The sequence below is a fragment of the Acanthochromis polyacanthus genome, chromosome 1, assembly GCF_021347895.1.
Source record: "Acanthochromis polyacanthus isolate Apoly-LR-REF ecotype Palm Island chromosome 1, KAUST_Apoly_ChrSc, whole genome shotgun sequence".
In the NCBI taxonomy this organism is placed as follows: domain Eukaryota; kingdom Metazoa; phylum Chordata; class Actinopteri; family Pomacentridae; genus Acanthochromis; species Acanthochromis polyacanthus.
Genome location: NC_067113.1, coordinates 37,872,785 through 37,943,128, shown reverse-complemented (window position 1 = coordinate 37,943,128; position 70,344 = coordinate 37,872,785). Strand labels below are relative to the sequence as shown.

Here is a 70,344-nt window from a genome sequence, read left to right as displayed (position 1 = left end):
TCAGCAGGTTTAAAATCTGGACATCCTGCTCAGCACCGTTATTTTATTTTACAGCTTTAATTTTAATAACTGATTCCCACATAAAGGTCAGATTATTACTGCTCTCATCACGTTTTCCTTCTCCTGTGTGTGTAAATAAAGCCGTGGAGGAAACACTGAAGGCCTCCAAATGAGACACTGAGCTGGTCGGGAACAGAATGGGCTTCTGGAAGCGAATCAGTGGGAGCTCTGCAGGATCAACACCAACAAAGTCAAAGAAGAAACCAGAGCAGCAGCAGCACGTGGAGACGTGACGGTTTAAAATAGAAACGGCATTTAAAGCAGCGAGGAGTCGTCAGTCCGGCTACCGATCCTGGACAACAGCACGGACGAAAAGAGTAATGAAACAGGAGAGAGCAGGAAAAGAAAAGGAGGAGGAAATAAAGGAGAAAAGAAAGGAAAAGATAGAAAAAGGAAAAGACAAGAAAAGAAAAAGAAAAATGAGACAGAAGAGAAGGAAAAGAAAAAGGAAAACAAAAGAATAGAAAAAAGTAGCTGCAGTGTGTAGCTGCAGTGTGTAGCTGTGTGTAGCTGTGTGTAGCTGTGTGTAGCTGCAGTGTGTAGCTGTAGTGTGTAGCTGTGTGTGTAGCTGCAGTGTGTAGCTGTGTGTAGCTGCAGTGTGTAGCTGTGTGTAGCTGTAGTGTGTAGCTGTGTGTAGCTGTGTGTAGCTGCAGTGTGTAGCTGTAGTGTGTAGCTGTAGTGTGTAGCTGTGTGTAGCTGTGTGTAGCTGCAGTGTGTAGCTGTAGTGTGTAGCTGTAGTGTGTAGCTGCAGTGTGTAGCTGTAGTGTGTAGCTGTGTGTGTAGCTGTAGTGTGTAGCTGTGTGTGTAGCTGCAGTGTGTAGCTGTAGTGTGTAGCTGTGTGTAGCTGCAGTGTGTAGCTGTGTGTAGCTGTGTGTAGCTGCAGTGTGTAGCTGTAGTGTGTAGCTGTGTGTGTAGCTGCAGTGTGTAGCTGTGTGTAGCTGTAGTGTGTAGCTGCAGTGTGTAGCTGCAGTGTGTAGCTGTGTGTAGCTGCAGTGTGTAGCTGTGTGTATCTGTAGTGTGTAGCTGTGTGTAGCTGTGTGTAGCTGCAGTGTGTAGCTGCAGTGTGTAGCTGTAGTGTGTAGCTGTGTGTGTAGCTGCAGTGTGTAGCTGTGTGTAGCTGCAGTGTGTAGCTGTGTGTAGCTGTAGTGTGTAGCTGTGTGTAGCTGTGTGTAGCTGCAGTGTGTAGCTGTAGTGTGTAGCTGTGTGTGTAGCTGCAGTGTGTAGCTGTGTGTAGCTGTAGTGTGTAGCTGCAGTGTGTAGCTGTAGTGTGTAGCTGTGTGTGTAGCTGCAGTGTGTAGCTGTGTGTAGCTGCAGTGTGTAGCTGTGTGTAGCTGTAGTGTGTAGCTGCAGTGTGTAGCTGCAGTGTGTAGCTGTGTGTAGCTGTAGTGTGTAGCTGTGTGTAGCTGCAGTGTGTAGCTGTGTGTGTAGCTGTGTGTGTAGCTGCAGTGTGTAGCTGTGTGTAGCTGTAGTGTGTAGCTGCAGTGTGTAGCTGTAGTGTGTAGCTGTGTGTGTAGCTGTAGTGTGTAGCTGTGTGTAGCTGTAGTGTGTAGCTGCAGTGTGTAGCTGTGTGTAGCTGTAGTGTGTAGCTGCAGTGTGTAGCTGTGTGTAGCTGTAGTGTGTAGCTGTAGTGTGTAGCTGCAGTGTGTAGCTGTGTGTAGCTGCAGTGTGTAGCTGTAGTGTGTAGCTGTAGTGTGTAGCTGTAGTGTGTAGCTGTGTGTAGCTGTAGTGTGTAGCTGTGTGTAGCTGTAGTGTGTAGCTGCAGTGTGTAGCTGTGTGTAGCTGTAGTGTGTAGCTGCAGTGTGTAGCTGTGTGTAGCTGTGTGTAGCTGTAGTGTGTAGCTGTGTGTAGCTGCAGTGTGTAGCTGCAGTGTGTAGCTGTGTGTGTAGCTGTAGTGTGTAGCTGCAGTGTGTAGCTGTGTGTAGCTGTAGTGTGTAGCTGTGTGTAGCTGTGTGTGTAGCTGTGTGTGTAGCTGCAGCTGTGTGTAGCTGTAGTGTGTAGCTGTGTGTGTAGCTGCAGTGTGTAGCTGTGTGTAGCTGTAGTGTGTAGCTGCAGTGTGTAGCTGTGTGTAGCTGCAGTGTGTAGCTGCAGTGTGTAGCTGTGTGTAGCTGTAGTGTGTAGCTGTAGTGTGTAGCTGCAGTGTGTAGCTGCAGTGTGTAGCTGTAGTGTGTAGCTGTAGTGTGTAGCTGCAGTGTGTAGCTGTAGTGTGTAGCTGTAGTGTGTAGCTGCAGTGTGTAGCTGCAGTGTGTAGCTGTAGTGTGTAGCTGTGTGTAGCTGCAGTGTGTAGCTGTGTGTAGCTGTGTGTGTAGCTGTAGTGTGTAGCTGCAGTGTGTAGCTGTGTGTAGCTGTAGTGTGTAGCTGTAGTGTGTAGCTGTGTGTAGCTGTGTGTGTAGCTGTAGTGTGTAGCTGTGTGTAGCTGTGTGTAGCTGTAGTGTGTAGCTGTAGTGTGTAGCTGTGTGTAGCTGTGTGTGTAGCTGTAGTGTGTAGCTGCAGTGTGTAGCTGTGTGTAGCTGTAGTGTGTAGCTGTAGTGTGTAGCTGTGTGTAGCTGTGTGTGTAGCTGTAGTGTGTAGCTGTGTGTAGCTGTGTGTAGCTGTAGTGTGTAGCTGTAGTGTGTAGCTGTGTGTAGCTGTGTGTAGCTGTAGTGTGTAGCTGTAGTGTGTAGCTGTGTGTAGCTGTGTGTGTAGCTGTAGTGTGTAGCTGTGTGTAGCTGCAGTGTGTAGCTGTAGTGTGTAGCTGTAGTGTGTAGCTGTGTGTAGCTGTGTGTAGCTGTGTGTAGCTGTGTGTAGCTGTAGTGTGTAGCTGCAGTGTGTAGCTGTGTTTAGCTGTGTGTAGCTGTAGTGTGTAGCTGTAGTGTGTAGCTGTGTGTAGCTGTAGTGTGTAGCTGTGTGTAGCTGTGTGTAGCTGTAGTGTGTAGCTGCAGTGTGTAGCTGTGTGTAGCTGTAGTGTGTAGCTGTAGTGTGTAGCTGTGTGTAGCTGCAGTGTGTAGCTGTAGTGTGTAGCTGCAGTGTGTAGCTGTAGTGTGTAGCTGCAGTGTGTAGCTGCAGTGTGTAGCTGTAGTGTGTAGCTGTAGTGTGTAGCTGTAGTGTGTAGCTGCAGTGTGTAGCTGTAGTGTGTAGCTGCAGTGTGTAGCTGCAGTGTGTAGCTGTAGTGTGTAGCTGCAGTGTGTAGCTGTAGTGTGTAGCTGTAGTGTGTAGCTGCAGTGTGTAGCTGCAGTGTGTAGCTGTAGTGTGTAGCTGCAGTGTGTAGCTGTAGTGTGTAGCTGTAGTGTGTAGCTGCAGTGTGTAGCTGCAGTGTGTAGCTGCAGTGTGTAGCTGTAGTGTGTAGCTGTGTGTAGCTGCAGTGTGTAGCTGCAGTGTGTAGCTGCAGTGTGTAGCTGCAGTGTGTAGCTGCAGTGTGTAGCTGTGTGTAGCTGCAGTGTGTAGCTGCAGTGTGTAGCTGTAGTGTGTAGCTGTAGTGTGTAGCTGCAGTGTGTAGCTGCAGTGTGTAGCTGTAGTGTGTAGCTGCAGTGTGTAGCTGCAGTGTGTAGCTGCAGTGTGTAGCTGTAGTGTGTAGCTGTAGTGTGTAGCTGCAGTGTGTAGCTGTAGTGTGTAGCTGTAGTGTGTAGCTGTAGTGTGTCGCTGTGTGTAGCTGCAGTGTGTAGCTGCAGTGTGTAGCTGTAGTGTGTAGCTGTAGTGTGTCGCTGTGTGTAGCTGCAGTGTGTAGCTGCAGTGTGTAGCTGCAGTGTGTAGCTGTAGTGTGTAGCTGTAGTGTGTAGCTGCAGTGTGTAGCTGTAGTGTGTAGCTGTAGTGTGTAGCTGCAGTGTGTAGCTGCAGTGTGTAGCTGTAGTGTGTAGCTGTAGTGTGTAGCTGTAGTGTGTAGCTGCAGTGTGTAGCTGCAGTGTGTAGCTGCAGTGTGTAGCTGTAGTGTGTCGCTGTGTGTAGCTGCAGTGTGTAGCTGCAGTGTGTAGCTGCAGTGTGTAGCTGTGTGTAGCTGTAGTGTGTAGCTGTAGTGTGTAGCTGTAGTGTGTAGCTGTGTGTAGCTGTAGTGTGTAGCTGTAGTGTGTAGCTGCAGTGTGTAGCTGTAGTGTGTAGCTGTAGTGTGTAGCTGCAGTGTGTAGCTGTAGTGTGTAGCTGCAGTGTGTAGCTGCAGTGTGTAGCTGTAGTGTGTAGCTGCAGTGTGTAGCTGTAGTGTGTAGCTGTAGTGTGTAGCTGTAGTGTGTAGCTGCAGTGTGTAGCTGCAGTGTGTAGCTGTGTAGCTGCAGTGTGTAGCTGTAGTGTGTAGCTGAGTGTGTAGCTGTAGTGTGTAGCTGTAGTGTGTAGCTGCAGTGTGTAGCTGTAGTGTGTAGCTGTAGTGTGTAGCTGCAGTGTGTAGCTGTAGTGTGTAGCTGCAGTGTGTAGCTGTAGTGTGTAGCTGCAGTGTGTAGCTGTAGTGTGTAGCTGTAGTGTGTAGCTGTAGTGTGTAGCTGTAGTGTGTAGCTGCAGTGTGTAGCTGCAGTGTGTAGCTGCAGTGTGTAGCTGCAGTGTGTAGCTGCAGTGTGTAGCTGTAGTGTGTAGCTGCAGTGTGTAGCTGCAGTGTGTAGCTGCAGTGTGTAGCTGTAGTGTGTAGCTGCAGTGTGTAGCTGCAGTGTGTAGCTGTAGTGTGTAGCTGCAGTGTGTAGCTGCAGTGTGTAGCTGCAGTGTGTAGCTGTAGTGTGTAGCTGCAGTGTGTAGCTGTAGTGTGTAGCTGCAGTGTGTAGCTGTAGTGTGTAGCTGCAGTGTGTAGCTGCAGTGTGTAGCTGTAGTGTGTAGCTGTAGTGTGTAGCTGTAGTGTGTAGCTGTAGTGTGTAGCTGTAGTGTGTAGCTGCAGTGTGTAGCTGCAGTGTGTAGCTGCAGTGTGTAGCTGCAGTGTGTAGCTGTAGTGTGTAGCTGTAGTGTGTAGCTGCAGTGTGTAGCTGCAGTGTGTAGCTGTAGTGTGTAGCTGTAGTGTGTCGCTGTGTGTAGCTGTAGTGTGTAGCTGCTGTGTGTAGCTGCAGTGTGTAGCTGTAGTGTGTAGCTGTAGTGTGTAGCTGTAGTGTGTAGCTGCAGTGTGTAGCTGCAGTGTGTAGCTGTAGTGTGTAGCTGTAGTTTGTAGCTGTGTGTAGCTGCAGTGTGTAGCTGTAGTGTGTAGCTGTGTGTAGCTGTAGTGTGTAGCTGCTGTGTGTAGCTGCAGTGTGTAGCTGCAGTGTGTAGCTGTAGTGTGTAGCTGTAGTTTGTAGCTGTGTGTAGCTGCAGTGTGTAGCTGTAGTGTGTAGCTGTAGTGTGTAGCTGTAGTGTGTAGCTGTGTGTAGCTGCAGTGTGTAGCTGTAGTGTGTAGCTGTAGTGTGTAGCTGTGTGTAGCTGCAGTGTGTAGCTGCAGTGTGTAGCTGTAGTGTGTAGCTGTAGTGTGTAGCTGTAGTGTGTAGCTGTAGTGTGTAGCTGTGTGTAGCTGCAGTGTGTAGCTGCAGTGTGTAGCTGTGTGTGTAGCTGTAGTGTGTAGCTGCAGTGTGTAGCTGTAGTGTGTAGCTGTAGTGTGTAGCTGCTGTGTGTAGCTGTAGTGTGTAGCTGCAGTGTGTAGCTGCAGTGTGTAGCTGTGTGTAGCTGTAGTGTGTAGCTGTAGTGTGTAGCTGTAGTGTGTAGCTGTAGTGTGTAGCTGCAGTGTGTAGCTGCAGTGTGTAGCTGTGTGTAGCTGTAGTGTGTAGCTGCAGTGTGTAGCTGTGTGTAGCTGTAGTGTGTAGCTGTAGTGTGTAGCTGCAGTGTGTAGCTGTAGTGTGTAGCTGTAGTGTGTAGCTGCAGTGTGTAGCTGTAGTGTGTAGCTGTGTGTAGCTGTGTTTAGCTGTAGTGTGTAGCTGCAGTGTGTAGCTGTAGTGTGTAGCTGTAGTGTGTAGCTGTGTGTAGCTGTAGTGTGTAGCTGCAGTGTGTAGCTGCAGTGTGTAGCTGTAGTGTGTAGCTGTGTGTAGCTGTAGTGTGTAGCTGTGTGTAGCTGCAGTGTGTAGCTGTAGTGTGTAGCTGCAGTGTGTAGCTGCAGTGTGTAGCTGCAGTGTGTAGCTGTAGTGTGTAGCTGCAGTGTGTAGCTGTAGTGTGTAGCTGTGTGTAGCTGTGTTTAGCTGTAGTGTGTAGCTGTGTGTAGCTGCAGTGTGTAGCTGTAGTGTGTAGCTGCAGTGTGTAGCTGCAGTGTGTAGCTGTAGTGTGTAGCTGCAGTGTGTAGCTGTAGTGTGTAGCTGTAGTGTGTAGCTGTAGTTTGTAGCTGTGTGTAGCTGCAGTGTGTAGCTGTAGTGTGTAGCTGTAGTGTGTAGCTGTAGTGTGTAGCTGTGTGTAGCTGCAGTGTGTAGCTGTAGTGTGTAGCTGTAGTGTGTAGCTGTGTGTAGCTGCAGTGTGTAGCTGCAGTGTGTAGCTGTAGTGTGTAGCTGTAGTGTGTAGCTGTAGTGTGTAGCTGTAGTGTGTAGCTGTGTGTAGCTGCAGTGTGTAGCTGCAGTGTGTAGCTGTGTGTGTAGCTGTAGTGTGTAGCTGCAGTGTGTAGCTGTAGTGTGTAGCTGTAGTGTGTAGCTGCTGTGTGTAGCTGTAGTGTGTAGCTGCAGTGTGTAGCTGCAGTGTGTAGCTGTGTGTAGCTGTAGTGTGTAGCTGTAGTGTGTAGCTGTAGTGTGTAGCTGCAGTGTGTAGCTGCAGTGTGTAGCTGTGTGTAGCTGTAGTGTGTAGCTGTAGTGTGTAGCTGCAGTGTGTAGCTGTAGTGTGTAGCTGTAGTGTGTAGCTGCAGTGTGTAGCTGTAGTGTGTAGCTGTGTGTAGCTGTGTTTAGCTGTAGTGTGTAGCTGCAGTGTGTAGCTGTAGTGTGTAGCTGTAGTGTGTAGCTGTGTGTAGCTGTAGTGTGTAGCTGCAGTGTGTAGCTGTAGTGTGTAGCTGTAGTGTGTAGCTGTGTGTAGCTGTAGTGTGTAGCTGTGTGTAGCTGCAGTGTGTAGCTGCAGTGTGTAGCTGCAGTGTGTAGCTGCAGTGTGTAGCTGTAGTGTGTAGCTGTGTGTAGCTGTGTTTAGCTGTAGTGTGTAGCTGTGTGTAGCTGCAGTGTGTAGCTGTAGTGTGTAGCTGTAGTGTGTAGCTGCAGTGTGTAGCTGTGTGTAGCTGTGTGTAGCTGTGTTTAGCTGTAGTGTGTAGCTGTGTGTAGCTGCAGTGTGTAGCTGCAGTGTGTAGCTGCAGTGTGTAGCTGCAGTGTGTAGCTGTAGTGTGTAGCTGTGTGTAGCTGTGTTTAGCTGTAGTGTGTAGCTGTGTGTAGCTGCAGTGTGTAGCTGCAGTGTGTAGCTGTAGTGTGTAGCTGCAGTGTGTAGCTGTGTGTAGCTGCAGTGTGTAGCTGTAGTGTGTAGCTGTGTGTAGCTGCAGTGTGTAGCTGCAGTGTGTAGCTGTAGTGTGTAGCTGTAGTGTGTAGCTGTAGTGTGTAGCTGTAGTGTGTAGCTGCAGTGTGTAGCTGTAGTGTGTAGCTGTGTGTAGCTGCAGTGTGTAGCTGTAGTGTGTAGCTGTGTGTAGCTGCAGTGTGTAGCTGTAGTGTGTAGCTGTAGTGTGTAGCTGCAGTGTGTAGCTGCAGTGTGTAGCTGCAGTGTGTAGCTGCAGTGTGTAGCTGTGTGTAGCTGCAGTGTGTAGCTGTAGTGTGTAGCTGCAGTGTGTAGCTGTAGTGTGTAGCTGTAGTGTGTAGCTGTAGTGTGTAGCTGTAGTGTGTAGCTGCAGTGTGTAGCTGCAGTGTGTAGCTGCAGTGTGTAGCTGTAGTGTGTAGCTGCAGTGTGTAGCTGCAGTGTGTAGCTGCAGTGTGTAGCTGTAGTGTGTAGCTGTAGTGTGTAGCTGTAGTGTGTAGCTGCAGTGTGTAGCTGCAGTGTGTAGCTGCAGTGTGTAGCTGTGTGTAGCTGCAGTGTGTAGCTGTAGTGTGTAGCTGTAGTGTGTAGCTGCAGTGTGTAGCTGTAGTGTGTAGCTGCAGTGTGTAGCTGCAGTGTGTAGCTGCAGTGTGTAGCTGCAGTGTGTAGCTGTAGTGTGTAGCTGTAGTGTGTAGCTGTAGTGTGTAGCTGCAGTGTGTAGCTGCAGTGTGTAGCTGCAGTGTGTAGCTGTGTGTGTAGCTGCAGTGTGTAGCTGTGTGTGTAGCTGTGTGTGTAGCTGTAGTGTGTAGCTGCAGTGTGTAGCTGCAGTGTGTAGCTGTAGTGTGTAGCTGTAGTGTGTAGCTGTAGTGTGTAGCTGTAGTGTGTAGCTGCAGTGTGTAGCTGCAGTGTGTAGCTGTGTGTGTAGCTGCAGTGTGTAGCTGTGTGTGTAGCTGTGTGTGTAGCTGTAGTGTGTAGCTGTAGTGTGTAGCTGCAGTGTGTAGCTGCAGTGTGTCGCTGTGTGTAGCTGTGTGTGTAGCTGCAGTGTGTAGCTGTGTGTGTAGCTGTGTGTAGCTGTGTGTGTAGCTGCAGTGTGTAGCTGTGTGTAGCTGTAGTGTGTAGCTGTGTGTAGCTGCAGTGTGTAGCTGCAGTGTGTAGCTGTAGTGTGTAGCTGTGTGTGTAGCTGTAGTGTGTAGCTGTAGTGTGTAGCTGCAGTGTGTCGCTGTGTGTGTAGCTGTGTGTAGCTGTAGTGTGTAGCTGTGTGTGTAGCTGCAGTGTGTAGCTGTAGTGTGTAGCTGTAGTGTGTAGCTGTAGTGTGTAGCTGTGTGTGTAGCTGTGTGTAGCTGTAGTGTGTAGCTGTGTGTGTAGCTGCAGTGTGTAGCTGTAGTGTGTAGCTGTAGTGTGTAGCTGTGTGTGTAGCTGTGTGTGTAGCTGTAGTGTGTAGCTGTGTGTGTAGCTGCAGTGTGTAGCTGTGTGTAGCTGTAGTGTGTAGCTGCAGTGTGTAGCTGTGTGTGTAGCTGCAGTGTGTAGCTGTGTGTGTAGCTGTAGTGTGTAGCTGTAGTGTGTAGCTGCAGTGTGTAGCTGTAGTGTGTAGCTGTGTGTAGCTGTAGTGTGTAGCTGTGTGTAGCTGCAGTGTGTAGCTGCAGTGTGTAGCTGTAGTGTGTAGCTGTGTGTGTAGCTGTGTGTAGCTGTGTGTGTAGCTGTAGTGTGTAGCTGTGTGTAGCTGTAGTGTGTAGCTGTGTGTAGCTGCAGTGTGTAGCTGCAGTGTGTAGCTGTAGTGTGTAGCTGTGTGTGTAGCTGTAGTGTGTAGCTGTAGTGTGTAGCTGCAGTGTGTCGCTGTGTGTAGCTGCAGTGTGTAGCTGCAGTGTGTAGCTGTAGTGTGTAGCTGTAGTGTGTAGCTGCAGTGTGTAGCTGCAGTGTGTAGCTGTAGTGTGTAGCTGTAGTGTGTAGCTGCAGTGTGTAGCTGCAGTGTGTAGCTGTGTGTAGCTGTAGTGTGTAGCTGTAGTGTGTAGCTGCAGTGTGTAGCTGCAGTGTGTAGCTGTAGTGTGTAGCTGTAGTGTGTAGCTGCAGTGTGTAGCTGTAGTGTGTAGCTGTGTGTAGCTGTAGTGTGTAGCTGTGTGTAGCTGTAGTGTGTAGCTGCAGTGTGTAGCTGCAGTGTGTAGCTGTAGTGTGTAGCTGCAGTGTGTAGCTGCAGTGTGTAGCTGTAGTGTGTAGCTGTAGTGTGTAGCTGTGTGTAGCTGTAGTGTGTAGCTGTGTGTAGCTGCAGTGTGTAGCTGTAGTGTGTAGCTGTGTGTAGCTGTGTGTGTAGCTGTACTGTGTAGCTGCAGTGTGTAGCTGTAGTGTGTAGCTGTGTGTGTAGCTGCAGTGTGTAGCTGTAGTGTGTAGCTGCAGTGTGTAGCTGTGTGTGTAGCTGTGTGTAGCTGTGTGTGTAGCTGTGTGTGTAGCTGTAGTGTGTAGCTGTGTGTGTAGCTGCAGTGTGTAGCTGTAGTGTGTAGCTGTGTGTGTAGCTGTAGTGTGTAGCTGTGTGTGTAGCTGTAGTGTGTAGCTGTAGTGTGTAGCTGTGTGTGTAGCTGTGTGTGTAGCTGTAGTGTGTAGCTGTAGTGTGTAGCTGTAGTGTGTAGCTGTGTGTGTAGCTGTAGTGTGTAGCTGTAGTGTGTAGCTGTGTGTGTAGCTGCAGTGTGTAGCTGTAGTGTGTAGCTGTGTGTGTAGCTGTAGTGTGTAGCTGTGTGTGTAGCTGCAGTGTGTAGCTGTAGTGTGTAGCTGTGTGTGTAGCTGTAGTGTGTAGCTGTAGTGTGTAGCTGTGTGTGTAGCTGTAGTGTGTAGCTGTAGTGTGTAGCTGTAGTGTGTAGCTGTAGTGTGTAGCTGTAGTGTGTAGCTGTGTGTGTAGCTGCAGTGTGTAGCTGTGTGTGTAGCTGTAGTGTGTAGCTGTAGTGTGTAGCTGTAGTGTGTAGCTGTAGTGTGTTGCTGTAGTGTGTAGCTGTGTGTGTAGCTGTAGTGTGTAGCTGTAGTGTGTAGCTGTAGTGTGTAGCTGTAGTGTGTAGCTGTGTGTGTAGCTGTAGTGTGTAGCTGTGTGTGTAGCTGTAGTGTGTAGCTGTGTGTGTAGCTCTGTGTGTAGCTGTAGTGTGTAGCTGCAGTGTGTAGCTGTAGTGTGTAGCTGTAGTGTGTAGCTGTGTGTGTAGCTGTAGTGTGTAGCTGTGTGTGTAGCTGCAGTGTGTAGCTGTGTGTGTAGCTGTGTGTGTAGCTGTAGTGTGTAGCTGTGTGTGTAGCTGTGTGTGTAGCTGCAGTGTGTAGCTGTAGTGTGTAGCTGCAGTGTGTAGCTGTAGTGTGTAGCTGTGTGTGTAGCTGTAGTGTGTAGCTGCAGTGTGTAGCTGTAGTGTGTAGCTGTGTGTGTAGCTGTGTGTGTAGCTGCAGTGTGTAGCTGTAGTGTGTAGCTGCAGTGTGTAGCTGTAGTGTGTAGCTGTGTGTAGCTGCAGTGTGTAGCTGTGTGTAGCTGTGTGTGTAGCTGTAGTGTGTAGCTGCAGTGTGTAGCTGTAGTGTGTAGCTGTGTGTGTAGCTGTGTGTGTAGCTGCAGTGTGTAGCTGTGTGTAGCTGCAGTGTGTAGCTGTAGTGTGTAGCTGTGTGTAGCTGCAGTGTGTAGCTGTGTGTAGCTGTGTGTGTAGCTGTGTGTGTAGCTGTGTGTGTAGCTGTAGTGTGTAGCTGTAGTGTGTAGCTGTAGTGTGTAGCTGTGTGTGTAGCTGTAGTGTGTAGCTGTGTGTGTAGCTGTGTGTGTAGCTGTAGTGTGTAGCTGTGTGTGTAGCTGTGTGTGTAGCTGTAGTGTGTAGCTGTGTGTAGCTGCAGTGTGTAGCTGTGTGTAGCTGCAGTGTGTAGCTGTAGTGTGTAGCTGTGTGTGTAGCTGTGTGTGTAGCTGTAGTGTGTAGCTGTAGTGTGTAGCTGTGTGTGTAGCTGTAGTGTTAGCTGTGTGTGTAGCTGTGTGTGTAGCTGTAGTGTGTAGCTGTGTGTGTAGCTGTAGTGTGTAGCTGCAGTGTGTAGCTGTAGTGTGTAGCTGTGTGTGTAGCTGTGTGTGTAGCTGCAGTGTGTAGCTGTGTGTAGCTGTAGTGTGTAGCTGTGTGTGTAGCTGTGTGTGTAGCTGTGTGTGTAGCTGCAGTGTGTAGCTGCAGTGTGTAGCTGTAGTGTGTAGCTGTGTGTGTAGCTGTGTGTGTAGCTGTAGTGTGTAGCTGTGTGTGTAGCTGTAGTGTGTAGCTGCAGTGTGTAGCTGTAGTGTGTAGCTGTAGTGTGTAGCTGCAGTGTGTAGCTGTAGTGTGTAGCTGTAGTGTGTAGCTGTGTGTGTAGCTGCAGTGTGTAGCTGTGTGTGTAGCTGTGTGTGTAGCTGTGTGTGTAGCTGTGTGTGTAGCTGTAGTGTGTAGCTGTGTGTGTAGCTGTGTGTGTAGCTGTGTAGCTGTGTGTGTAGCTGTGTGTGTAGCTGCAGTGTGTAGCTGTAGTGTGTAGCTGTAGTGTGTAGCTGTAGTGTGTAGCTGCAGTGTGTAGCTGCAGTGTGTAGCTGTGTGTGTAGCTGCAGTGTGTAGCTGTAGTGTGTAGCTGTGTGTGTAGCTGCAGTGTGTAGCTGTAGTGTGTAGCTGTAGTGTGTAGCTGTAGTGTGTAGCTGTAGTGTGTAGCTGCAGTGTGTAGCTGCAGTGTGTAGCTGTAGTGTGTAGCTGTAGTGTGTAGCTGTAGTGTGTAGCTGTAGTGTGTAGCTGCAGTGTGTAGCTGCAGTGTGTAGCTGTAGTGTGTAGCTGCAGTGTGTAGCTGTGTGTGTAGCTGTAGTGTGTAGCTGTAGTGTGTAGCTGCAGTGTGTAGCTGTGTGTAGCTGTAGTGTGTAGCTGCAGTGTGTAGCTGCAGTGTGTAGCTGTAGTGTGTAGCTGTAGTGTGTAGCTGCAGTGTGTAGCTGCAGTGTGTAGCTGTGTGTGTAGCTGTAGTGTGTAGCTGTAGTGTGTAGCTGCAGTGTGTAGCTGTGTGTAGCTGTAGTGTGTAGCTGCAGTGTGTAGCTGTAGTGTGTAGCTGTAGTGTGTAGCTGTAGTGTGTAGCTGTAGTGTGTAGCTGTAGTGTGTAGCTGTAGTGTGTAGCTGTGTGTGTAGCTGTAGTGTGTAGCTGTAGTGTGTAGCTGCAGTGTGTAGCTGCAGTGTGTAGCTGTAGTGTGTAGCTGTAGTGTGTAGCTGCAGTGTGTAGCTGCAGTGTGTAGCTGTGTGTGTAGCTGTAGTGTGTAGCTGTAGTGTGTAGCTGCAGTGTGTAGCTGTGTGTAGCTGTAGTGTGTAGCTGCAGTGTGTAGCTGTAGTGTGTAGCTGTAGTGTGTAGCTGTAGTGTGTAGCTGTAGTGTGTAGCTGTAGTGTGTAGCTGCAGTGTGTAGCTGCAGTGTGTAGCTGTGTGTGTAGCTGTAGTGTGTAGCTGTAGTGTGTAGCTGCAGTGTGTAGCTGTGTGTAGCTGTAGTGTGTAGCTGTGTGTGTAGCTGTAGTGTGTAGCTGTAGTGTGTAGCTGTGTGTGTAGCTGCAGTGTGTAGCTGTAGTGTGTAGCTGTAGTGTGTAGCTGTAGTGTGTAGCTGTAGTGTGTAGCTGCAGTGTGTAGCTGCAGTGTGTAGCTGTGTGTGTAGCTGTAGTGTGTAGCTGTAGTGTGTAGCTGCAGTGTGTAGCTGCAGTGTGTAGCTGTAGTGTGTAGCTGTAGTGTGTAGCTGCAGTGTGTAGCTGTGTGTGTAGCTGTGTGTGTAGCTGTGTGTGTAGCTGTGTGTGTAGCTGTGTGTGTAGCTGTGTGTAGCTGCAGTGTGTAGCTGTAGTGTGTAGCTGTGTGTGTAGCTGCAGTGTGTAGCTGTAGTGTGTAGCTGCAGTGTGTAGCTGCAGTGTGTAGCTGTAGTGTGTAGCTGTGTGTGTAGCTGCAGTGTGTAGCTGTGTGTGTAGCTGTAGTGTGTAGCTGTGTGTGTAGCTGTGTGTGTAGCTGTAGTGTGTAGCTGTAGTGTGTAGCTGCAGTGTGTAGCTGTGTGTGTAGCTGTGTGTGTAGCTGTAGTGTGTAGCTGTAGTGTGTAGCTGTGTGTGTAGCTGTAGTGTGTAGCTGTGTGTGTAGCTGTGTGTGTAGCTGTAGTGTGTAGCTGTGTGTGTAGCTGTAGTGTGTAGCTGCAGTGTGTAGCTGTAGTGTGTAGCTGTGTGTGTAGCTGTGTGTGTAGCTGCAGTGTGTAGCTGTGTGTAGCTGTAGTGTGTAGCTGTGTGTGTAGCTGTGTGTGTAGCTGCAGTGTGTAGCTGTGTGTGTAGCTGTGTGTGTAGCTGCAGTGTGTAGCTGCAGTGTGTAGCTGTAGTGTGTAGCTGTGTGTGTAGCTGTGTGTGTAGCTGTAGTGTGTAGCTGTGTGTGTAGCTGTAGTGTGTAGCTGCAGTGTGTAGCTGTAGTGTGTAGCTGTAGTGTGTAGCTGCAGTGTGTAGCTGTAGTGTGTAGCTGTGTGTGTAGCTGTGTGTGTAGCTGTGTGTGTAGCTGTAGTGTGTAGCTGTGTGTGTAGCTGTGTGTGTAGCTGTGTAGCTGTGTGTGTAGCTGTGTGTGTAGCTGTGTGTGTAGCTGTAGTGTGTAGCTGTAGTGTGTAGCTGTAGTGTGTAGCTGTAGTGTGTAGCTGTGTGTGTAGCTGCAGTGTGTAGCTGTAGTGTGTAGCTGTAGTGTGTAGCTGTAGTGTGTAGCTGCAGTGTGTAGCTGCAGTGTGTAGCTGTGTGTGTAGCTGTAGTGTGTAGCTGTAGTGTGTAGCTGCAGTGTGTAGCTGCAGTGTGTAGCTGTAGTGTGTAGCTGTAGTGTGTAGCTGCAGTGTGTAGCTGTGTGTGTAGCTGTGTGTGTAGCTGTGTGTGTAGCTGTGTGTGTAGCTGTGTGTGTAGCTGTGTGTAGCTGCAGTGTGTAGCTGTAGTGTGTAGCTGTGTGTGTAGCTGCAGTGTGTAGCTGTGTGTGTAGCTGTGTGTAGCTGCAGTGTGTAGCTGTAGTGTGTAGCTGTGTGTGTAGCTGCAGTGTGTAGCTGTGTGTGTAGCTGTGTGTAGCTGCAGTGTGTAGCTGTAGTGTGTAGCTGCAGTGTGTAGCTGTAGTGTGTAGCTGTAGTGTGTAGCTGTGTGTGTAGCTGTGTGTGTAGCTGTAGTGTGTAGCTGCAGTGTGTAGCTGTGTGTAGCTGTAGTGTGTAGCTGTAGTGTGTAGCTGCAGTGTGTAGCTGTAGTGTGTAGCTGTAGTGTGTAGCTGTATTGTGTAGCTGTAGTGTGTAGCTGTGTGTAGCTGTAGTGTGTAGCTGTGTGTGTAGCTGTAGTGTGTAGCTGTAGTGTGTAGCTGTGTGTAGCTGTAGTGTGTAGCTGCAGTGTGTAGCTGTAGTGTGTAGCTGCAGTGTGTAGCTGTGTGTAGCTGTAGTGTGTAGCTGTGTGTAGCTGTAGTGTGTAGCTGCAGTGTGTAGCTGTAGTGTGTAGCTGCAGTGTGTAGCTGCAGTGTGTAGCTGCAGTGTGTAGCTGTAGTGTGTAGCTGTGTGTAGCTGTAGTGTGTAGCTGCTGTGTGTAGCTGCAGTGTGTAGCTGTTGTGTGTAGCTGTAGTGTGTAGCTGTTGTGTGTAGCTGTAGTGTGTAGCTGTAGTGTGTAGCTGCAGTGTGTAGCTGCAGTGTGTAGCTGTGTGTAGCTGTAGTGTGTAGCTGTGTGTAGCTGTAGTGTGTAGCTGCAGTGTGTAGCTGCAGTGTGTAGCTGTAGTGTGTAGCTGCAGTGTGTAGCTGCAGTGTGTAGCTGCAGTGTGTAGCTGTAGTGTGTAGCTGTGTGTAGCTGTAGTGTGTAGCTGCTGTGTGTAGCTGCAGTGTGTAGCTGTTGTGTGTAGCTGTAGTGTGTAGCTGTTGTGTGTAGCTGTAGTGTGTAGCTGCAGTGTGTAGCTGTAGTGTGTCACTGCAGTGTGTAGCTGTGTGTAGCTGTGTGTGTATTCTTAGCAGGGTAAGAATAGCTGCAGTGACTCAGTTCGTCCCACTGAGCTGCTCCTCTTCAGGACGTTATGGAGTCTATAGATGTTCTACAAACACTGAAGGTCACCAGCAGCAGGATTCTGACTCAGTTTGTCCTGAAGCTTAAATACACTCAGAGTCCTGCTTGAAACTAAACTCTTCTTTTCTCTTCGGTCTTTTGGTCGGCCTCCCTGCTTCCTGTTTACATCTCACTACCTTTTTCTCTCCTTCCTTCACTCTTCTTTCCTGAGCTGCTCTCTTTCATTAAAATCTGTTTCTTTGTCTTTGAGCTTCTCGTGCTAAACAGCTGCTATCACTGCACATCTTCTCCAAACATCTGGACCAGCAGGAACATTCTACACCTTCTGGCACCTCCGGATTCTTCTAATTTCTGACGAAAAGTACTAAATGAGGTGATACTGGTCTGAACTGGTCTGCCTGACTGGGAATTAAATCCCATTTAAAGGCTGATAACATCTGATATTTGAGTCTGATGGAGCTATGCTAACAGTGTCCACCTGCTTCCAGTCTTTGTGCTAAGTTCAGCTGAATGAATACAGTTCTTCCTCCTTGCAGTCCGTCCAGAACAGTGTCTTCTTCTAGAACCTTTCATCCCTTCTGATACCATCAGGTTTCCATAGCAACGACCAGCTGCTTCGTTGTGTCTCCACATGTCCATCCAGGGCTGGTCTACGTTGGCTAATGATGGTTGACCAGCGAGGATGTGGACCCTGTAGCTACTGTTGGTGAGGTGTGACGTCTGGGAGATGTTATGTTGCATCCCTAACATTCTGGTAGAAGTCCCATCAACTCTTCTTGAGAGAGTCTTGGTAGGTACCAGGAGTCAGATCCATAGATCCAGATGGATTCTACTGACGCCTTGAATGCTCTCATTCTGGTGCCGTTTTAATTCAGGAAGAGTCCAATCTGTCTTGTTTCTATCTGATGTAGAAGGTCAAAGTGGTGTGGAGATGACCACTCCCATCCACCGGTCCTCAGATATGAAGGTTAGCTGCTAATAGCGCGCTGCCCTTTAGCAAGGCGTAGCACCTCATTAAATGAAATGTTCTCATGAGCCGTCAGGTTTCAGTAGATGTAGAGGAGCTGCTGGTGGAACCGTCTGCTCATGAAACCAAACTCTGTGGAAGATGTGATGCAGAAACACTGAAGAGAAGAACGCTGAAGGAACATCTGAAGCCCTGAAACGTCTTTGGTTAGAAAAATGTTCTTTAAGAAACATTTCTTTGTTTCCACCTAAAAATGTTGAAAATTTTTCCAAAAGTATTGAAAATGTGGATATCAGAAGTTTCACTGTGAAAATATTTTTTTCCACATTTTCTAAATTTGCAAAACCTTCAGGAAGAAAATTCCAATAAGTGCTTAAAAATGTCCCTTAAAATTTTTATTTTAAAAATAAAGACAATTCTTGTAAACAGTTTTTCAAAATTAATAAAAATATTTCAAAAAAATCCTAAAAATATCTAAAATGAGTCCGTATATATCAGTAAAACTTCTAAGGGCTTCTTTAAGAACGTTCAGAAAAAAATCAACAGAAATCCAGTGAGATTTTGGTTGATTTTTTTTAGTGGAAAAAAAGAAGCATTTCTTTTTTTTCCACTAAAAATGTTCATAAATTTCTCAAAAATGTTGAAAACGTGGACATCAGAAGTTTACTGTGAAACTATTTTTTCCACACTTTCAAACTTTCAAACGGGTCATTTTGAGCCGCAGGACGACACGACGGTTGAATCCTGTGAACCAGCCCAGCGCTGCAGCTTTAACGTCGGTTCTTGGTTCTGCTGCTTCCCTCCGGCCTGTCAGCCCCCTGCACCAATCAGAGGCAGCGTCCTCATTAGCTCCCCCATCCTCCCCCATATCCTCCCCCATCCTCCCGGCCTACATTCAGAACCTCAGAGAGCTGCTGAGGAACTCTGATGGAACCACATGAAATATTCATGTGATCAACATGCAGCTGGAGCAGAGGAGAGGCGGTGATTGGCTGGAAATAATCAGAACCTTAGAACATATAAAGAACCTCCAACATTGTTGGGAAGTTTTTAACATTTTTTGGTGGACAAAAAAAGACGTCTCTTAAAAACATTCACAAAAAAAAATTTGCTGTATTTTGGTTGATTTTTTGTGAATGTTCTTAAAGAAAATATTAGAAGTTTTACTGAAATATATGTGATCACTTTAGATATTTTTTGGACATTTTCTTGAAAATTCTTACTCATTTTGTGAAGATATTGACAAGAATTTTCTTGCCATTTTTTTAAAAAATAAAACTTGGAATTTTCTTAACAGAGGGAAGCTAATGGAGGGATGCTAGCTGAGGAAAGCTAATGGAGGGAAGCTAATGGAGGATGCTACCTGAGGAAAGCTAATGGAGGGAAGCTAATGGAGGATGCTACCTGAGGAAAGCTAATGGAGGGAAGCTAATGGAGGATGCTACCTGAGGAAAGCTAGTGCAGACAGATGCTAATGGAGGGATGCTAATGGAGGGATGCTAACAAAGAGAAGCTAATGGAGGGATGCTAACGGAGAGAAGCTAATGGAGGGATGCTTAAATTTAGTTTTTTTCTTGTTTTGAGAAGAGCATTTTTTCCAGTGTATGCTAGCATGTTTGTGGTCTCCATCTGACAGCAGAAACGTTTTCAGGTTTGTGGTGAACTTCAGGCGGATCTCTGGCTCAGTTTGTGGATTTTTTATTCGAGATTGTTTTTTTTATCTTTGAACTTTCAAACTTCTCTTTATTGTTGCTAGAAGCTCATCTCCAAACATCTAAACTGAAGCCATTAGCTCACTGAACCATTAGCATTTCTCTGTTTCTCAGGAGTTCTTCTTCCACCAGATTGATTCCATCTTCAGTCCCATCCTTCGTTACGATGACCGGTTAGTTCAGAGAAACAGATGATGAAGAGCAGAGAACGTGTGAAGAACCGCTGAGGTTCTAAAGTGCTCTGAGGAACCAGAACATCATGAAGAGAGACTCAGAGATGACTTCTGTTTGGAGGACTCAGAATCTGAGATTTATAGATAGATTTATAATAATAGATTTAGAGTTATAGATTTATATTCATAGATTTATAGATATAGATTTACCATATTTCTAGATTTGATTTTCACTTGAATCCCAGCATCTCGTCCAAACCGGATCCTTCTGACCTCTTGAGACGTTTGAAAGTCGTCCATGAATGAGATCAGCTGATTGCAGCTTCCTGTAGGTTCTGATGGTCGGCAGCAGCTGCAGCAGAAACGACCCCCCATTCATGAACAGCTTATATAACGTCCATCACACGCTGCTATTTACAGCTCCACCGCATGCAGCAGGAAGCATGCAGCAGGTTCCATGCAGCAGATTCCATGCAGCAGGAAGCATGCAGCAGGTTCCATGCAGCAGATTCCATGCAGCAGGATCCATGCGGCAGGAAGCATGGAGCAGGTTCCATGCAGCAGGAAGCATGCAGCAGGATCCATGCAGCAGGAAGCATGCAGCAGGATCCATGCAGCAGGAGGCATGCAGCAGGAGGCATGCAGCAGGAGGCATGCAGCAGGAAGCATACAGCAGGATCCATGCAGCAGGAAGCATGCAGCAGGTTCCATGCAGCAGGAGGCATGCAGCAGGTTCCATGCAGCAGGAGGCATGCAGCAGGTTCCATGCAGCAGGAGGCATGCAGCAGGAAGCATGCAGCAGGAGGCATGCAGCAGGAGGCATGCAGCAGGTTCCATGCAGCAGGAAGCATGCAGCAGGATCCATGCAGCAAGAGGCATGCAGCAGGAGGCATGCAGCAGGAAGCATACAGCAGGATCCATGCAGCAGGAAGCATGCAGCAGGTTCCATGCAGCAGGAGGCATGCAGCAGGAAGCATGCAGCAGGAGGCATGCAGCAGGTTCCATGCAGCAGGAAGCATGCAGCAGGAAGCATGCAGCAGGAAGCATGCAGCAGGATCCATGCAGCAGGAGGCATGCAGCAGGAGGCATGCAGCAGGAAGCATACAGCAGGATCCATGCAGCAGGTTCCATGCAGCAGGAGGCATGCAGCAGGTTCCATGCAGCAGGAGGCATGCAGCAGGAGGCATGCAGCAGGAAGCATGCAGCAGGAGGCATGCAGCAGGAAGCATGCAGCAGGAGGCATGCAGCAGGAAGCATGCAGCAGGAGGCATGCAGCAGGAGGCATGCAGCAGGAAGCATGCAGCAGGAGGCATGCAGCAGGAAGCATACAGCAGGAAGCATGCAGCAGGAGGCATGCAGCAGGAAGCATGCAGCAGGAGGCATGCAGCAGGTTCCATGCAGCAGGAGGCATGCAGCAGGAGGCATGCAGCAGGAAGCATGCAGCAGGAGGCATGCAGCAGGAAGCATACAGCAGGATCCATGCAGCAGGAGGCATGCAGCAGGTTCCATGCAGCAGGAAGCATGCAGCAGGAAGCATGCAGCAGGGTCCATGCAGCAGGAAGCATGCAGCAGGTTCCATGCAGCAGGAAGAATGCAGCAGGAGGCATGCAGCAAGAAGCATGCAGCAGGAAGCATGCAGTAGGAGGCATGCAGCAGGAAGCATGCAGCAGGAGGCATGCAGCAGGAAGCATACAGCAGGAAGCATGCAGCAGGAGGCATGCAGCAGGAAGCATGCAGCAGGAAGCATGCAGCAGGAAGCATACAGCAGGAAGCATGCAGCAGGAGGCATGCAGCAGGAAGCATGCAGCAGGAGGCATGCAGCAGGTTCCATGCAGCAGGAGGCATGCAGCAGGAGGCATGCAGCAGGTTCCATGCAGCAGGAGGCATGCAGCAGGAAGCATACAGCAGGATCCATGCAGCAGGAAGCATGCAGCAGGTTCCATGCAGCAGGAGGCATGCAGCAGGAAGCATGCTGCAGGAGGCATGCAGCAGGTTCCATGCAGCAGGAAGCATGCAGCAGGAAGCATGCAGCAGGGTCCATGCAGCAGGAAGCATGCAGCAGGTTCCATGCAGCAGGAAGAATGCAGCAGGAGGCATGCAGCAAGAAGCATGCAGCAGGAAGCATGCAGTAGGAGGCATGCAGCAGGTTCCATGCAGCAGGAAGCATGCAGTAGGAGGCATGCAGCACCTTTTCAGACCAGCCTTGGCCCCCAAGGGCCCGACTTCAGGAGCTAAAATTAGAGCCATGCATGGAGAGGAGCGAGGAGAGGGATGCTAGCTGAGGGGAGCTAATGGAGGGATGCTAACAGACAGATGCTAATGGAGGACGCTAGCTGAGGGAAGCTTACAGAGAGATGCTAACAAAGGAAAGCTAATGGAGGGATGCTAATGGAGGATGCTAGCTGCGGAAAGCTAATGGTGGAATGGTAACGGAGGAAAGCTAATTGAGGATGCTAACTGAGGGAAGCTAATGTGCTGAATGAGTGGGCAGGATTTAATGGAATCATTAGAAACATTTATGATAATAATAAAATAATTTGACAATCAATTCTTGTCCAAGGAGATTGTATAAAAATGTTTTTCATTCTGGACTCATTTTGGTTGTTTTTGATTCTGTTTTTGTTTCAGTTTCGAGAACTGAAATGAAAAGCAGAAATTAGCTTCCAGGAAGAAGAACTTCTGGATAACTCAGACAGGTGATGAGGTCAGACGGTTACCTGGATTTAGATCTGATGAACGTCTGTTTGAGGAACTGCTTTCTGTTCAGTCAGAAGAAAAACTAAATCTGCAGGAAGGCCCATTGGCATGAGTTAGTGTGGGCTAGCATGGGTTAGCATGGACTGAATGATTGACTGATTGACTGTGTGGTGTTTCCTGTCCCCCCACCTCCGGCTCCGCTGCAGGTGGTACGACCCAAAATATTATAAAGATAAAATAAATCCAGTTAGAGTCGACCTTCATTCGCCCTCTGGTCAGAAATGTTCACAAACATCCAGCATTTGGCAGAAACCAGAGGCCTGATTTAATTCAGATTCTCATTTTAAATCGGGTTTAACCCTCGTGTCGTCCTGCGGGTCAAACTAACCCGTTTTAAAATTTGAAAATGTGGAAAATATATATATTTTCACAGTAAAACTTCTGATGTCCACATTTTCAACAAAAAAATCAACCAAAATCCAGTGAATTTTGGTTGATTTTTTGTGAATGTTTTTAAGAAACATTTTGAACTTTTTTTTCCACCTAAAAATGTGCAAAAATTTCCTGAAAAATGTGGACATCAGAAGTTTCACTGTGAATTTTTTTATTTTTTTCCCACATATTCAAACTTTTAAACGGGTCAATTTGACCCGCAGGACGACAGGAGGCTTAATCTCCTCCTCCTACCTGAACTCAGCTGATCCTCATCCACTGATGACCAACCAGCTGCAGACAGACTCAGAGTTCACCAACATAAAGGCAGAAGATTCGTCTGTTTTCAGATCGTCTGATCCGCCTCAGGCTAAGAGGTGAGAATAAATCTGAACCCAGAAATCCTTGAGGCTGAGCAGATCAGAGGTGAGTCTCTGTGCAGATGTTCAGATGTTTAGATCCGAGTTATCAGACCGGGTGGGTTCAGTTTGACACTCAAGAGCAAACTCCAGACAAACTCTTTTCATCGCTTCTTAATGATTTTATTTTAGAAACGGATCTTTCTACTTGTTCTCCTGTTTTAATTTGTTTTATTTAATTCTACAAATTGATTTTTAATCTATAAAATAACACATTAATGATCTAAAATACTGGACTAAATTAGATTCCATGGATAAGAAACTACAATATTATTAATTATGCAGGTTGATCCGACTAAAATAAATGTTCTATGATATTGCATTTATTTATTTCAGTTATCAGAAACGATTTCCATGCCTGTGTCATTTTAGGAGCTCTGATTAGTGGAACTATGACTCCTTCTAGACCTCCTGACTAGTGGAACTATGACTCCTTCTAGACCTCTGATTAGTGGAACTATGACTCCTTCTAGACCTCTGATTAGTGGAACTATGACTCCTTCTACACCTCCTGATTAGTGGAACTATGACTCCTTCTAGACCTCTGATTAGTGGAACTATGACTCCTTCTACACCTCCTGATTAGTGTTACTATGACTCCTTCTACACCTCCTGATTAGTGGTACTATGACTCCTTATAGACCTCCTGATTAGTGGAACTATGACTCCTTCTAGACCTCCTGATTAGTGGAACTATGACTCCTTCTAGACCTCCTGATTAGTGGAACTATGACTCCTTCTAGACCTCCTGACTAGTGGAACTATGACTCCTTCTAGACCTCTGATTAGTGGAACTATGACTCCTTCTACACCTCCTGATTAGTGGAACTATGACTCCTTCTAGACCTCTGATTAGTGGAACTATGACTCCTTCTACACCTCCTGATTAGTGTTACTATGACTCCTTCTACACCTCCTGATTAGTGGTACTATGACTCCTTCTAGACCTCCTGATTAGTGGAACTATGACTCCTTCTAGACCTCTGATTAGTGTTACTATGACTCCTTCTACACCTCCTGATTAGTGTTACTATGACTCCTTCTACACCTCCTGATTAGTGGTACTATGACTCCTTATAGACCTCCTGATTAGTGGAACTATGACTCCTTCTAGACCTCCTGACTAGTGGAACTATGACTCCTTCTAGACCTTTGATTAGTGGAACTATGACTCCTTCTAGACCTCCTCATTAGTGGAACTATGACTCCTTCTAGACCTCCTGATTAGTGTAACTATGACTCCTTCTACACCTCCTGATTAGTGGTACTATGACTCCTTCTAGACCTCCTGATTAGTGGAACTATGACTCCTTCTAGACCTCTGATTAGTGGTACTATGACTCCTTCTAGACCTCCTGATTAGTGTTACTATGACTCCTTCTAGACCTCCTGATTGGTGGTACTATGACTCCTTCTAGACCTCCTCATTTGTGGTACTATGACTCCTTCTAGACCTCTGATTAGTGGTACTATGACTCCTTCTAGACCTCTGATTAGTGGAACTATGACTCCTTCTACACCTCTGATTAGTGGAACTATGACTCCTTCTAGACCTCCTGATTAGTGGTTCTATGACTCCTTCTCGACCTCTGATTAGTGGAACTATGACTTCTTCTAGACCTCCTGACTAGTGGTACTATGACTCCTTCTAGACCTCTGATTAGTGGAACTATGACTTCTTCTAGACCTCTGATTAGTGGTACTATGACTCCTTCTAGACCTCTGATTAGTGGTTCTATGACTCCTTCTAGACCTCCTCATTAGTGGAACTATGACTTCTTCTAGACCTCCTGACTAGTGGTACTATGACTCCTTCTAGACCTCTGATTAGTGGAACTATGACTTCTTCTAGACCTCCTGACTAGTGGTACTATGACTCCTTCTAGACCTCTGATTAGTGGAACTATGACTTCTTCTAGACCTCTGATTAGTGGAACTATGACTCCTTCTACACCTCTGATTAGTGGAACTATGACTCCTTCTAGACCTCCTGATTAGTGGTTCTATGACTCCTTCTCGACCTCTGATTAGTGGAACTATGACTCCTTCTAGACCTCCTGATTAGTGGTACTATGACTCCTTCTAGACCTCTGATTAGTGGAACTATGACTTCTTCTAGACCTCTGATTAGTGGTACTATGACTCCTTCTAGACCTCTGATTAGTGGTTCTATGACTCCTTCTAGACCTCTGATTAGTGGTACTATGACTCCTTCTAGACCTCTGATTAGTGGAACTATGACTCCTTCTAGACCTCTGATTAGTGTTACTATGACTCCTTCTAGACCTCCTGATTAGTGGTACTATGACTCCTTCTAGACCTCTGATTAGTGGAACTATGACTCCTTCTAGACCTCTGATTAGTGTTACTATGACTCCTTATAGACCTCCTGATTAGTGGTACTATGACTCCTTCTAGACCTCTGATTAGTGGAACTATGACTCCTTCTACACCTCCTGATTAGTGGAACTATGACTCCTTCTAGACCTCTGATTAGTGGAACTATGACTCCTTCTAGACCTCCTGACTAGTGGAACTATGACTCCTTTTAGACCTCTGATTAGTGGAACTATGACTCCTTCTACACCTCCTGATTAGTGGAACTATGACTCCTTCTACACCTCCTGATTAGTGGTACTATGACTCCTTCTAGACCTCCTGACTAGTGGAACTATGACTCCTTCTAGACCTCCTGATTAGTGTAACTATGACTCCTTCTACACCTCCTGATTAGTGGTAGTATGACTCCTTCTAGACCTCCTGACTAGTGGAACTATGACTCCTTCTAGACCTCCTGATTAGTGTAACTATGACTCCTTCTACACCTCCTGATTAGTGGTAGTATGACTCCTTCTAGACCTCCTGACTAGTGGAACTATGACTCCTTCTAGACCTCCTGATTAGTGTAACTATGACTCCTTCTAGACCTCTGATTAGTGGAACTATGACTCCTTCTAGACCTCCTGACTAGTGGAACTATGACTCCTTCTACACCTCCTGATTAGTGGAACTATGACTCCTTCTAGACCTCCTGACTAGTGGAACTATGACTCCTTCTAGACCTCTGATTAGTGGAACTATGACTCCTTCTAGACCTCTGATTAGTGTTACTATGACTCCTTCTAGACCTCCTGATTAGTGGTACTATGACTCCTTCTAGACCTCTGATTAGTGGAACTATGACTCCTTCTAGACCTCTGATTAGTGTTACTATGACTCCTTCTAGACCCCCTGATTAGTGGTACTATGACTCCTTCTAGACCTCCTGATTAGTGTAACTATGACTCCTTCTAGACCTCCTGACTAGTGTAACTATGACTCCTTCTACACCTCCTGATTAGTGGTAGTATGACTCCTTCTAGACCTCCTGACTAGTGGAACTATGACTCCTTCTAGACCTCCTGATTAGTGTAACTATGACTCCTTCTACACCTCCTGATTAGTGGTAGTATGACTCCTTCTAGACCTCTGATTAGTGGAACTATGACTCCTTCTAGACCTCTGATTAGTGTTACTATGACTCCTTCTAGACCCCCTGATTAGTGGTACTATGACTCCTTCTAGACCTCCTGATTAGTGTAACTATGACTCCTTCTAGACCTCCTGACTAGTGTAACTATGACTCCTTCTACACCTCCTGATTAGTGGTAGTATGACTCCTTCTAGACCTCCTGACTAGTGGAACTATGACTCCTTCTAGACCTCCTGATTAGTGTAACTATGACTCCTTCTACACCTCCTGATTAGTGGTAGTATGACTCCTTCTAGACCTCCTGACTAGTGGAACTATGACTCCTTCTAGACCTCCTGATTAGTGTAACTATGACTCCTTCTAGACCTCTGATTAGTGGAACTATGACTCCTTCTAGACCTCCTGACTAGTGGAACTATGACTCCTTCTACACCTCCTGATTAGTGGAACTATGACTCCTTCTAGACCTCCTGACTAGTGGAACTATGACTCCTTCTAGACCTCTGATTAGTGGAACTATGACTCCTTCTAGACCTCTGATTAGTGTTACTATGACTCCTTCTAGACCTCCTGATTAGTGGAACTATGACTCCTTCTAGACCTCTGATTAGTGTTACTATGACTCCTTCTAGACCCCCTGATTAGTGGTACTATGACTCCTTCTAGACCTCCTGATTAGTGTAACTATGACTCCTTCTAGACCTCCTGACTAGTGGAACTATGACTCCTTCAAGACCTCTGATTAGTGGAACTATGACTCCTTCTCGACCTCCTGATTAGTGGTACTATGACTCCTTCTAGACCTCTGATTAGTGGAACTATGACTCCTTCTAGACCTCCTCATTAGTGGAACTATGACTCCTTCTAGACCTCCTGATTAGTGTAACTATGACTCCTTCTACACCTCCTGATTAGTGGTACTATGACTCCTTCTAGACCTCCTGATTAGTGGAACTATGACTCCTTCTAGACCTCTGATTAGTGGTACTATGACTCCTTCTAGACCTCTGATTAGTGGGATAAACTGCCAGTGTTGGTGTGTTAAAGAAGACTCAGCCAGTACAGGACAGTTCATTTCTGTTTAACTTTAATAAACCATATTGTACAAATCATTGTTAACAGTAGTCGTTACAGGAAGAGAAAGAAAAGGCCACATTAAACGTCGTCACAACTAGTATTCAGAATGACTCTGTTGTGCATATACAGTATCCAAGGTGGACATTTATTCACATTATGAGGCTGTTTTTCTGCTTTAAGCTTAAATCTGACACACACACATTAAAAATAAACTCTATCTTTGAGTTCTAACACTGAGGACACGAGCTGAAGTTTGATTTTTCTGTAGTTTGAGTAGATCTGAAAACACAAAGACTCAGAACCCTGGAGCCGTTTAGAGGCTGAGTTCTTTCTTCTTCTTCTTCTCAGTTTAACAGACAAACAGGAAGTCCACATGGTTCAGGATGAACTTTAAATAATCAGCTGCTTTCGGTTAGTTCATCCAGACAAACCAAATCAAATGTTACAAAAAGATGCATCATTGTGATTCTGAATCTTAGCATTTTTAAAGAAACAATTAAAGCGACACATCTGGCTGGAATGTGGTCAAGGGTTCAGTTAGCATCACTTATTTATTATAGAATTATTTCAGCTCTTCTTCACCTGTCACATCAGGTGTTTCTTCTTTTTTATTGTATTTTAACACATTTAAAAATATAAATAATATTTTTTCCCAAAATTCCACAAACCTTTTTTCTTTTCTTTGTCATTTTTTAACAATGTGAAAGGTCAAGTTTTAACCCTCGTGTCGTCCTACGGATCAAATTGACCCGTTTTAAAGTTTGAAAATGTGAAATAAAATGATGACAACAGGAGGGTTAACTCCACTACCTTATCTTCAGTAAATAATGAGTGTTTTTTTATATATGAACACTCTGAAATAAAGGCTGAGATGTACACTGGTGTGAAACTGTCATTCCATATTATGATTAAAATATTTTCGTACTTGAGAAACGGATGAAAACAGAACGTGTGAAGAACTAGTTCTAAAACCAAACTACAGGAGCGCAGAGAGGACATTCCTGCTGCTCGTTTTTTTTACTTCTTTTATCCTAAATCTGTCATTTATTGTCGATGAAACTATTTTTCTGTGACTCTGTCTCAACATTAAATCAGTTTTTTTGTGTTTTTTGGCCTGTTTTCTAAAGAAAACGAACCAAAACTGCATTTTCTCCAAAAGATAAATCCTCTAAATGTCAAACACTCAGCAGCAGTCTGTCCTCTCAGACTCAGGCTGTTTAACATTTTTTTCTTAAGTTTTTCCGCCCAACACCAACCAGGAAGACTTCTTACTGTACATTCAAGACATTAATCTACATTAATACTGTATTCTTCTAACACCATCACACAATCTTCTTCTATGATACTTCAGATGCATAAACAGATTCATAACTTAACATCATTATGGTTATTAAGGCACTATTTACTTTTTATGCACAGATAAGAACAACCAGACGACTCATCTTTTGCTGATGATGTTGTACTTTACATGCATTATTGCTTATTGATGAATAACTGCTGGTTTCTATGGTTACGACACAAACATCTGGACAAACTACACACATTAATATTGTACAGATCAGCAGGATGGTGAAGGCTGGGTTTGGTTTAGAGTCTGACCCTCAACATATGAGCTGAAACTGGATGGAGACAGCTGATGAACATAAAAAATATTTATGAAACACGTCACAGATCAGACCATGAAACTGTTTGATGATTCTGATGTGTTATTTTATATTTAACCCTCTGAAGCCCTGAACCAGTGCAGCACAACATTCAGCGTGGAGAAACCTCTGATAAATAGTAAAGACTTCAGAGTGAGAACTACGACACTGTGACTCTAACTCGTACAACTGCTTTACTGAGATCAACAGAAAACCTCCATTCAACTCGATTTCTTCACATTACTGAAGCTTTTGCATGAAAATCTCTTTGGATTATTTTTTAACTTTTTCTCTTTAACCGTGAACTTTGAGAAAATATTTTCTGTTCAGTTTATTTTGGAGGAGCTCGGGGTATATGAAGGGCCAACAAAGACTAACTAACCCCTAGCCCACAGACTAACTGACCGCTAACCCACAGACTAACTAATCCCTAACCCACAGACTAACTAACCCCTAACCCACAGACTAACTAATCCCTAACCCACAGACTAACTAATCCCTAACCCACAGACTAACTAACCGCTAACCACAGACTAACTAACCCCTAACCCACAGACTAACTAATCGCTAACCCACAGACTAACTAATCCCTAACCCACAGACTAACTGACCGCTAACCCACAGACTAACTAACCCCTAACCCACAGACTAACTAACCCCTAACCCACAGACTAACTAATCCCTAACCCACAGACTAACTAATCCCTAACCCACAGACTAACTAACCCCCTAACCCACAGACTAACTAATCGCTAACCCACAGACTAACTAATCCCTAACCCACAGACTAACTGACCGCTAACCCACAGACTAACTAACCCCTAACCCACAGACTAACTAACCCCTAACCCACAGACTAACTAATCGCTAACCCACAGACTAACTAATCCCTAACCCACAGACTAACTGACCGCTAACCCACAGACTAACTAACCCCTAACCCACAGACTAACTAACCCCTAACCCACAGACTAACTGACCGCTAACCCACAGACTAACTAACCCCTAACCCACAGACTAACTAATCCCTAACCCACAGACTAACTAATCCCTAACCCACAGACTAACTAACCCCTAACCCACAGACTAACTAATCCCTAACCCACAGACTAACTAACCCCTAACCCACAGACTAACTAACCCCTAGCCCACAGACTAACCCATAACTAACCCCTAGCCCACAGACTAACTAACCCCTAGCCCACAGACTAACTAACCCATAACTAACCCCTAGCCCACAGACTAACTAACCCCTAGCCGACAGACTAACTAACCCTAACCCACAGACTAGCTAACCCATAACTAACCCCTAACCCACAGACTAACTAACCCCTAACCCACAGACTAACTAACCCCTAACCCACAGACTAACTAACCCCTAACCACAGACTAACTAACCCCTAACCCACAGACTAACTGACCGCTAACCCACAGACTAACTAACCGCTAACCCACAGACTAACTAACCCCTAACCCACAGACTAACTAATCCCTAACCCACAGACTAACTAACCCCTAACCCACAGACTAACTGACCGCTAACCCACAGACTAACTAACCCCTAACCCACAGACTAACTAACCCCTAACCCACAGACTAACTAATCCCTAACCCACAGACTAACTAACCCCTAACCCACAGACTAACTAACCCCTAACCCACAGACTAACTAATCCCTAACCCACAGACTAACTAACCCCTAACCCACAGACTAACTAACCCCTAGCCCACAGACTAACCCATAACTAACCCCTAGCCCACAGACTAACTAACCCCTAGCCCACAGACTAACTAACCCATAACTAACCCCTAGCCCCACAGACTAACTAACCCCTAGCCCACAGACTAACTAACCCCTAACCCACAGACTAACTAACCCCTAACTAACCCCTAACCCACAGACTAACTAACCCCTAACCCACAGACTAACTAACCCCTAACCCACAGACTAACTAACCCATAACTAACCCCTAACCCATAGACTAACTAACCCCTAACCCACAGACTAACTAACCCCTAACCCACAGACTAACTAACCCATAACTAACCCCTAACCCATAGACTAACTAATCCCTAGCCCACAGACTAACTAACCTCTAGCCCACAGACTAACTAACCCATAACTAACCCCTAGCCCACAGACTAACTAACCCCTAACCCACAGACTAACTAACCCATAACTAACCCCTAACCCATAGACTAACTAATCCCTAGCCCACAGACTAACTAACCTCTAGCCCACAGACTAACTAACCCATAACTAACCCCTAGCCCACAGACTAACTAACCCCTAACCCACAGACTAACTAACCCCTAACCCACAGACTAACTAACCCATAACTAACCCCTAACCCATAGACTAACTAATCCCTAGCCCACAGACTAACTAACCCCTAACCCATAGACTAACTAACCCCTAACTAACCCCTAACCCACAGACTAACTAACCCCTAACCCACAGACTAACTAACCCATAACTAACCCCTAACCCATAGACTAACTAATCCCTAGCCCACAGACTAACTAACCTCTAGCCCACAGACTAACTAACCCATAACTAACCCCTAGCCCACAGACTAACTAACCCCTAACCCACAGACTAACTAACCCCTAGCCCACAGACTAACTAACCCCTAGCCCACAGACTAACTAACCCCTAACCCACAGACTAACTAACCCCTAACTAACCCCTAACCCACAGACTAACTAACCCCTAACCCACAGACTAACTAACCCATAACTAACCCCTAACCCATAGACTAAACTAATCCCTAGCCCACAGACTAACTAACCTCTAGCCCACAGACTAACTAACCCATAACTAACCCCTAGCCCACAGACTAACTAACCCCTAACCCACAGACTAACTAACCCCTAGCCCACAGACTAACTAACCCCTAGCCCACAGACTAACTAACCCCTAGCCCACAGACTAACTAACCCCTAGCCCACAGACTAACTAACCCCTAACCCACAGACTAACTAACCCCTAGCCCACAGACTAACTAACCCCTAGCCCACAGACTAACTAACCCCTAACCCACAGACTAACTAACCCCTAACTAACCCCTAACCCACAGACTAACTAACCCCTAGCCCACAGACTAACTAACCCATGACTAACCGTTAACCCACAGACTAACTAACCCCTAACTAACCCCTAACCCACAGACTAACTAACCCCTAGCCCACAGACTAACTAACCCCTAACCCACAGACTAACTAACCCCTAGCCCACAGACTAACTAACCCCTAGCCCACAGACTAACTAACCCCTAACCCACAGACTAACTAACCCCTAGCCCACAGACTAACTAACCCCTAGCCCACAGACTAACTAACCCCTAACCCACAGACTAACTAACCCCTAACCCACAGACTAACTAACCCCTAACTAACCCCTAACCCACAGAACTAACTAAACCCCTAGCCCACAGACTAACTAACCCATGACTAACCGTTAACCCACAGACTAACTAACCCCTAACCCACAGACTAACTAACCCCTAACCCAAAGGTTATCAAACTGCATCAGATCTACTTTCAGAAGAGCTGCTATCTGACCTGATCACCAACGGGTTCATCCGCCACATTAATGGAAATAAACAGGAAGTAAGTTTAGTGGATGAACGTTTTGCTGATCAGTGTCTCCACTCGGAATATATTCAAACACAATGACAGAATTATTATTATTACTGGCCCACAGTTTTATCTTATCTCATTACAGATCATAAAATAGTCTATCAGAATATCATGGAACATGTGACGGGTTCTAGCAGAACCTCAGCATGGATGAAGATGATTCACTGTTTCACCAAACCTCCTTTGTCCTGGTTCCAACTGATTCTGTTTGACTGATTTTTTAAATAAATAACCAAAGGACAGTTTATTTCTTCTGGTTTCCGTCGTTCTGACAGGAGAATCTCTGAGTTCTCTGTCCTTCATGATGTTCTGGTTCCACAGAGCTGCAGGACTTTAAACATGAACCACAGTTAAAATGAACCAACAGAGAGTTAAAATGAACCACAGACTGAACATGGTAATGACACATAACAACACAGGAAACAGGAAGTGACACATCTGCATGTGATCATGTGACACATGCAGATCGATCAGGATTAAAGATTTATTTTATCAAAAATAGATCACAATTCAAGATTGTCAAAATAAACATGAGAATAAAAAAGAGAAGCAGAAAGCATTCAGCTTCCACTCTATTGCTTTATGAACAGATGAAGAGCAGATGGATCGCTGATGGAGGAACGTGTGGAGCTAGCGTTAGCGCTGCGCTATTATTGCACATACAGGAAGCAGAACACGCTAATCAGAGCTGAAACAGAACACGCTAATCAGAGCTGAAGCGTCGCAGCGACACCTCCTTCAGCTGTTTCACAATGAGACACGACAGTGGAAGAATCAGGACAGCTGGTTGTTTGGTCCCAGAATCAGACGGAGATTAAACTGTTTAAACTGTGCTACGAGCTTCAGAGGGGGATATGTGTTTGCTTAGCTGTTAGCTTCAAAGGGGGTTGGCTGCTAACTTAGCTTTTAGCTTCAGAGGGGGAAACTGTTAGCTTAGCTACTAACTTCAGAGGGGATAACTGTTTGCTTAGCTGTTAGCTTCAAGGGGGTTGGCTGCTAACTTAGCTTTTAGTTTCAGAGGAGGAAACTGTTAGTTTAGCTATTAGCTTCAGAGGGAGAAACTGTGAGCTTAGCTCTAACCGTCAGAGGGGGTACAACTGTTAGCTCTTAACTTCAGAAAGGAAAATTGTTAGCTTAGCTTTGAGCTTCTGTGGGGGGTAACTGTTACCTTAATTAATAGCTTAAATGGAGGGAAACTGCTAGCTTAGCCATTAACTTCAGTGAGGGGAATTTAACTTAGCTATTAGCTTCAGAGGGAGAAACTGTTAGCTTAGCTCTTCAGAGAGGGAAACTGTTAGCTTACCTTGTAGCTTTTGTGAAGGATAACTATTAGCTTAGCTAATAGCTTCAGTGGAGGGAAACTTCTAGCTTAGCTATTAGCTTCAGTGGAGAATAGCTGTTAGCTTAGCCTAGCTATTAGCTTCAGTGGAGGGAGACTGTTAGCTATGCTGAGCTCGTAGTGTCTGTGGAGGGAAATTGTTAGCTTAGCGATAAGCTTCAATGTAAGGAAACTGTTAGCTTAGCTATTGGAGAAAACAGCTTCACTTCAGTGAAAGGAAGTTGTAAGCTTAGCGTAGGTGTTAGTTTCTGTGGGGGAAATGCTTAGCTTAGCTTGTAGCTTCAATGGAGGGAAACTTCTAGCCTAGCATAGCTGTTCGCTTCAGTGCAAGGAAACATTTCCATTTATTATCACTAATATTAGTTTTATGGAGATAACCCCACATTTCATTCTGGGAATATTTTTCTTATTATGTCTGAAAACTAAACGACAAAAACAAGAGAAAAGAGCAACAGAGACTAAAAGCAGAAACAGAAAGGTGAGTAAAAATGCCAGTAGGTCTACATAAATAAATGTTTGGTTTTCCAGACTTTGCTGTGAAACCAACAGTAGCATTCGTTGTTTTTTCTGGTTTAGTTGGAAGCAGAAACTTGGTCTGATTCTGGGAAAACTACAAGAAGTGAAGAATCAGTTTCAGCTTTTTTAAGACGAGTCGCTCTGAGAACATTATTGCCTTTAAATCAACATTTAACTCAAACTCTCACATTCACTCCGTTTCACAAATAAATTAACAAAATGTGCAAAACAAAATGCCCGAATCGTTAATTATTGGCTTCATATTTCGATTCTATCAACATCTTCTATCTTTTGTTGGCAGTTTCTAGAGCTTCAGTGAGTTGCTGCACCAGATGTTGGAGATCATGGAGGTGTTAAAGCTTCTGATGAACTGAGGTAGATGTTACTCATATTCTGATCACAAACACAGAAACATTCAGAGAATCTTTTTCCTGCCAGACATTCGTGGACGGTTTGACCGCTGGAGCTGCTTTGTCTTCACCAAGGCAAAAAAGAACAGAAATCAAAACACATTAGAACAAATGTCCAGAATCTAGAAAGTAATTCACGAGGCGGATGGTTCCTCCCCATAGAAAACACAGCATGGTGCTAAAAAATAGATTTGGCAACAGAATAATTCCATGGCGTCCATGATGATGTTCCTGTGGTTCTCAGAGCTGAAGTCCTCTTCCTCATGGACTTCCTGAAGGATGATGGACTCAACATGATCCTCCTGAAAACAGATAAGACAGATGAACCTTTAAGACAAGTTATTCTGGAGAACACGCACAGATCTCAGCAGGTCACAACAATCTTTGGTCTCAACATTTACTGGAGACCTCAGAGGTCTTGGTTGTAAACGAGTCGACCTCCTGCTTGAACAGAGGGTCAGGAAATAGAAGAACTTTCAGGAGTCTCCAGGGCATCAGGCTCTGCTTAGTTTCATCTCTTTGTGGATGTTTTGCGTATCATCAGTAGTTTTGTGTTTCTTTTTAAAAAGTTTTCTAACATTCTTTTGGTTGGTTTTTGAATTTTTTTTCTGCCTTTTAGTTTTGTATCACTGTTTGGTCATGTTGTGTCACCGTGGTAACTGTGGGGTGACTTTGTGCCGTTTTTGAGGTCATTTTATGTACATTTTCTTGTTAGTTGTTTAGTATCTCTTTTTTGTTCTTGGTTTGTGTTTGCATATCTCTGATAGACTGTTACCTGTCCAGGTGAACCTGCCCTCACTTTTCTGGGATAGACTCTGCCCCCCCCCCAATACCCTACAGAGGATTAAGAGGTGGATGGATGGATGGATGGATGGATGATGGATGGATGAATGAATGTATGATTTATGGATGGATGAATGTATGATTTATGGATGGATGATGGATGGATGGATGTATGATGGATGGATGTATGATGGATGATGGATGGATTTATGATTGATGGATGGATGGATGTATGATTTATGGATAGATGGATGAATGTATGATGGATGGATGGATGATGGATGGATGGATGTATGATGGATGATGGATGGATTTATGATTGATGGATGGATGGATGGAGGATGGATGGATGAATGGATGATGGATGGATGGATGGATGGATGTATGATGGATGGATGTATGATGGACGTATGTATGATGGATGGAGGATGAATGGATGTATGATGTATGATGGATGGATGGATGGATGGATGGATGGATGATGGATGGATGTATGATGGATGATGGATGGATGGAGGATGGATGTATGATGGATGATGGATGGAGCTTTTCGTGGTCACTTTGCGTCCTGTTGGCTGTTCTTCGTCTTTTGTCATGTTTTGTCTTCTTTGTGGCCACTTTAAGTACATTTAGCCTTTTTGTGTTTTCGGCATACAAATGAACCGTTTTCCTTGTGGAGTTTCGTGTTTAGGACCAAACCAGAGTCCCACAATGTGACCGAGTCCTCAGCCTCATGAGTAAACCCCTGCAGGCTTCCATCAGTCACATGCTGAGGAAGCAGAGCCCAAAGCAAACATCACTTCCTGTTTACTCTGTGCTGACAGGCATCAAACCGACCGACACCAGCGTCACTGTGGCCTCGTTAGAAAACACGTTATACATCAGTCTGTCTCACTTTCACCCCTCATGTCGTCCTGCAGGTCAACATCGACCCGTTTTAAAGTTTGAAAATGTGGAAAAAATATAATTTCACAGTGAGACTTCTGATGTCCACATTTTCAACATTTTTAGGAAATTTGTCAACATTTTTAGATGGAAAAAAGAAATGTTAAAAATGTTTCCTTAGAACATTCACAGAAAAATCCAGTGAAAATCGCTGGATTTTGGTTGTTTTTTTGGGGTGAATGTTCTTAATAATATATTAGATGTTTTACTGCTATATATGGAATAACTTTAGATATTTTTAGGATTTTTAAAAAAATATTTGTACTCATTTTGAAAATATTTACAAGAATTTTCTTGCCATTTTTTTAAATACCGGTAAATCTTTTAAGGGAATTTTTTAAGGAATTATTGGAATTTTCTTCCTGAAGGTTTTGCAAGTTTAAAGTTTCAAAATGTGAAAAAAAAAAGATTTCACAATAAAACTTCTGATGTCCATATTTTGAACTTTTTCTGGTGGGGAAAAATGTTTCCTAAGAACACTCACTGAAAAATCAACCAAAATCCAGCGTTTTTTTTTTTGTTTTTTTTTGCTGGATTTTGGTTGATTTTTTGTTGAATGTTCTTAAAGGAAAATATTAGAAGTTTTACTGATACAGATGTAATCATTTTATATATTTTTAGGGTTTTTTGGAAGATTTTTACTCCTTATTTGAAAATAAAAGATTTAAAAAATAATAATCTTGCCAATTTTTTTTTTTTAAATAAAACTTTTCAGGAATTATTGGAATGTTCTTCCTGAAAGTTTTGCACATTTTCAGAAATTTGAGGAATATATTTGCTACATTTTTGGATTTTTTCATACAAAGAATCAATATTTTTTGGTGCCCATAAATGAGGACAACAGGAGGGTTAAAACCTTTTCTCTCTGAAGCACTTTGAGGTCATTTTGTATCTTCTTCTGGTCTTATTGTGTTTCTTTTGGATACTTCTTCATCGTTTTGTGGTAACTTTGAGTGTTCGTTATTATTTTGCATTTTTCTGGTCATTTGATCAACTTTCTAACAAAAATGAGAGCAGTCTCACAAAACAGAAGCTTCTTCCTGCACAGTAATCCATCCAGTCACATTTCTAAAATAAAAACACAGAATGATCTGAGATACTTCCACTGCTGCTCACTGGATCTGTTGACAACATGAAGATAGAATATCACTAAACGTGTATTTTAGCATAGTCTGTGACCCAAACACCGGACGGAGGTGTTAAAACCAGACATGTTGAGTGATAATGTGCCTTCAGCCAACAGACGACGATCTCAAGACGCTGGTGGGAAACAGGAAGAATAAAAATGTGCTGCAGACGTGATGAGTGGAAGCAGGACGAGCAGCTGGACCAGAAGCTGCAGCTCCAACCAGCTGTGGACTCATTTGGAAGATCATCCAGTCAAACCGCTCGCTGCATTTTCCCTAGCTTCACTTCACTCCAGTGAGTTCTACAACCATCATCAGCTGGCTTCTTTAGGCATGACTGGTTCTCCGTATAACCGCGCTAAAAATAGACCGTTCTGCATGAAGGCAGAGCAGGGATGATAATCAATAACAGATACCAAAGACCAGCTCTGATCACCTGCTGCAGCTCATTAAAAGATTCACTCTGACCTCAACTTGACCTTACCTTGACCTTAACTAGCTAATGCTAAAACATTAACCCAACGTTAACCTGGACAACCTGGTGAGTTAAAGATTTTAACCAATACTAACCCATCTCTAACCTCACACTAACCCATCTCTAACCTCATACTAACCCATCACTAACCCATCTCTAACCTCACACTAACCCATCTCTAACCTCATACTAACCCATCTCTAACCCATCTCTAACCTCATACTAACCCATCTCTAACCCATCTCTAACCTCATACTAACCCATCACTAACCCATCTCTAACCTCATACTAACCCATCTCTAACCTCATACTAACCCATCTCTAACCTCATACTAACCCATCTCTAACCTCATACTAACCCATCACTAACCCATCTCTAACCTCATACTAACCCATCTCTAACCTCATACTAACCCATCACTAACCCATCTCTAACCTCATACTAACCCATCTCTAACCTCATACTAACCCATCACTAACCCATCTCTAACCTCATACTAACCCATCTCTAACCCATCTCTAACCTCATACTAACCCATCTCTAACCTCATACTAACCCATCTCTAACCTCATACTAACCCATCACTAACCCATCTCTAACCTCACACTAACCCATCTCTAACCTCATACTAACCCATCACTAACCCATCTCTAACCTCATACTAACCCATCTCTAACCTCATACTAACCCATCTCTAACCTCATACTAACCCATCACTAACCCATCTCTAACCTCATACTAACCCATCTCTAACCTCATACTAACCCATCTCTAACCTCATACTAACCCATCACTAACCCATCTCTAACCTCATACTAACCCATCTCTAACCTCATACTAACCCATCACTAACCCATCTCTAACCTCACACTAACCCATCTCTAACCTCATACTAACCCATCTCTAACCCATCTCTAACCTCATACTAACCCATCTCTAACCCATCTCTAACCTCATACTAACCCATCACTAACCCATCTCTAACCTCATACTAACCCATCACTAACCCATCTCTAACCTCATACTAACCCATCTCTAACCCATCTCTAACCTCATACTAACCCATCTCTAACCTCATACTAACCCATCACTAACCCATCTCTAACCTCATACTAACCCATCTCTAACCTCATACTAACCCATCACTAACCCATCTCTAACCTCATACTAACCCATCTCTAACCAACCTCTACATTGTCAAACAGAGCTAAATATCTTCAGGTCATTGTGCTGCTTTCAGCGCCTGGAAGGTAGGAAGTGAATGATTTGTAGTTTCGTGTGAACATCATAGAGTCCAGCCACAGCCTGATGCTGATCAGAACCAACATCTGGACCTCCAGACAGAATAAACCAACCCCATCATGTACAGAACAGCCTCTGGTTAACTTCCATCCTCTGCCCAGCAGGAGGCGCTTTAACCAGACACTGTCAGGACATGGGAAATCCTTTCCAACCAGTCAGAATGCAGTATCCTCTGTTGCCATGGCAACATAAAAAATACAACCAAACTCCCACAAGCAGCTACCATTTGTTAAGATGACATTTACTGTCAGCTGAGTCTCTGGAGGACTAAAGTTCTCATGAATCTCAATGAAGGAGACAAAAAGGCTTTAGCTGAAATGAGACATTAAAGAACTGTTTTCTGGGGTCCATCATTTTAACTGAGTCCTACTGACAGAAGATGGTTCTGAGTTCTCTCCTTATTCATGTTGTTCTGGTTCCACATTAAAAATGAACCACAGTGCTGGAGGTTGTAAGAGTGGACCCGTTCTACCAGAACCTGTGACGTTCTACCAGAACCTGTGACGTTCTACCAGAACCTGTGACGTTCTACCAGAACCTGTGACGTTCTACCTGAACCTGTGACGTTCTACTGTGACGTTCTACCTGAACCTGTGACGTTCTACCTGAACCTGTGACGTTCTACCTGAACCTGTGACGTTCTACCTGAACCTGTGATGTTCTACCTGAACCTGTGACGTTCTACCTGAACCTGTGATGTTCTACCTGAACCTGTGACATTCTACCTGAACCTGTGACGTTCTACTGTGACGTTCTACCTGAACCTGTGACGTTCTACTGTGACGTTCTACCTGAACCTGTGACGTTCTACCAGAACCTGTGACGTTCTACCAGAACCTGTGACGTTCTACCTGAACCTGTGACGTTCTACCAGAACCTGTGACGTTCTACCTGAACCTGTGACGTTCTACCTGAACCTGTGATGTTCTACCTGAACCTGTGACGTTCTACCTGAACCTGTGATGTTCTACCTGAACTGCTGACCTCCACCAGGTGCTGCTGGACATGTGCAGTGAGGTAAACAGGTTTGTCCTTGGATGTCACTGCTGCTGTTGACAGTTAAACTCTGACAGCTATTGTTAGCATCTGTGTTAGCTCTCAGAGAATCTGTGCTGAGGCCTGTAGAGGAACAACCACCACCAGTAACACCAGTAACACCAACACCACCAATACCACCACCAGTAACTCCACCAATACCACCAGTAATACCACCAGTAACACCACCAGTAACACCAATACCACCACCAGTAACACCAGTAGCACCACCATTGCCAGGATGATTGGGGCTCACTTTTCTTCCCCGTGTTTCATTTTTTAATCTAAAGTCCTGCAGCTTTGTGGAACCAGAACAACATAAAGAAGGAGAGAACTCAGAACGTCTTCTGGCAGAAGGAGTCAGAAAGATGGAACCCACTCAGATCAGAAAAATCTGAGGAAAAGAACAAGTAGATGTGTTTGGTCAGGTGTCTCCACATCCTGTAGATGTTGAACTATTTCCATTCCACAGCCTGAACATGAAGTTTGTGTCCATTTGCTTCTCAGTAGTTCTGCAGAGTGTCTGTGGGTTTTTGATGATATAAAGTCCTCCATCGGCTCATAAAAACCTTCAGAGCTGCAGTAAAATCAGCTGGAGTCTGTCAGGTTCTGAACAAGTTTTATTCTTCAGTCAAAAACAATGTGAGTGGAAACATGTTGAGAACCTGAAACAGAGAGCATCTGCTGCCTCCTGCTGGTCCACAGTGGTACTGCACGTCTCAGATCAACAGACCAACATCCATCCATCAAACAGGAGGTTCTTCACAGGTTCACTGAGCCCGCACACTCAGACTTTAATCATCCCTCAGTCAGATAAACGTCCTGAACCAGCATGCTGACGTAGTCTTCTCTTTTAAAAGCAGTTTTTAGTCTGAATCTGTTTAACCCGACTGTTGTCTTCAGTTACCGGCACTAAAAAATATAGTTTCCTTGTCTGAACAATATTTAGCAAAAAAAATCCCCAAATTTCCGAAAATTTGCAAAACCTTCAGGAAGAAACTTCCAATAATTCCTTACGTTTCCCTAAAAAGTTTTATTTAAAAAAAATAAATCCCCAAAGTGTGGCAAGGAAATTCTTGTAAATATTTTCAAAAATGAGGAAAATTTTCAAAAAAAATCCTAAAAATATCTGAAATAATTCCATATATATCAGTAAAAATTCTAATATTTTATTTTTTATTTTTAAGAAACATATTTCTTTTTTCCACCAAAAATGTTGAAAATGTGGACATCCGAAGTTTCACTGTGAAAATATATTTTTTTCCACATTTTCAAACCTTAAATTTGCAAAAGCTTAAGGAAAAAAATTCCAATAATTCTGTAAAAGTTTCCCTTAAACGTATTATTTTTTTTAAAAAATCCCCCAAATTTGGCTATTTTCAAGTTATTTTGAGTCATTTTGGAAAATTTCATGTCATTCTGAATTAATTTTCCGTAATTCTGGATAATTTTCAAGTCATTCTGACAGGTCAACATATAATTGTGGGACTTTTTATCTCATAGTTGACATTTTAGTGATATCCAGTCATTTTTTATTAATAGGTGATTTTTTTTCGTAATTAATAATTATGGAATTTGTAAAGACATTATCATAATGAACATAAAAACATTAGATTTTGTACTAAAATTGTACTGAAATACTTCAAAAGTCCCTCAGTTATAGACTGACCTTGTTCTTGTTGTTTGTCTTTATGCTGATCTTTGTGTCTAGTTTATTATTTTTGAAGTTGTGCGTTTGTTTTCATTCAGACAATATTAGAGGTTTGACTTTTTACTTTAATATCAAAGAGAAATAATGAAGTTTCATGAATCTTTCAGTTTAGTTTCAGTGATTGAAGTGGTTCAGATTAGTTAGTTGGAGCGTCTCAAACACACTGAAGCTTCTACAAACTCACCTGAGTCTGGACCAGAACCTGAACTCTGTCGGCTTCTAAACATCCATCGGTCAGAAAATAATCCACCAACAGGATGCCCAGTTCAAGCTTCACAGCTAAACATCCATTTTTATTCCATCAGTTAGATCCACTGTAGGTCCAGCAGGTGGTCCCAGAGTCCAGGTGAGTCCAGGTGAGTCCACCATGAAGAGTCCTTCAGCTCGTGCAGCTTCGTCATGGACTTGAACTGATTAATTAAAAGAAAAACCTCAGATTTCATCTTATTTCACCGCTATGGAAGGAAAAAGGTGCCACACTTTTCTTTAAAAAAAAACCTCAAAAATTAACATTTGACTAGTGCTGGATTTATGATGTTTACTATATATATTACAATAATATAGTATTAATATTATTATTATGATTTAAAACATCTAAACGCTTTATTTTGGGGAAAAAACGTCTGAGTTTATGTGGTTTAAATCAATTTGGTTTATTTAACCCTCCTGTTATCCTCATTTATGGGCACTAAAAATATAGTTTCCTTGTCTGAAAAAAAAACTCCAAAAATTCAGCAAAAAATCCCCAAATTTCAGAAAATTTGCAAAACCTTTAGGAAGAAAATTCCAATAATTCCTTAAAAGGTTCCCTTAAAAGTTTTACTTAAAAAAAAATCCCCCAAATTTGGCAAGAAAAGTCTTGTAAATATTTTCAAAAAATTAGTAAAAATCTTCCAAAAAATCCTAAAAATATCTAAAATGATTACATATATATCAGTAAAACTTCTGATATTTTCTTTAAGAACATTCACAAAATATCAACCAAAATCCAGCAAAATTCACTGGATTTTGGTTGATTTTTATGTGAATGTTCTTAAGAAACATTTTTGACATTTCTTTTTTCCAATCAAAAATTTCCCAAAAATGTTGAAAATGTAGACATCAGAAGTTTCACTGTGAAAATATCCCCCCCCCCCCCCCCTCACACACACACACACACACACACATTTTCAAACTTTAAAACAGGTCAATTTGACCCACAGGATGACATGAGGGTTAACAAAGAAAGGAGGAAGCAACAAATAAACTTACAAATGCCAGAATTTCTGTGATTAAATCATATAAACTCAGATAGTTTTCAAAAATTGGTATTTAAACCAAACTATAAATCCTACAGCTGATATTTTGGCCCTTTGGGGCGTCCGTACATCACGTCCATTTCTAATCAAATTAAAGATTTTTCATTTTCTGTTTTGAAATATAGTAATATAGTACAACTTCCATCCACATTGGTGAAGCTGATTCTGATTTTCATGTTTTCTTTTGGTCTAAAATGTGATTAAAACGGTGAGTTGAGGAAGCTGTGATCCTAAAAAGAGATCGAATGTTTCTGAGGATTTGCTTCATTTCTGAGCTCCTGTTAAAATCCAACAACATGGAGGCTCCACAACAACATGGTGGTTCCAGCCTCCACCTCCATTCCTGTGGAGACAAGACAGAAAAGTCTGGAAGGTTGCTATAGAAACTGCATCCAGCGTGCAGCGCCGCTCTGCGTCCACACGGTGGCGCTGCAGGTCAGGAAAAGGCTGCGGCTGATTCCATCATGATCCAGACGGACTGAAATAACTGCTGCCCTGAACGCCGTCTGTCAGGCTCAGACCTGCTACAGATCAAAATAAACTGTTGAATGTGCAGCTGCAGCAGGTGGTCCTGGTGGTTCTGGTTCTGATGGTTCTGATGATTCTGATGGTTCTGTTGCTGCACTCGGACACAAAGCACATGTAAACTTTAACCTGCATCATGTGACTTACTAAGAAACGATACGATCATAAAGTGCTACAGTCATCTGGACTTATGACGTAATGGAAGACGGTTTGAACAGAATCCAGTGGTTCTGGTGGTTTTGATGGTTCTGGTGGTTGTGGTGAAGAACAAAGACAAGCTCTTCAGCCCGAGGTTCCTCACACGTCGGTGTACGTTCCTTTGTGTGGGCTGCAGTTGGTGTATTTGATGGAGTCGGTGTCCTCGCTGTCCCGGAAGTCATCTTTGGACAGGAAGTCGTCCTTGGACAGGAAGTCGTCTTTGGACAGAGACGGTTTGCTGTCGCTCTTCCTGAACTCGGGGAACTGCTGCTGCCCGCAGGTCACATGGGTGTACTGCAGCTGCTCCTCGTGTTCCGTCTCCCGGTGGTAGAAGTAGTTGAAGTTGGACACGATGACCGGAACCGGCAGCGCGATGGTCAACACGCCGGCGATGGCACACAGCGAACCCACGATCTTCCCTCCGATGGTGACCGGACACATGTCCCCGTAACCCACCGTCGTCATGGAGACCACGGCCCACCAGAAGGCGTCCGGGATGCTGGAGAAGCTGGACTCCGGGTCGTCGGTCTCGGCGAAGTAGACGGCGCTGGAGAAGAGGATGACGCCGATGAAGAGGAAGAAGATGAGCAGCCCCAGCTCCCTCATGCTGGCCTGTAGCGTCTTACCGAGGATCTGGAGCCCCTTGGAGTGGCGGGACAACTTGAAGATCCGGAAGACCCGGACCAGGCGGATGACCCTCAGGATGGCCAGACTCATGGCCTGCTGGCCGTTGCCCTGATGCTCGGCCAGCTCCAGACCCAGAGTAATGAAGTACGGCATGATGGCCACAATGTCGATGGTGTTCATGATGTTCTTGAAGAAGGCGGGTTTGCTGGGGCAGGCCAGGAACCGGACCAGCAACTCGAAGGAGAACCAGATGATGCAAAGCGTCTCCACAATGAAGAACGGGTCGGTGAACGGGTTGGGCTTCTTGGCTCGAGAGGTTCCGTTCACCAACAGGTGGTGGTCAAAGGTTCTCGGTTCTTCTCGAAACTCTGGCAGCGTCTCCAGGCAGAAGATCACGATGGAGATGAGGATGACCAGCACCGACACGATGGCGATGCCCCGGGCCGGACCAGAACTCTCCGGGTACTCGAACAGGAGCCAGACCTGCCTCTGAAACTCGCTGTCTGGAAGCGGCCGCTCCTCCTCCTTGATAAAACCTTCGTCCTCCTTGAAATTCTCGATCACCTCCTCACCCAGCTCGTAGAACTTGATCTCCTCCATGAAGATGTCCACCGGCACGTTGACGGGTCTCCGGAGCCGTCCCCCGGACTGATAGTAGTAGAGGATGGCATCGAAGCTGGGCCGGTTCCGGTCAAAGAAGTACTCGTTCCGGAGTGGGTCAAAGAAGCGCATCCTTTTGCGCGGGTCTCCGAGCAGCGTGGCGGGAAACTGAGCCAACGTCTTGAGCTGCGTCTCGAAGCGCAGCCCCGAGATGTTGATGACGACGCGCTCGCAGCAGTCCTGGTTCTGGGTCCGCTCCGGGTCCAGCACGTCCTGGGCGGACAGCGCGGCCAGAGCCACCGTCTCATCCAGGTTCTCTGCGGGCACCACCGTCATGGTTCTGTGAGTGTTCGGTCCGTGGCTCGGTGTCACGGCAGCGGACGGCCCGGTTCGGCGGACATGCTGCCGCTCCGCTCACCTCCGTCTGGCTCCGCGCTCACATCAGCTGCATTTTAAACAGCTCCCCCCGCCCCCCGCAGAGGCGTGTGCACGCCGTCTCACTGAGGGACACAATCACACGCACGCACACGCGTGACACACAAACAGCTGTTGACGGATCCGCGGTGTCGAAGGTTCGGAAGATCCACGAAGCTGCTTCTCCTCCGGAGCTCCGACCAGCCACAGGTTAGCGGACACGCGCCGTGTGTGTGCGTGTCCGTGGAGCAGAAACGAGGAGGTGAATCCACGAGGAGGTGAAACCACGAGGAGGTGAATCCACGAGGAGGTGAAACCACGAGGAGGTGAATCCACACAGCGCTGAGGGAAACTAAAGCAACAAGTCCAGAAACAGACGAAGAAGAAAAAAGCTGGAGAGCGGAGAGCTGACGTGATGTCCGAGAATAGAAGCAGGAGAGTTCCCACGAACCCAGACACACTAATACACACAATATACACACAGTAACACACACTAAAACACACACAGCGATCCATCAACAACACAATCAGCTGATTTTTCTTCATTTTTCTTCAGACTTTAGTTGAAACTTTGTGAAAGTTTGAAGCTGATTTAATGAAGAAATAAAACCTGAACGCGATGAAAACAGATTTGTTATGAAACATTTCCTGATCATTATTATTATTATTGTTGTTGTTCTTGAACAGCAGCTTCAAAATGACGTCATCCTGTAGTACTGCAGAATGTTTCTGTCCTCTGCAGACGTCAGTCAGACTTCAGGTCAGACAGGAAGCAGTGTGTGATGCTGAAGGATTCTCAGGTGAGTTCAGGTGAATCCTCAGGTACTGCAGTACTTGTTGTGTTTGTACCTCTGAGGCATTTGAGGGCAGACGGCGCTCAGCAGCAGCTCCATGAAGCACGTGGTGAAAGATGCTGATTCAGGAAGGACTCGGTTCCAGGAAACCTGTGGAGACGAGGAAACCACTACCGCTGACCTCATAATGCAGCAGGAACATGAAGATATTTGCATCCTGATGAAGCAGGAACATGACAGGGCTGAAACGCTCCAGAGGAACGTTTAATCAAACATTAATCAGATGTAATCAGCTGACAAATGTTTGTCTCTAAATTGTCAGAGAGAATTTATACTTTCAAACAAAACACCTTCAATCAAGAACCAAAAATATGACTAATTAAATGTTTGATCAACGGATAATCAGCTGTAAATAAATGTGAAGCTGGACAACTTCATGGTCATTTTGGTTTCCCTCCACAGACCTCATCTCATCTGAGAGTCCACCTGCAGGAAGCTTCACCTGAGATTCTACCTGATGGGGAAGAACGGAACGGAACGGAATAGAACAGGTAAGTCTGAAACTTTTCTTTGTTTAAACTACGTCATGAAGCTTAAAGTCAGAATCTGCAACACAAACAACAATCTATAATCCGTCTTTATATCTATATTCTCTCTATCTATAGTCTATCTATTGGATGGATGGATGGACTATAGATAGATGAAGGTCAGGACAAAGCTCCAGTCGGGTCTCAGGTTCTCTGAGATTCCATCAGGATGAAACTCAAACCCCCACAGTCGAGCTTCTGGAACCTTCTTCAGCGTCTTTCTAACCTCTGCAGAGTTTCTGTCATGAAGTCTGTCTTCATGAAGCCATTAGTGTCCAACTGTTATCAGTAATCTGGGAATCGCTCTGATAGGAACCGTCAAACTCTGTGAATCTGTTCTGGGTTCTTTCCTCTGACCGTAAACTGAAGATCTCTGGACTGAACAGAACGTCTGAGGAACCTCTGATGGAGAAAATAATCCAGTTGTTTCGTCGTTTTTAGTAGTTTAGTGTTCCTGTGGTGTTTCGTGTCGGTTTGTGGCTGCAGATGATTCTACAGAAGCTAAAACTAACAGAACCTTAATGGGAAACAACAGGAGAACATCAGCAGTCCTGTTTCTGTGGAACATCATCAGGAACAAGGAACCCAGTTATGGTTCCTACTGTTAATAAATAATGTTTCATGTCAATCAGTTTTCAGACCTTAGATCACTTATCATCAACCCTGAAAACACTCCTGGTGCTTCTGGAGCTCATTTTAGAACCTCGTTCTACTGAGAACTAATCTGATTACTGTGAGACTGATTGCAGCTGGACATGTGAAATGTAATCTTTATTCAGGGGGAAGTAATCTGATTACTGTTGTTTAGCTACTGTGGTGGTTTGAGACAAACGTTGACATTCATCTGTGGTTCTGAAGGTTCTAAGGATTATGGGTTAGGGTTAGAACCGTGTTTGTTCTGAAGGTTCTGAAGGTTCTAAGGATTATGGGTTAGGGTTAGAACCGTGTTTGTTCTGAAGGTTCTGAAGGTTCTAAGGATTGTGGGTTAGGGTTAGAACCGTGTTTGGTTCTGAAGGTTCTAAGGACTGTGGGTTAGGGTTAGAACCGTGTTTGGTTCTGAAGGTTCTGAAGGTTCTAAGGACTGTGGGTTAGGGTTAGAACCGTGTTTGTTCTAAAGGTTCTGAAGGTTCTAAGGATTGTGGGTTAGGGTTAGAACCGTGTTTGGTTCTGAAGGTTCTGAAGGTTCTAAGGATTGTGGGTTAGGGTTAGAACCGTGTTTGGTTCTGAAGGTTCTGAAGGTTCTAAGGACTGTGGGTTAGGGTTAGAACCGTGTTTGGTTCTGAAGGTTCTGAAGGTTCTAAGGATTGTGGGTTAGGGTTAGAACCGTGTTTGGTTCTGAAGGTTCTGAAGGTTCTAAGGACTGTGGGTTAGGGTTAGAACCGTGTTTGGTTCTGAAGGTTCTGAAGGTTCTAAGGACTGTGGGTTAGGGTTAGAACCGTGTTTGGTTCTGAAGGTTCTGAAGGTTCTAAGGACTGTGGGTTAGGGTTAGAACCGTGTTTAGTTCTGAAGGTTCTGAAGGTTCTAAGGACTGTGGGTTAGGGTTAGAACCGTGTTTCGTTCTGAAGGTTCTGAAGGTTCTAAGGACTGTGGGTTAGGGTTAGAACCGTGTTTAGTTCTGAAGGTTCTGAAGGTTCTAAGGACTGTGGGTTAGGGTTAGAACCGTGTTTCGTTCTGAAGGTTCTGAAGGTTCTAAGGACTGTGGGTTAGGGTTAGAACCGTGTTTGGTTCTGAAGGTTCTGAAGGTTCTAAGGACTGTGGGTTAGGGTTAGAACCGTGTTTGGTTCTGAAGGTTCTAAGGACTGTGGGTTAGGGTTAGAACCGTGTTTGGTTCTGAAGGTTCTGAAGGTTCTAAGGACTGTGGGTTAGGGTTAGAACCGTGTTTGGTTCTGAAGGTTCTGAAGGTTCTAAGGACTGTGGGTTAGGGTTAGAACCATGTTTAGTTCTGAAGGTTCTGAAGGTTCTAAGGACTGTGGGTTAGGGTTAGAACCGTGTTTCGTTCTGAAGGTTCTGAAGGTTCTAAGGACTGTGGGTAATGTAGGAGGTCTGACCGACAGGAAGGACGTTTCTCTGAAATGAGCTGCAGGTGACTGACAGGTGGCCCCGCCCCCTGCCAGCTGTGACAGCTGTGATGGATGGTTGATGATGAACTCTGGAGGCTTCCAGTCCAGGTCTCCTTCAGAGGAACCAAACGTCTCCATGGAGGTTCTGGAGGTGTTCAGGAGTGAGTAGAACCACCCAAACCCGAGATCAAACCTGGAGGAAACAACAGAACCTTTTATCTTTAAGAAGGTCAGAAGATCAAGCTAAAAACTGATTCTTGTCTTAAAAACAACCAAATCTGAGCTTCAGATTCTGATATTTCATCAAAATGTCTTCAGAGTTCTCTAAAGCAGGTGTGAATTTCAGACAGATTATGGAGATGAAAGTCAACAACTTGAGGAGTTTCTGTGGGTTTTGAGTCTCCTGTGAGGTGGATGAATGAATGAAAAACCTGCAGGAAGTGAACACATGAATGCTGCAGCTCCTCCCAGCTTCAGATTTATTCCAGTGAATAAACTTTAGTGGAGATGAAGCAGAGATCTGGTGGTCCTGGTCGGAGCTTCCAGCTGACGGAGGCTGACAGGTGCAGCATGAATCAGTCCTAACTTTAGATCTCCCACATTCCAGCTCCAGGAAACAATGAGAGCTCACATGATGCAGCAGAAACACTGCCAGCTTTCTGTTGTCGTGGAAACACTGCCTGCAGTTCAGCTGAAAACACCAATAATTCTTTATTTCACATTCTATGGTGGGAAACGTGAGGTGTGATGATTTAGTGTCTTCTAGAAAGAACACGTGAACTCCAGTCCTCAGTGCTGATCAGATTCATTATTAGAGGAAGCTGTCGTTTCTGTTCCCCTCCTCTATTAATTATTAACATTTACTTCTTTAATTAGTGTTTTAACTTTAAAATAACAGGAACAAACCAGAAGCGTCTTCCTGAATCAGAGCTAATGATGAACAATCAGCAGCTTTTATCTGATTCCTGTTTTATTGATCTGCAGCTGGAAGGCTTCAGACTCAACCAATGGGCTTTTAGATCGAAAGGGAGACACTCAGCCCCTACTGCTGCACACGCTACATGCATGATCATGGAAACACGCTACATGCATGACCATATTAACATACTACGCTGATGAACACACATGACATTGCAGCTCCAGTGCAGTCAGAGTTGGTTCAGCAGCAGTAAAGCTGCAGACGCTGCATTAAAAACACGTTTCTACAGCTTTGAATCAGTTGAATTAAATGGTTTCTATTTAATATCTCTTTTCAGACATCAGTGGTTTTCTTTGAATAAAATCTTTCTGTCTAAAATGACAATGAAAGGTCTAAGAAATGAGCAAAATCAGATAAAACTGTAAAATGATTCAGAGTTTGTCCAAAATCATAAAAATTGACATAAAGGATGTTTTTCCTGAAGCGAATGTTAAAAATGTGGCGCATGAATCGGCCTGTGATCAGGTCTCTGTAGCTGCAGGTGGACAAAGGATTTCTGAGTTTTGAACAGAGGAGCCATTATAAACTGCAGCAGCTGGAAAGCACTTTTATAAACCTGTTTGTTAAACATCATCACCATGTAAATGTCAGAACCAGTCATCAGATCGTTGCTTCTGTCCTTCATTCAGGCGTGTTTGTGTCTATGAGATGAAGGTATCTCCATGGTTTCTCTTTGAGCTCCTGCTTTGGTCTCCACCAGCTCTGACTGTCTGAAAACTTTCCTAGTTTACATCTTAAAAAGTTATTTTATCATCGTTTCTCTGAACAGAAAGATTAAAGCCAGATTAGATCGCAGTAGGATGGAGTGGAGCTGGATGTTCCTTCAGGTTTCTGGTTCTTCAGCTCTGAAGGTCTTTAGTGGGAGTTTGAATGGAGGGTAATGATGGAGTTTGTTTTCTGTCCAGATGATAAAGTCTGAGGAGGATTCAAAGGAACTGAGCAGATGTATGAGCAGCAGGAAGTTTCATCAGCAGGACTTCAGTCGTTTGGTCAGAAGTTTCTCTGAGTGAAGCTCCCACTGAGTTTTATTTCCACCTCCATCTGCCAATAAAGAAGTCTTTTCCCGATAAGGAGCGGTCCCAGTTTATGGGATGTTATGAAGGAATTTGCAAAACAAACCTGAAGCCGGACATTAATGAGGATCCGTTAATGACTGCAGTGTACAGGAGGACATCTGCTGTGTTTGTACAGGAAGATAATCAGATACATGAGTCAATGATCAACTAGTTTATAGATCCTCCAACCGTCAGCATCAGTGATACAGGAACAGGTGTACCGTGTTCTAGATAACAGACTGCTTGTTCTGCATGGCAGTATTTACCGGCTCAGGTACTAAATGTGAGATAAATGTGGTTCATTTCTGAGCAGCTCATCTTTGGTTGACGTCTTCGGTTGTCTGGACAGAAAGGTGGCAGAAAAGTTCATCTGACCTGTTAGTTTCAATGTTGATCTCAGAGTCTCCGTCTGGTATTTTGAAAGCACTTAGACCCGGAGAACGTTTCTATGTCATCTCCACTGTCCTTTCATTTCTGGATGAATCAATCAGTTGTCTGTCTCTAAAAGGTCAGAAAATGTTTAAAATGTGGATCAGAGTTTCCTCAAATGTCTGGGTTGGTCCAAAGATCTTCAGTTTGCTGTCAGAGGAAAGAAACCAGAAAAGGAAATCAGAATTGTGGTGTTTACAACAAGAAATGACTTCATGTACAGTCTGGACGAACCTGTAGCCAAAAGAAACAAGAACCTCATTCAGGAACCAACCCTCTGGTTCCCCTGGTTCCTCTGGTTCTCCTGGTTCTTCTTTAGTGTCTCAGTGATCTGGTTTGGTTCCCAGTAGAGATGCTTAATTCCAGGAGGTTCTATCTGAAGCAGTTAAAGCAGCTCTGAAAGTGAGTGTTGGTTCTGTGAGGTTGAGAACTCTACAGTCTAACTGTGGAGGAACCGACACATCTGGATCTGATCACTCTGGAGCCCTCAGATGAACGACACAACCTGCTGCTGGTCCACTGATTAGCTTCTGATGGTCCACTGAACCCAGAAAACATCTGCTTCCTAAAACACACTCAGAGGTTCTTCAGACAAAGAGCCAATAAAGTTCAATGTTTCTCAGATTACTGTCAAAGTAGAACTTCCTGTTGAGCTGCAGATTTAAAATAGAAGGTTCTGAAGCTTCAGTTGGAGGTTTGGAGTAAATAGATTTTAATAAAGACGTAGAAAGAGAAGCTTCATAGTGATTTTAAGGAATCAGATGAATTCTCTGACAGCTTCAGGGTTCTGTGGACTGAATAAAAACATCCAGATGTTCCAGCAGAACAAAGATCTCCGTCGACAGAGTTAGAACTTCAGGTGAACATGGAACCAGTGGATGTGATGATCAGACTGGAGCTCCTGATGAGCTGCAGATGAACAGATTTGTAGGTTTGGAAATGTTTTCAGATGGTTTCTGATGCTTTAAAGCTGCTGTCCGGAGTTTGAATCACAGCGTCTCCCAAAACACTGTTGGTCCCTCCCTCTGATTTTTATTTGTGCACGCGCGCAGTACATGAGAGAAGTGCCCGGAGTGCTGCAGCATCTCGCCTGTTTTGCTGTTTTCCACTCTTCTACATTTAGTACATTTAGTAATAATAAAGGAATTACGTTAGAATGCTGTATTGAGTCTAACTTGTCCTAATACCAAAATAACATGAATCTGCTAGGACGAACGAGTAAAGTTTCAATATGTGATTACACTCGTGTATCCCTCTGGGTGACGTTGTTTATCAAACTTAGTGCATTTACGCGTGTATATGTGTTGCATTGTTTATTTATTTCTATCTAGAGTTCAGAATTGCATGACTCCTCTGACGAAGAGTATGTCCCAGACGCCCCAACATCTTCCTCCAGAGGTCGGGCATCTAAACGAAGCCGTCAGGCGGGCTATGGAGGCCGTGGTCGGGGAGCGACGCGAGCACCCCCAGCCAAAAAACGTCCTGCAGTCTCTTGGCCTGACAAGCCGTGGGATCGGTAACTTTTCTGGAAATTGCTGATCCCTGATGCTCTCTCCTCCACAAGCAAAACAAATGTGCGCGCGGTTGCGTAGTGCGTAGCTCGCCCACCTCTGCATGGGCTTGCTTGCTGTGCGCGTAACCGTTGATTGACAGCATGACAAAGCTGAAGCTCGAACTTGATTGGTCGGCAGCGACCGGCGCTTTTTGGAATAACATGGGGGTCTATGAGAGGAAGGCGGAGCTCAGGAATAAATTTTCATATCGCGTTATACTAACTTTATATTATAGTATCGAACTAGACTAACACATTTAAGCTTTGTTAAACAATGATACATAGATTGAAAAGAAACGGAAACTCCGGACAGCAGCTTTAAACAGTCCTGATGTGATAAGTGATCAATAATATTGATTAGACTCAGTGTGTTTCTAATAAAACTGGACTTTAAACATTAAATGGAGTGAAAATACTGAAACAGTTGAATAGATTCATTCAGCTGCTTTTCTATGAAGGAAACAGTTTCAATAAAAACAACCAGAAAATCAAACGTCCTGAATGCATCTGAATTCTCCACATTTATTGAGCAGCTTCCTGTTTCCTGGTTTTAGTAGAGGTGATTCTGATCCGTTGGTTCAGACGAGGTTTCTACCTGACGATGGGATCAGTGGAAGTAGGAATCCTCAGAGTTCAGGTGTTCCTGGTGGAACCTGGAGGAACCTGGTGAAGACGTTTCAGTGACTTTCATTAAAATGATCCACTGATCAGATTGTCTTTCCTCTGGTATTGCTGTGGTTGGAGTCTGTTTGTGTCTGGTAAACAGCGTGGTGTCTGACATGTTGCTGAGTCTCTGGGAGCTTTCAGGTGAACAGGTGCTCGGTGGGTTGGATGGATGCCGGGTGGAGCTGCCAGCTGAGCGTTTGGCAGCCGGACGCCGGAAAAACAGAACGAGCAGAAAAGAGCGTTCTGCTGCTGAGACCCGGTTAGAGTTTATTATGGAGGCTTCATCAGACAGAAACAACCTCTTTACTCTGAAAGCGTCTGACCTGATGCCATGTTTCCATGATCAGCTGGAAACTGGAGCTTCACAAACACCAGCAGTCTGTCCCACTTCACAGCAGAGATGAAAACTATGAAAGAGTTAGCAGGGAGCATGTTACTGCTCATTTAACCCACCGTGGATCATTTTAACTCACTGTGGATCATTTTAACTCTCTGTGGATCATTTTAACTCTCTGTGGATCATTTTAACCCACTGTGGATCATTTTAACCCACTGTGGATCATTTTAACTCTCTGTTGATCATTTTAACTCTCTGTGGATCATTTTAACTCTCTGTTGATCATTTTAACTCTCTGTGGATCATTTTAACTCACTGTGGATCATTTTAACTCTCTGTGGATCATTTTAACTCTCTGTGGATCATTTTAACCCGCTGTGGATCATTTTAACCCACTGTGGATCATTTTAACTCTCTGTTGATCATTTTAACTCACTGTGGATCATTTTAACTCTCTGTTGATCATTTTAACTCACTGTGGATCATTTTAACTCTCTGTGGATCATTTTAACACACTGTGGATCATTTTAACTCTCTGTGGATCATTTTAACTCACTGTGGATCATTTTAACTCTCTGTGGATCATTTTAACTCACTGTGGATCATTTTAACTCTCTGTGGATCATTTTAACTCTCTGTGGATCATTTTAACCCACTGTGGATCATTTTAACTCTCTGTGGATCATTTTAACTCTCTGTGGATCATTTTAACCCACTGTGGATCATTTTAACTCTCTGTGGATCATTTTAACCCTCTGTGGATCATTTTAACTCTCTGTGGATCATTTTAACCCACTGTGGATCATTTTAACTCTCTGTGGATCATTTTAACCCACTGTGGATCATTTTAACTCTCTGTGGATCATTTTAACCCTCTGTGGATCATTTTAACTCTCTGTGGATCATTTTAACCCTCTGTGGATCATTTTAACCCTCTGTGGATCATTTTAACTCACTGTGGATCATTTTAACTCTCTGTGGATCATTTTAACTCTCTGTGGATCATTTTAACTCTCTGTGGATCATTTTAACCCTCTGTGGATCATTTTAACTCACTGTGGATCATTTTAACTCACTGTGGATCATTTTAACTCTCTGTGGATCATTTTAACCCTCTGTGGATCATTTTAACCCACTGTGGATCATTTTAACTCACTGTGGATCATTTTAACTCACTGTGGATCATTTTAACTCTCTGTGGATCATTTTAACCCTCTGTGGATCATTTTAACTCTCTGTGGATCATTTAACCCTCTGTGGATCATTTTAACCCTCTGTGGATCATTTTAACCCTCTGTGGATCATTTTAACTCACTGTGGATCATTTTAACTCTCTGTGGATCATTTTAACTCTCTGTGGATCATTTTAACTCTCTGTGGATCATTTTAACCCTCTGTGGATCATTTTAACCCTCTGTGGATCATTTTAACTCACTGTGGATCATTTTAACTCTCTGTGGATCATTTTAACTCTCTGTGGATCATTTTAACTCTCTGTGGATCATTTTAACCCTCTGTGGATCATTTTAACTCACTGTGGATCATTTTAACTCACTGTGGATCATTTTAACTCTCTGTGGATCATTTTAACCCTCTGTGGATCATTTTAACCCACTGTGGATCATTTTAACTCACTGTGGATCATTTTAACTCACTGTGGATCATTTTAACTCTCTGTGGATCATTTTAACCCTCTGTGGATCATTTTAACCCTCTGTGGATCATTTTAACCCTCTGTGGATCATTTTAACTCACTGTGGATCATTTTAACTCACTGTGGATCATTTTAACTCACTGTGGATCATTTTAACTCTCTGTGGATCATTTTAACCCTCTGTGGATCATTTTAACCCACTGTGGATCATTTTAACTCACTGTGGATCATTTTAACTCACTGTGGATCATTTTAACTCTCTGTGGATCATTTTAACCCTCTGTGGATCATTTTAACTCTCTGTGGATCATTTTAACCCTCTGTGGATCATTTTAACCCTCTGTGGATCATTTTAACCCTCTGTGGATCATTTTAACTCACTGTGGATCATTTTAACCCTCTGTGGATCATTTTAACCCTCTGTGGATCATTTTAACCCACTGTGGATCATTTTAACTCACTGTGGATCATTTTAACTCTCTGTGGATCATTTTAACTCTCTGTGGATCATTTTAACCCACTGTGGATCATTTTAACTCTCTGTGGATCATTTTAACTCTCTGTGGATCATTTTAACCCACTGTGGATCATTTTAACTCTCTGTGGATCATTTTAACCCTCTGTGGATCATTTTAACCCACTGTGGATCATTTTAACTCACTGTGGATCATTTTAACTCTCTGTGGATCATTTTAACTCTCTGTGGATCATTTTAACCCTCTGTGGATCATTTTAACCCTCTGTGGATCATTTTAACTCTCTGTGGATCATTTTAACTCTCTGTGGATCATTTTAACTCTCTGTGGATCATTTTAACTCACTGTGGATCATTTTAACTCTCTGTTAATCATTTTAACTCTCTGTGGATCATTTTAACCCTCTGTGGATCATTTTAACCCACTGTGGATCATTTTAACTCTCTGTGGATCATTTTAACTCTCTGTGGATCATTTTAACCCTCTGTGGATCATTTTAACCCACTGTGGATCATTTTAACTCTCTGTGGATCATTTTAACTCTCTGTGGATCATTTTAACCCTCTGTGGATCATTTTAACCCACTGTGGATCATTTTAACCCACTGTGGATCATTTTAACTCTCTGTTAATCATTTTAACTCTCTGTGGATCATTTTAACCCTCTGTGGATCATTTTAACCCACTGTGGATCATTTTAACTCTCTGTGGATCATTTTAACTCTCTGTGGATCATTTTAACTCTCTGTGGATCATTTTAACTCTCTGTGGATCATTTTAACTCTCTGTGGATCATTTTAACTCTCTGTGGATCATTTTAACTCTCTGTGGATCATTTTAACTCACTGTGGATCATTTTAACCCACTGTGGATCATTTTAACTCTCTGTGGATCATTTTAACCCACTGTGGATCATTTTAACTCTCTGTGGATCATTTTAACTCTCTGTGGATCATTTTAACTCTCTGTGGATCATTTTAACTCACTGTGGATCATTTTAACTCTCTGTTGATCATTTTTAACTCTCTGTGGATCATTTTAACTCACTGTGGATCATTTTAACTCTCTGTTAATCATTTTAACTCTCTGTGGATCATTTTAACTCTCTGTGGATCATTTTAACTCTCTGTGGATCATTTTAACTCTCTGTGGATCATTTTAACCCACTGTGGATCATTTTAACTCTCTGTGGATCATTTTAACTCTCTGTGGATCATTTTAACTCTCTGTGGATCATTTTAACTCTCTGTGGATCATTTTAACTCACTGTGGATCATTTTAACTCTCTGTTAATCATTTTAACTCTCTGTGGATCATTTTAACTCTCTGTGGATCATTTTAACTCTCTGTGGATCATTTTAACTCTCTGTGGATCATTTTAACCCTCTGTGGATCATTTTAACTCTCTGTGGATCATTTTAACTCTCTGTGGATCATTTTAACTCACTGTGGATCATTTTAACTCTCTGTGGATCATTTTAACTCTCTGTGGATCATTTTAACCCTCTGTGGATCATTTTAACTCTCTGTGGATCATTTTAACTCTCTGTGGATCATTTTAACCCTCTGTGGATCATTTTAACTCTCTGTGGATCATTTTAACTCTCTGTGGATCATTTTAACTCTCTGTGGATCATTTTAACCCTCTGTGGATCATTTTAACCCTCTCATCTATCATCAGTAGTAGATGTTCCTCCATGCTGGATGGATCTCCAACTACCTGCTCCTTTAGTTTCTGTTTCTGCTTCTTTATTTCAGTCTCTCTGAGGAAACACTGCCTGCAGTTCAACAGAACCTCTCTGAATGTTTTGGTTTCAGCTGAGTTGGTCCTGGAGAACCAGAACCAGGAGGAAGGTTCTAGTTTTAGAGGATCTGCTGCTGATGGTTTTTGTGAATCTGTGTAGAATGAAGTGATTTTGATTACATCTCTCCATTTTCAGCTCTGATTTCGTTTCATTTTCTGGCCTCCATGTTTGGGTTCAGAGCAGATGTTCTCAGTGGAATGTCATTGACCTCCAGAACCTCCAGAACCTGAGCTGTAGTCTGATGTCTAGTGTGTTTGCTCAGATTTAGGTGGAAGTTTCATCTCCAGCCAGTCTTCTCTGGCTTTTCTGAAACAACCTGCCGGACTGAGGTCTTCTCCTCAGAGGTCTGAAAGTGAAACTAAACCTGAAGAGCTCCTGACCACCTTCATTCCAGATTTATTCCTCCTCCTCCGGCTGCTGACAGAAGAAACTCTCTCCATGCCTTTGATAAATCTTCCTCCTGCGACTTCCGCGGGCCGAGTGTTCCTCCGTCCTTCAGAGAACATACGATCCATCACAGTCATCACCATCGCATCATGTGTTGTCGTCGTGGAGACGAGCAGCAGCTTTATTGATGTGCTGCAGCAGCAGACTGATGTGGATCATTGAGGAGCTTTCACCTGCTGATGCATCTTTAAATGAAGAGTCTCTGCTCTTAACCTGTCCTCTTTAAAAGCTCATGATTCTTCCCACAATGCTCTGCTGCTGAACGAGGTTAGAAACCCTCAGAGGAAGACTTTGGTTCTAGTTCTAGCACTAAAAGATCATCTGCTGGTTTTATGTCTGAACCTTCACTGATTCAGGGAAACAAATATGTCGGCTAAAAGATAATAAACACGTCTTTACAGGAGTTTGCTTTTTAGTCTGATGGAAAGGAAACAAAAATTTGTTTGGCCCTAAAGTTGAAGATGTAGATGATCAGTGCTAGTCACCACCTAGACTAGTAGCATCTCTAGGCTAGTGACTGGCATCTCTAGGCTAATAACTAGCATCTGTAGACTAAAGACTAGCATCAAAAGGGTAAGGACTAGCATCTCTAAGCTAATGACTAGCATCTCTAGGCTAACCCTTTCTATGTTCACCAGGAGATAATAACTGCGTCTAGAGAAAATCACCTGAATACTTTGGTAACTTTGCGCCAAATCGAGGTTTAAAAATCGTACATCCTTCCAGCAGAGCTGCTAAAATCAACCACAGTCAGCTGAGATGAATTATTTTAGCAGCTGTTTAGGATTTTCCTGATGCAGTTATTGATTTAAATCCAGCTAAAGTCATATTTAACAAGATGGAAAAACATTTTAGAATCTAACCAGAGGGTCAGGATGGAGAAATAGAATCCGAGTTTAAGGACTGAACTTCTGCTGAGTTCAGCTTCATGTTTCATCCTTCTCTTCATCTTTCAGAACCCCGGTGTTAACGTGATGTTCTCTGGTGGTTCCCTCGGGGTCCTTCTGTCCCTTCAACCTTCCATCCAGACTTCCTCCACCTCTGCCAGGATGCAAATAAAACCAGAGGAAATTTGGCAGAATGTCTGAGTGGGTTTGGATGGTTTTACTCACAGTGACCTTCATTTGATACTGATGAGGTGAGAAACCTCAAGGAACTAAAAATACTGAGTCAGAGAGAACTTTAGCTCCTGATGCTGTAGCTGCAGCACAAACACCTTATTAAGACTCAAAGTTTCCTCACATTTATTTACCGTCAAATGTTCTGGAACCAATTCTCTCAACAACCTGCAGTTTTTCTACTAACCGTAGAGAATGAAAAACAAGAGCAACATTCAGGCAAACAGCAGAGATCTGACCCACTTATATATATATAGGCTAATATTGCTGTTGTTACGTTTACGTAGCAGCTAACATTACCTTGTTTAGGCTAGTATAGACCCTTTAATGACCCACGTCACGAATGACGTCACAGCTTTAGCTGGAGGCAAAAGAGGAAGCCCGCGGCCGGACAGAAAGGCGAAAGACTGAGGGACTAGGCTCTATCAACTTTTCTAAAATGTCGTCCTGCTGTGTTTTTGGATGCCAGAATAGGAGGAATGACATTGGCGAACGCAAATTAAAGTTTTATAGGATTCCACCGAACACTCGTGCTCAGAGGGAACGAAGACAGTTGTGGTTAAATGCACTGAGGCGAAAAGACTGGACAGAGACGATCAGCTGCAGTCAATTCCAGCCATTTTCAGTACAAAAAATCGCTAATATTCTATTTGTAAATAAAAAAATATTCAATTCAATTCAGCTTTATTCCAGACACTGGGTCCAAATACACACACCATAAGAACAAGGACACAACAAGACACAGAAAAAAATACAATCAAAAACAATAACCCGTTAAATATGACGAGAAATACAGGGAATATTGGACGCGCATCGCGAGGTGCATTTCCTTGAAAACGACCGATTCGTGGATTATATACCGACTTCAAGACATGTTTTGGACAAAATAGTTTACTGGCTTGTTTTGTCTGGATGTCCAAGGTTGGATTATGGCCGTTTTTGTGGAATCTTTTCATCCGTGTGTAATAATGAACCCGGAAATGTGAGTCGCGCTGTGTACGTTAAAGCCGTGTACAGAGAAAGGATGGATGGATATTCGTTGTTTGTCGGACAAATGTGTTTTTCTCACCCGCTGTGGTAATCACACCTGAAAGTGGTTTATACCGGCGGATTCATGAGAATCTAAGCTTTCCATCGGCGTATAATGTTTGTATAATTGCGTTTGCAGTCTTCGGACATTCTTTAAATTCCTATGCAAATTAGTAAGTGTACCGCCGGCGGTACACTGAAGTTTAACGGGTTAAAAATGCTCGAGTTTGCAGCGCAAACTCCCAGCGCAAACTAAATACTCCCAGTCCTGCTTGACTTCTCGCTCCGCTTTTGCCTCCAGCATAAGCCCCGCCCACAAAAACGTCACAATGTTTGTAAACAAATAAAGGGTCTGTAGCAGCTAACATTATCTTGTTTTGACTTATGCTATTGGCTTAGCCAAACATAGTTATTTCTTTTCTCTAAGCTAATACAGCAGCTGACATTATCTTGTTTAGGCTAAAATGTCTTATTTAAGCTAATAGTTTTTTGTTTTTGCTAACATAGCAGCTGGCATTATGTTGTTGAGGCTAATATTATTTGTTTAGGCTAACATAGCACCAGGTGAGGAGAGAGCTGAGGCGATTGAAGCAGAGGAAATCTGCTGGACCAGACGGCATCGGTCCCAGGCTGCTGAGGACCTGCGCAGACCAGCTCTGTGAGGTCCTCTGCCACCTCTACAACCTGAGCCTCAGCCTGGAGCGGGTCCCCGTCCTGTGGAAAACCTCCTGTGTGGTCCCAGTCCCTAAAACAGCTCACACCAAGGAACTGGCCCACTACAGACCTGTCGCCCTCACCTCCCACCTCATGAAGACCATGGAGAGGCTCCTCCTCCACTACCTCCGTTCAGTGGTGAGCTCCGACCTGGACCCGCTGCAGTTTGCCTACAGACCCAACATGGGGGTAGAAGACGCTGTCATCTACCTGCTGCAGCGAGCGCTCACTCACCTGGAGAGCGCCGGCAGCGCTGTGAGAGTCATGTTCTTTGACTTCTCCAGCGCCTTCAACACCATCAGGCCGGCGCTGCTTCGGGGGAAGCTGGTGGACGCGGGAGTGGATGGACATCTCGCTGCCTGGACCACTGACTACCTCACTGACCGTCCACAGTACATGCGGCTGCGCGGCTGCGCGGCTGTGAGTCAGAGGTGGTAGTCTGCAGCACGGGGGCGCCCCAGGGCACCGTCCTCTCACCCTTCCTCTTCACCATCTACACCTCGGACTTCACCGACAACACGGACAGCTGCCATCTCCAGAAGTTCTCCGATGACTCCGCCATTGTGGGCCGCGTGTCTGAGGGGAACGAGCTGGAGTATCGGTCGGTCATCATGGACTTTGTGGACTGGTGTGAGCGCAACCATCTGTGCCTCAACACCAGTAAGACGAAGGAGATGGTGGTCGACTTCAGGAGAAGGACACTCCCACATCCACCAGTGAACATCCAGGGGCAGGACATTGAAACAGTGGACAGTTTCAAGTACCTGGGTGTTCACCTCAACAATAAACTGGACTGGTCCCACAACACCGATGCTCTGTACAAGAAGGGCCAGAGTCGCCTCCACCTTCTGAGGAGGCTGAGGTCCTTCGGAGTGTGCAGACCTCTACTAAGGACTTTCTACGACACTGTGGTAGCCTCTGCTTTCCTCTACGCTGTCGTCTGCTGGGCCCCGGGCAGCACAGAGCGGGACATGAAGAGACTGAACAAGCTGACCAAGAGGGCCAGCTCTGTCCTGGGCTGCCCACTGGACTCTGTGATGGATGTGGGTGAGAGGAGGATGTTGACCAAGCTCTCATCCATCATGGACAACAGCTCCCACCCACTGCACCGGACTGTAGTGGAGCTGAGCAGCTCCTTTAGCACAAGACTCAGACACCCTCAGTGCAAGAAGGAGCGCTACCGCAGGTCCTTCATCCCCACTGCCATCAGACTGTAGAACACTACTGTGTAGTTGTTACTATGTGCAATATTTATTATCTTGTTCTTGCACTTTCGTGACTTTTGCACTCCTGTTTTTTGTTTCTAAGAGCCCTGTAATGTTAAATTTCTCCTTTGTGAGATTAATAAAGTCTATCTTATCTTATCTTATCTTATCTTATCTTATCTTATCTTATCTTATCTTATCTTATCTTATCTTATCTTATCTTATCATTATCTTGTTTAGGCTAATGTTATTTGTTTAGGCTAACATAGCAGCTGACATTAATTAAATATTAGGGGAACATAGCAGCTGACCCTAAAGTTAATTTTTTTCCCTTTAGGTTAACATAGCAGCTGACATTATCTTCTTTAGGCTAATGTTATTGTTTAGGGTAACAAAGCAGCTAACACGTATTCAAGTTTATTTCATTTTTTTAGGTTAACACAACAGCTGACATTATCTTGTTTAGGCTAATGTTATTGTTTAGGCTAATGTAGCAGCTAACATTACCAAGTTTAGGGTTATTATTTTGGAACTAACAAAACAAACAGTTAAACCTGTTTAGGTAAATGTACTGTATATATACCTTATCTAGGCTACTAATGTTGCTAATGCTGCTAATGATGCAGGTGCTGATAATGCTGCTACTGCTGCTAACACGGCTAATACTTCTATTTATGTTAATGCTGCTCATCATGCTAATGATCCTAATTATGCTGATAATCCTGCTAACACTCATAATAATGCCAATGCTGCTAACATTCAGGACCAGCAGGACTGTGATACATGTTTAAAAACATATTGCTGATTAGTTTTCACTAAAGACTAACATTGATTCTGCTCACAAAGACTGTAGATATTGGTTTTCCACATAGATGTGGTTGAACGTCTGGTTCTCATGCGGTCTGGAGGGAAACCTGCTGCTGAACTACTGTAAATCTGGTCAAGTATTCACTAAAATAAAAGAACATTAATAGTGAAACGACCCAGTAACGCGTATGAAAACATGAAAAATGTTGGATGAGCTCTCAGAACAACAGATTCCAGTTAGATGTGAGGAAGTGGAGCGAAGTGGAGATATTTCTGACTGACACATGAATCTGTAGGCAGAAACCCTCTGAGGCTTTGTTCTGTTCAAACACAATAACCAGGGCATGCTGGCCTCATTATTAATACAGGAGCACATCCATCAATCTGAGCTGCACGTTAACAGTCACAGATTTTCACATTTTTACTGTTTTTTAATCGACATAAAAAGCACAAATCAGTAAATCCAAACAGAGTCATTCATTTAACACATAAAGGTTCAGGATTCAATGAAAATAAATATTCTGACAGATTCCAGCTGCAGTCAGGAGTAAATAAATTAAGTTTAATAGGATGTAAACACCGTGCAGTAACTGAATGTTTGTGAACCAGCCCAGTTAAACTGCCGCTATTTACCCAGAATAGCGGCTAAATTAGCTCCAGTCCAGATCAGAAATGTTCTGTTTACACATTAGAAAAAGCTTTTATTAGATCCAGGAGCTGAAACTGAACATTCAGTTCTGTATCCAGAATAGAAAAGAGCAGCAGTAATAAAAGAGGTTTGTTTTATCTGTCTGCCCTCAGGCTAACCCTATACCTAATAATGCTAGCTAGTTTAGGCTAACATAGCAGCTAATGTTACTCTGTACAGGCTGTGATAGCGGCTATTATCTTAGCTAGTTCAGGCTAATGTTAGCTAGTTTAGTTAGCTAGTCTAGGCTATTGTTAGCTATTTTAGGCTAATGTTATCTAGTTTAGGGTCATACTAATTTAAGCTGATGTTAGCTACTCCAGGCTAATGTTAGCTAGTTTAGTTAGGTAGTACAGGCCAATGTTAGCTAGTTTAGGCTAATGTTATCTAGTTTAGGGTCATACTAGTTTAAGTTGATGTTAGCTACTCCAGGCTATTGTTAGCTAGTTAAGTTTAATGTTATTTTACATTTATCAAACACAGACGTAGCCTTTTCAGAACATTCTATAAACAGACTAAAATCTTAGCAGTATTTTGTTCTGCTGCAGTGAAAACAGTTTTGTTCCCTAGAGTAGCTTTAATCCAACAACAAAGATGAGGATTAAACAGTTTAATCGTCCAATCACAGCTGAGCTGTTAATTTCTGCCCAATGAGACCTCTGGGTGCAGATGTTAGAGCAGCTCAGGTGAAACAGAGTCGTGAAGCCTCAGAGAGTCGAGGGATAATTGGTTCAGGGAGTCCAGAAAGTCATCAGGACATTGAGATTACAGCAGAAAATCAATTGTGTCCCTGTAACGCGAAGCGGCAGCCAAGAGACGGTGCTGGATTTAAACTGAGCCAAGAGGCCAAATCTCAGCTGATCGTCCTGCAGAGGTCACATCTGAAATATTTAATACTGACAATTGATGTCACCGAGACTGAACAGAACCACGAGGTAAAAGGACGTTTAAAGTTTATCTAATACAGACCTGAAGATCAGAACAATAGAACTTTTAATACGGACCGAAATAATAAAATAATAGAACATTTATCCTCCAGAATAATAGAACAACAGAACATCTAATACAGACCTAAATAATAGAACATTAGAACAATAGAGTAATAGAACATTTAATACAGACCTGAATAATGCAGTAACAGAACATTTATTCTCCCAGAGAACAGAACAATAGAACATTTTCACTCAGAGGTCAGTTTATTAATTAAACCTGGATGTGTTCTATTATTTATTCTACATCCAGCTGTTACAGAACAACATATGTTAAAATTAATACTTCAATTAAACCACATAATTATTAGAAAAAGTGTTTCAGTTACCAAACTATAACTACTGCTTCTCCTACGACTAATATACAGCTCAGTATGAAACAACTGAAATATAAAATGATCATAAACTCCATCAGCTCACAGTAACAGCAGTTTTTCTGCATTAAACAGCTGCATCAGTGCTCATCCATGGTGTTGCATAGAGTCCCTATATTATCAGAGTAGCGACAACTGGGGATTTGATGCCATTTTGTTTCCATTCTCTCACTATAGGACGTGCAGCGTGAGGTGCACATTCACGAAAACTAGCTATTTGTGGATTGCTTACTGATTTCAAGACATGTTTTGGACAAAATAATTTACTGGCTTGTTTTGTCTGGATGTCCAAGGTTGGATTATGGCCATTTTTTGTGGAATATTTTCATCTGTGACTAGTTTTGAGCCTTCAAAGGTGAGTTGTGCTGTTTACGTTATTTGCTGTTTGTTGGACAAATGTGTTTATATTATCCGCTGTGGTAATCACATCTGAAAGTGGTTTATACCGGCGGATTCATGAGAATCTAAGCTTTACATGGCTGTATAATGTTTCTATCATCGAGTTTGCAGCTTCGGTCAATTTAGCAAAATACGTTTGCACATACGGGCCGCTGAAGTTTAACGGGGTAACCCGTATTTCATGCATCTCCATCATGAAAATGGTCAAAGTCAAAATAACCACAACTGCCTAAAATCTCATCAAACTTTTCTATCTGTCATTCACCCATACATCATAACATGAAAGCACATACATGGGACTAACCTGGCACAAAAACCACGATGAAGTCGGTTTCCATCCCACTCTCCGGACTTTATTTTCCCAGAGTTTCATTCTTTCAGGATCACTGGGAAATCTAAACATGTGGAATCCCTTCTCTGACAGATTTGTGCACCCAAAGGCACAACAGCCCGTCATTTTTCAGGTATTTAGGAAGCGAAAAAAGACCGAGAATTACACTCTGCATTGTAAACAACGTTAAAAGGAAAACCCGGCGTTCATGAATAGGAAACAAAATGGCGCCTATACATCACGTGACCAAAATATTTTGGACCCGTGGACATCCAAACAAAACAAGCCACTAAAATATTTTGTCCAAAACATGTCTTGAAATCAGTAAACAATCCACAAATAGCTAGTTTTTGTGAATGTGCACGTCGCGCTGCGCGTCCCATGTTGAGTGAATGGAAACAAAATGGCGTCAAATCCCCAGTTGTCGCCACTCTGGTTTTCCAGGCACTCTAGTGTTGCATAGAGAGCCTATATAATGAGAGTGGCGACATGACGGGTCCAAAAAATTTTGGTCACGTGATCTATAGGAGACATTTTGTTTCCAATTCATGAAGGCCGGTTATGCCTGTTAACGTTGTTTACAACGCAGAGAGTAATTCTAGGACTTTTTTGGCTTCATAAATACCTGAAAAATGACGGGCTGTTGTGCCTTTGGGTGCACAAATCGATCGGAGAAGGGATTCCACATGTTTACATTTCCCAGGAGTAGTGAAAGAATGAAACTGGGAAAATAAAGAGTGGGATGGAAACCGACTTCATCATGGTTTTTGTGCCAGGTTAGTCCCATGTATGTACTTTCATGTTATGATGTATGGGTGAATGACAGATAGGAATGTTTGATGTGATTTTAGGCAGTTGTGGTTATTTTGACTTTGACCATTTTCATGCATGGAGATGCATGAAATACGGGCCGCTGAAGTTTAACGGGGTAACCCGTTAAACTTCAGCGGCCCATCTGAGCTTCGACAACAGCCTCCCTGTTCATTCACATGATTTCCAATTCAACAAACAGCTGACAGTTTTCTGTTTCCTATTTTCTGTTTTCCGTCCAACCTGCAGTCACTTATCAGCCTCATATGACCCGAACAGGCTCCGTGTTGTTCACCTGTTTCTGGGCTGTTAGCTGCCGTTAGCATGAGGATGCTGTTAGCCATATGCTAACAGCTGCAGCACCGTACAGGCGGACGGGAAAACGTATTTTACTAAATTGACCGAAGCTGCAAACTCGATGATAGAAACATTATACACCCATGGAAAGCTTAGATTCTCATGAATCCGCCGGTATAAACCACTTTCAGATGTGATTACCACAGCGGGTAATATAAACACATTTGTCCAACAAACAGCAAATAACGTAAACAGCACAACTCACATTTGAAGGCTCAAAACTAGTCACAGATGAAAATATTCCACAAAACGGCCATAATCCAACCTTGGACATCCAGACAAAACAAGCCAGTAAATTATTTTGTCCAAAACATGTCTTGAAATCAGTAAACAATCCATAGTTTTCGTGAATGTGCACCTCGCGCTGCCCGTCCCATATTGAGTGAATGGAAACAAAATGGCTTCAAATCCCCAGTTGTCGCCACTCTCATTATATAGGCACTCTAGTGTTGCAGCTCCAACGCTGCCCCCTGCTGGTCGCTGAGCTGCAGCACAGGAACGCCTCCAGTAGAGCAGCTGATCCTCAGAATTCAGACCAAAAATATCAGTTCAGTGCTGCAGATTCACTCATTCATTAGTGAACGTATGAACATTTATTAATGGAATGGATGGATGAATGAATGAATCCAGGTTCATTTTTTCCCTCAGTTTTAGTCTTATTTAAAGTCACTAATGAAGGTTTTATTCATATTTTAAATCAGTTTTTTTGCCTTTTTATGACTAAATGAAGTTGATTTCAATTTCTTTAATTTATTAAAGCTAAATGATCTGAAACGTTGGTTCTTTTCCATTCTAAAATCATTTATTAAAGCTGTTCTAGATGAAACGTTGGTTCTGTTCTGTAAATCTCCTCTCCTGGAGGGTTCTAATCTCTGCTGCAGCTCATCATTATTCTTCATATTTGGGTCACACTTCCTGTGGACTTGCCTCATTTGCATAATCACGTGACTCTGTTCATTCATTGGTTCAGAGCTCCAGAGCTGATGAACAGAACCCTGGTTCTGTTCAATAGAACCTTAGAACCAGCTCAGTGTTCTGTTCAACTTATTATATTTATTATTAGTGTTAATGTAAAACTGACAGATTCACTATAAGAACCCAATAGAACCTAATAGAACCCAATAGAACCTTAGAACCAGCTCAGTGTTCTGTTAATCAGGGGAAACTTGCTCTGAAGTCTCTAGCAGGTGATAAATGAACGTGAAGGATTGAGTTTGTGTTCAGTTGCAGTGAAGGTTTTCGTCCAGCAGATGTCACAGTTTCACATCTACAGGAAACATCTTCACTGTCTTACTCTGTTTTACTTTGCTGATTTGCTATTTCTTCTCTGTCTGATGCTTTCATTTCATTCTAACTGTTTTTATGTCAAATTTAGATTTTATTTGTATCATTTTCTGTCTTATAGTGTCGTCTGGTGTCTCTTCATTGTGGTTTTATGGTCATTTAGTTAAGACTATGTATGTATATATCTATATCTATATATCTATATATATATATATATATATATATATATATATATAGATAGATAGATAGATAGATATACACTACCAGACAAAAGATAGAAAGATAGATAGATAGATAAAAATAAACAATAAACTAACAGCAGTCAAAACCTTTGAGATGCTTCTTTTCTGTTATCTGCAGGTCAAACGGTTTTAATGTGAAGTAAAACTCCTTTTATGAAAAATATCTGGCAGTTTTACCTCTCACCGACGCGTTTTTAAACTAATAAAACATTTTTTTAAATCTCTAACTAGTTTTAAATGGAGCCGCTGCGGGTCCGTTCTGAGCATGCGCACAGCGGTGGCAGCGGCTGGTGGAGGAAGTTTGGATCAAACTCGGTTCCGGTTGATTCGCCGTTTTTCATCAACTTTAACGTTACATTTACGTCCCAGGTCGTCCTGGACCGCGAGTCGTCGTTTACCTGCTCAGGTGAGGCGGCAAAAGAAGCGCGTGCAGCTGAAAACAGGAAGTTAAACAGACGTGAAACAGTTTCCAGGTCGGTCTGATGCTAATTAGAGCCTTTAGCTAACAGCCTCACCTGGTCAGGTGTTCCTGTCTTCGACTTTACTTCCTTAAATACCTGTGTTCAGGGTCTGTGAGCTCATCCAGGTGTGTTCCGTCCAGGTGAGCAGGAATGAGTTCCACAGCAGAACTGGAGCAGCTGGCAGAATCAGGTGAGTTCACCTGAACGCAGCACCTAAAGCAGGTCGACAGTCTGGAGGTTCTCTACAGCAGATTACTGTCAGACTCTAAGTTCACTGGAACTTACAGAACAGTAACTAAATATTCCCAGAATAATTCCAGGATAATAGCTAAATATTCCCAGAACAGTTATTAAATATTCCCAGAATAATTATTAATTATTCCCCGAACATTTCCAGAATATTTCCAAAAATAATTCTGGAATAATTCTTAAATGTTTCCTGAGTAATTCCAGAATAATTACTAAATATTCCCCAAATAATTATTCCGGAATGATTACTAAATATTTCCAGAATAATTCCAGAATTAAAAGTCTTATTTGAACACTATAATTAGTGTTAATACCATTAATAACCTTACAGCTTGAACTGCCTATCTCGTGTATATTTTGTGTGTTGTAAATTAAACTTCAATTCCCGTCATGCATCGGTCAAACTGCTGCTTTACATCACATCATGATGTCATTTATTCTGCTGTTAGTCTTCATCCTGGAGCTTTGCCTTCAAATGTATCATTTTTTTCATGTTTTCCACCCAATTCTATTTCCAGTTCTACATTTTCTGTATAATCTTAACACTAATTCTCTGTGGGTGATCTTAGTGCAGCCTGGTGACGACCAGCCAACAGGAAGCTGCTGATCCTTGTCTGTTCAGATAAACCTTGTAGAAACCTTCAGTAAATATTCCAGTCCGACTTCATCATTTGTTTATGTGAAACTTCCTCAGAGCTGATTATCAGCAGAGTTTCCTCCCAGACCTCCGGCTCTGATCCACAAACAGGAAATCACTAAGAAACTGCAGGAATCTGTGGCTGAAACCTGCTTTACATCCAGACAGCTGGAGGTCATAGAGGTCTTGGTGTGTGAATGTGTGTGTGAATGGGTCAATGTGACGTATCATGTAAAGCGCTTTGGATAAAAGCACTATATAAATACAGCCATCCATTTTATTTCATAGACGTCTAGGTGTTCTAACCCTTCACTTTTTGTCCTACTCTATAGCCACTTTATATTTAAACATGTTTTATCTTCTATCCTGTAAATACAGTTTTCACTGATCTGTCCGTACCTACCAGCAGGATCATCTACACTAAACATCATGTTCTATGCTGTGTACCGGTGTACCTTACAAATAAATGAGTTATGATTAGAACTGTGGATCCATTCATACATTTTGTGTCTCAGATAATAAATCAGTGAACTGGAAGCAGCAACATTTACTGATGAAGAAGAAGAAGAAAAGGTGTTTCATGAGTGAAGTTTATTGTTATTATTATTATTTTTATTGTTATACTGAAGTCAAACCAGCCACACTCAGATTATACAGGCGTGTTGCAGACATGTTACAGGCGTGCTGCAGACATGTTACAGGCGTGTTGCCGACATGTTACAGACATGTTCCAGGCGTGTTGCAAACATGTTCCAGGTGTGTTGCAGACATGTTGCAGGTGTGTTGCAGACATGTTCCAGGCGTGTTGCAGACATGTTACAGGCGTGTTGCAGACATGTTACAGGCGTGTTGCAGACATGTTACAGACATATTACAGGTGTGTTGCAAACATGTTCCAGGTGTGTTGCAGACATGTTCCAGGTGTGTTG

General features: G+C 43.7%; 2 protein-coding genes and 2 long non-coding RNA genes across 93 annotated transcripts in view; 1 reads left to right on the top strand and 3 right to left on the bottom strand.

The window, feature by feature from the left end:
• Positions 1-21,519: 21,519 nt before the first annotated feature.
• Positions 21,520-26,254, bottom strand: LOC127537038 (uncharacterized). The gene is made up of 12 exons (XR_007946360.1): positions 25,983-26,254; positions 25,781-25,814; positions 25,647-25,747; positions 24,736-24,936; positions 24,533-24,566; positions 24,296-24,328; positions 24,128-24,261; positions 23,763-24,094; positions 23,196-23,228; positions 22,993-23,127; positions 22,385-22,486; positions 21,520-22,149 (listed from the first exon to the last, which is right to left on the bottom strand). It is a non-coding gene; the product is annotated as an uncharacterized LOC127537038 (long non-coding RNA).
• Positions 26,255-26,283: 29 nt separating this feature from the next.
• Positions 26,284-40,564, bottom strand: LOC127537016 (uncharacterized). Of its 50 annotated transcripts, none has more exons than XR_007946306.1 (5): positions 39,451-40,564; positions 37,475-39,410; positions 37,387-37,419; positions 31,353-37,331; positions 26,284-29,069 (listed from the first exon to the last, which is right to left on the bottom strand). It is a non-coding gene; the product is annotated as an uncharacterized LOC127537016 (long non-coding RNA). The 50 variants fall into 50 exon arrangements; XR_007946325.1 differs by having other exon boundaries at positions 37,387-37,452; positions 37,519-39,410; XR_007946324.1 differs by lacking the exon at positions 37,387-37,419 and adding an exon at positions 37,420-37,452 and having other exon boundaries at positions 31,353-37,386; positions 37,519-39,410.
• Positions 40,565-41,144: 580 nt separating this feature from the next.
• LOC110970937 (shaker-related potassium channel tsha2-like) lies at positions 41,145-45,347 on the bottom strand. Its single transcript, XM_022221248.2, has one exon. The coding sequence runs from the start codon at positions 44,801-44,803 to the stop codon at positions 43,340-43,342; it is 1,464 nt and encodes a 487-aa protein (XP_022076940.2). The 5' UTR covers positions 44,804-45,347; the 3' UTR covers positions 41,145-43,339.
• Positions 45,348-68,018: 22,671 nt separating this feature from the next.
• The window catches only part of LOC110970939 (rho GTPase-activating protein 8), a 9,722-nt gene continuing 7,396 nt past the window's right edge, over positions 68,019-70,344 (top strand). For 15 of the 41 annotated variants that reach the window (XR_007946275.1, XR_007946272.1, XR_007946257.1 and 12 more), the window contains exon 1: positions 68,021-70,344. This exon is cut by the window's right edge. Coding sequence is in view for 27 of the 41 variants with exons in the window: in XM_051958526.1 (XP_051814486.1) it covers positions 70,108-70,344 (237 nt within the window). In the remaining 14 variants the exon portion in view is untranslated. The other 26 variants (XM_051958517.1, XM_051958498.1, XM_051958494.1 and 23 more) reach the window with 11 other exon arrangements.

Bases quoted from the DNA above. Each gene is read 5' to 3' on its own strand.
- LOC110970937 (XM_022221248.2), bottom strand. From the start codon at position 44,803: ATGACGGTGGTGCCCGCAGAGAACCTGGATGAGACGGTGGCTCTGGCC.